Source organism: Pelophylax lessonae, assembly GCF_965119305.1.
Source record: "Pelophylax lessonae genome assembly, chromosome: 11".
Classification (NCBI taxonomy): domain Eukaryota; kingdom Metazoa; phylum Chordata; class Amphibia; order Anura; family Ranidae; genus Pelophylax; species Pelophylax lessonae.
Window position 1 is genome coordinate 200,607,854 of NC_138778.1, and position 60,948 is coordinate 200,668,801.

Genomic DNA, 60,948 nt, shown 5'->3' on the forward strand with positions numbered 1-60,948 from the left:
TATCAACCCCTCCACTCTCATCCCCCTCTCTCTCTTTCACCCCCTCTCTCTCTTCCTCTCTCTCTCTTACTCACTCACCCCCCTCTCTCTCTCTCTCATCCCCCCTCCTCTCTCTCTCTCACTCCCCCCTCTCTCTCTTTAATCGCCCTCTCTTTCTCTCTCTCTATCTCTCTCTCTCATCCCTCTCTCTCTCTCTCTATCAACCCCTCCACTCTCTCTTTCACCCCCTCTCTCTCTTCCTCTCTCTCACCCCCCCTCCTCTCTCTCTCACTCCCCCCCTCTCTCTCTTTCGCATACCTCCCTCTCTCTTTTTCACTCCCTCACCCCTCTCTCTCTTACCCCCTCTCTCTCTCAAATCGCACTCTCTCTCTCTCTCATCCCTCTCTCTCTCTCTCTATCAACCCCTTCTCTCTCATCCCCCTCTCTCTCTTCCTCTCTCTCTCTCTCATCCCCCTCTATCTCATCCCCTCTCTCTCTCATCCCCCTCTCTCTCTCATCCCCCTCTCTCTCTCTCTCATCCCCCCTCTCTCTCTCACCCCCTCTCTCTTTCTCACCTCTCTCTCTCTCTCTCACCCCCCTCTCTCTCTCTCTCTCTCTCACCTCCCCCCCTCTCTCTCACTCTTTCTCTCATCTCCCCTCTCTCTCTTTCTCTCTCTCTTCCTTTCTCTCTCTCACCCCCTCTGTCTATCTCACCCCCCCTCTGTCTCTCAGTCTCATTCCCCCCCTCTCCCTCCCTCACCCACCCACCCCTCTCTCTCCCCCACCCCCTCTCACCCCCCCCCCCCCCTGTGAGGACTCGTAGACCTTCAATTTTTGAATTACATCCATTAAAGAGGAAGGAGTGGGGAAAATTTACTAAGGAGGGGGAGGGGGGGCACCCAATTTTAGTCTTGCCTAGGGCAGCACAAAACCAAAATACACCACTGCTGCTCAGATCTAATGTTTTACCCTTCCTACTTCAGTTCCAGCACTCCAACACAACTACTAGTAACTTTTTTCACCATGTCATAGTTGTGGAAGTCTGAATCTAGAACAAAAAAAGCTTTGCTCCCAGGAATCTAAGTTATCAATGTTGGGGGTGGCCACAGACACAGCTTGGCTCCCAATGATTTTACAGGAGGACAGACCCAGACAACAACTATTCTGGGTGTCTGGTTTAGGGGACCAGCTACCTTGTAAATGAGTAGCCTTCCCAGCTTCAGAGACAAAGACAGTTTGTTAGAGGTTATAATTAGACGTGTAAACAGCTTTGCCTGGACTGTAGAAAAGCTTTTGTTTAGAGTAGAGTTCTTCTTCACCTTTGTGGAGTCCCCAGTGAGTGGGATGGATGACTGTGTGAACAGACGCAGCACTGTGTAATTACAGGAGAGAGAAATGGCAGTCAGACGTGAAGTGAATGAAAGGCTTTGGGCACGTTGGCTCTTGTGTCTGTGAAAGGGACGTTTTTCGGATACCTGGAGAGGCATCCAGCTGTGCAGTAACGGCACCCACTCTTTCACTGCCACGACAACAAGCTTAGCACAAGGCAAACATTAACAGTTATTAAAGTTCATCATTCCTCCATGGACACTGCCAAAGTTTATGTGACATCACCTGGTGTGGGAAAAGGTAAAAGGTGACCTCCTAGGTGGCCAAGAACTCCAGGAATTAGGGATTGTGACAAACAGCCCTGGGGAACATTTTTTATGCAGTGTAAAAATTGCATGAATGTTTACTTGAAAATTTACTAGTATATGGCCAGCTTAAGTCACGGCATACTGGTATGTTGATACAAGAAAATTTCAGGTATAACACCTGATTCTGTCATATTTTTGTAAATTGGAAAGGTGTTTTTCTGACCACTGTTTTTGCAGGGACTGTTTGGGAGAGAAGAATTCTGTTCTATAATTTAGCCCATTTCAGCCCAGCCTTGGCATCCCTTTAACAGAGTCTTTGTGCTTGGGGAATAGGAAGGACTGCCCATTCATGTGGCCACTTGATTGGCTGTCACATATTCGAGAGCCTGTCCTATTAATTATTACTTGGAGACTGGCAGCAATCTTTGACAGTTTAGTCACTGTGCTGGCAGAGGCCTTGGCTGTCCATGGATGCATATGTGCGGAGTGAGGGCATTAAAGCCTACCTTCTCTACCACTGCACATTTGTGTAAAGTGGGTGGGAAAAGGTTAACCAGTATTTTGAGCCCACAGGAAAATCTATGTCTAACATTATTATGCCGCTATAAATGATAAACTATCTGTGAATCGAGGGCAGGTGAGTAGGTGGGGCTTAATGCACCCAAGTGCGGGGACCCAGAACAAGCTCTCACTAGTGCTCCCAGTGGCAGGCAGAGGTTGCAAATTGCATTTTTGGTTTAAAAATAACAAACATGTCACACTTACCTGCTCTGTGCAGAGGTTTTTCACTAAGCAGCCCAGATCCTTCTCTTCTCGGGTCCCTCACCGCACTCCTGGCCCCTCCCTCCTGCCAAGTGTCCCCACAGCAAGCAGCTTGCTATGGGGCACCCAAGCAAAGCGGCTGCTGTTTGTCCATTCAGACACTAAGCCACGGTTCTCTCCTCTCCTCATTGGTTCAGTGAATTTGTTTGACAGCAGCGGGAGCCAATTGCGGCCCATTGCTGTCTCAGCCAATGAGGAGGTAGAGTCCCGTACAGCCGAGACGTTTGTGCAACATCCCTGGATTGAGGCTCAGGTAAGTTTTAGGGGGGCTGAGGAGGAGTTGCTGCACACAGAAGGTTTTTTTTAATCTTAATGCATAGAATGCGTTAAGATTAAAATAACTTTCTTACTTTAGAACCACTTTAGGGAAAGCTCTGAATTTAAAAATTCAGCCGCTGTGATGTGTTTCATTGCGGTTTATCACGTCCGTTTTATAAAGTTGCCATTAACGGTGACTAAATGCATCCCAGCAGTTTTCTGTGTTGTTCCACCATATCAGTTAGTCTCCATTCATATCTGCGTTCATATCCACCAAAATGTGACGTTCACATGGAAACTTCACCATAATGTGACATTTACGTTAACCGCTTATACTGCGGCAGCCAGCCGCTCCTGCGCGAACAGACATACCTATACATTGGTCGCGTGCAGGAGGCCAAAGAGCGAGCGCGCACCGCCGCCGGCGCACTCCTGCCCCCACTTGTCAGCGGGGAAGCTGATGCAGCAGGCAGGCGGCTCCGATTGCCGCCTGACACCCGCGATCATTCCCCGCTGAGAGAGAGGAACGGTCAGCTGTTGTAAATATAGCTGATTGTTCTTCTCCCTGGAATGATCATAGAGCCCTTGTGATCCTTCTATATAGGAACACAGGTCTCTATGGTCATTTCACAAGCCAGGCCCCCCCACAGTTAGAATCACTCCCCTAGGCTCACATTTAACCCCTTGATCACCCACAATGTTAACCCCTTCCCTGCCAGTGTCATTATTACAGTAACAAAAGTGTCAGAAATGTCAGTCAGGGGTCCGATCTGTCCGCTGTAATGTCGCAGTCCACGTCAATTTTATTTGGGTACAGCGTTGCACGACCGCGCAATTGTCCGTTAAAGTAACGCAGTGCCGAATCACAAAATAGGGCCTGGTCATTAAGGGGGCAAATCCTTCCGGTCTTAAAGTGGTTAAAGAAAAAAAAAGTTAGAGCTTTACTTTAAGGCTTTCTATATTTCCAATGTTTCCTGGGTGCTTACAGATGTAATACAATGTTGTTTCCTAGGTGCACAGGTTCAGGACATTGCAGACCGGATGGACAGATCATTGGATGGGGCTGGGGAGGACCTGTCATGGTACATATTGGTACCAATGACAAAGTTAGAAGAAGATGGAGCGCCCTACAAAATGATTTCAGGGACTTAGGGGCTATATTGCAGAAAAGGACCTCCAATTTTTTACTGCCTGTACCTTGAAAAGTAAATACTGCCTGTACCTTGAGCCACACTAAGGTGTCAGCAGGAGCTTAGGGAGCAGGAGCTTAGGGAGCTTAACAAGTGGCTGAGGAACTGGTGCAGGAAGAAGGGGTTTTGCTTCATGGAGAACTGGGCTGAATTTTATCCATTACTGGTTCTATAGCATGGACAGACTACACCTAAATGAGCAAGGTACAGCTCTGTTGGGAAAAAAAAGGGCGAAAAAGTTAGAAAAATGTTAAATTCACCAGAATGTGACGTTCACACTGAGACTCCAGCATAATTTGACGTTCCCGTTGAGACTGGAGTCAGAAGGCAGAATGTGGCATTCAGATTGAGACTCCAGCATGATGTGACGTTCACTTTGAGACTCCAGCAGAATGTGGTGTTCACATTAGGACTCCAGAAGAATGTAACGTTCCTGTTAAGATTCCCGCAGAATGTGACGTTCCCGTTAAGACTTCATCAAAGTGTGCTGTTCACATTGAGACCTTACCTGAAAGTGACGTTCACATTGAGACTCCACCAGAATGTGCCATTCAGAGTAAGACTCCACCAGAATGTGTTATTCACATCAAGACTTGACCTCAACCCGATAGAACACCTTTGGGATGAATTAGAGCAGAGACTGCGAGCCAGACCTTCTCGTCCAACATCAGTGCCTGACCTCACAAGTGCGCTTCTGTAAGAATGGTCAAACATTCCCATAGACACACTCCTAAACCTTGTGGATAGCCTTCCCAGAAGAGTTGAAGCTGCTATAGCTGCAAAGGGTGGGCCAACTCAATTTTGAACCCTACGGACTGGGATGCCATTAAAGTTCATGTGCGTGCAAGGGCAGGCATCCCAATACTTTTGGCAATATAGTGTGTGTTTGTGTATACATATATATATATATATATATATATATATATATATATATATATATTCAGTGCATGAAAAATTGTGTTATGCAATTTTTCTTAGGGAACAGTCTGCAGCAGCTGTATATGGACAATTGTGAGCAATCCTGCAAGCAAACTTAATGATCATGCACCCGAGGAGTACGACATGCCTCTCAGAAAGAAGCAGGGGTGTGCCAGGGAAGACTAAGAAGGGTGAAGGGGTTATATCAGCTGATCCTTCCACTGAACTTTCCTTAAAGCGGAGTTCCGGGCACAAAAACAATTTTTTTTTTTGTGCCCCTCCGCTAGGTAGAGCTCACCTGAAAAGGAATTGGATAGTTATTTTTTTTTTTTTTGTTTACTCACCTTTTTATTGAAGATCGTAAATACTCACCTCTGACTGCTTCCTCCCTCGGAGCCGCGGCTCACCCCGTCACTTCCTGCCTCGCGATGATTCCTGGGAGCTAAACGTCATAGCTCCCAGGAATCAATGCGACGGCACCGGCCCCGCTCGTCATTTCCGGGCGACGAGAGGGGCCGGTGCAGTGCATTCTGGGACACGAAGACGTGGAAGAAGACAGAGAAGAGGACCGCGCCGGCTTCAGCTGCCCACAACAGAGATGGAAACGCTGTGGAAGAAATTTTCTAAGTAAGTATTTCTTCTAAAAGGTAAGTGCGAACCGGGACAGATCAGAGGCTAGCCATTGTGGAATGTGCTAGCCCTGACTGTCCTGGGGGTATGTTCAGCAAAAAATAATTTCTGTTCCCGGAACTCCGCTTTAAACCTTCACATAAACCCTACAGGTAACCTTTTAAATAACTCTGCCTAATGACAACATAACACTATCTTCCTGTGTCAAAGTCCAAAGGCCTAAATCTCCTCATTTATTAGCTGTTTCTCCTTTCACTGTCCAGTCACAGACAGGAGAAGGGTCCAAACCTGTTACTATTACTTTACTGTATCAAAGAAAAATGAGGTCTCTGGCCCTACCAGACAGGACAGTGCTATGTATAGAGCTGAGTAAACTTCCGAACTAGGCAGATAAAAAATACAAATCCTTTGGCAACAGCTCCCATATATGCATATCTCCCAACAGTCCCTGATTCTGTGGGGACTGCCAATACATTTGATACAAATCCCACAGTCCTGCAGATTTAAACACTGTCCCACAATACACCGCTGCCCAGCATCACTTTTCTGCACAGAAAATAAATGACAGCTGAAATCAATTAATCAGCAGCCAGTCAGCAATTTAGTAAGTGGCTGTCATAGCTTGTAGCGATCCACTAGCTCTGGAATTTCAGCCAATCAGGAGGTTCTAAAACGGTCATGCGACAGTGCCAGCCTATTCCTGCAGTTCAGGCACTTCTGAATGAAAACAAGTTAGAATGATGGCGTACACTTACTAAACTGCCGTCGGGCTGCTGATTAATTGATTTAGGGCCAGTTCACACCACATGCACTCCAGTGCATTTTTCTGCATCAAAAAAGCATGGATAGTAGGTTATTTGGTTTACAATGGAAAAAAAAAAGTAGAACATGCTGCATTTTTCCTGCACTGGACTATACTGAAATGCAGTAAAATGCATAAAAAACACACTGGAATGCATTAAAAATGCATCAAAAAGCACCCGACCCCAGTACAGTGAAAAAAGCAAGAAAAAAGCATTTGGAATGCATCAGAAACGCATCAAAAACACACCACAAACGCGCCAAAATTGCAAAAAAAAAGCGTGCATGCAGAAACACATCTGGAATGGATCTGGAGTACTTTTTTGTGGTGTGAACCAGACCTTATAGAAGCATGGCTGCAGACTAATGCTGGCCATACACTAGCCGAAATATCAGGCAAACTCAATTTCGAAAAAGGAAAAATCGGCCCTGAGAGCAGACGATCGTGCCATCATGTAATGACCGAATTTCGAACGATAAATCGTTCAATGGACATAAATTAATTCAGTTTGTCACATATACTTAGTGCAAACAGGTTGGCAGAGAAACACATTAACCTTTCAATTCATCGTTCGTTTATTGATCGGCCGGCAGATTTTCAAAACTGTTCCTTCGATTTTTCGGCTCTGAAAAGTTGAAAACGATTTTCTATTTGTGCCCATTAACTGGACGAAAAAGGGACGATTGGACCAAATGACAGATTTCAGAACGATTTTTCGGCAGGTGTATGGCCAGCATAAGTACAAGGAACTCTGCAGCCTGGTGAGATGTGGGATAACAGAGTGGGGGGGGGGGGGGGGGGGGGAGCACAGCTTTACTTACTTTACACGGAATTTTTATTATTGGCAAGTGTTCCTCAGCCCCTGACTGTATCTGTGTGTACATGTGATAGGACATACACTCTCCTCTGCCACTCTGGATCCATGTGTACACTTGTGGAATTTTTTTTATTGATCAAAGGATCAATCAAAGTTTTCTGTTAGTGTGACTCTCATTTACAGCACAGTAATTATGGATTGTGTTGTGGGTACAAGCTCTGTGCAGACTATATATACAGTCTGCTATATATATATATATATATATAGGTTTAGACTTTATATAACAATGCTTCTTTTAGCCAAGCCCAATATTCAGTACAATTGAGCCACGCCCATTTTCACCACATATTAATGACAGTTGAGCTTTAGATTTATTGAACTTTTTTTTTACCGTGCTGAGAATTTTCTTTTTGGGTGACGCTAAATTAAAAATAAAATCAGTGTGTATTTATTTGATGCACATACTTGCAAAGATGATGCCAGTAACCACTGTAGCTTTGTTGTGTTGGCCCAAGAGATCAGCCCTCTTTGGCTAACAAAATACACTCTACAATCTGCAGGAGATGACTTCACAGTTTACAATACAGTGAACTGTGAATGGAAAGAGTCTGTCCACATGACAGGAGACAGAGGTGTGAAGAATGGGGGGGTTATTATAAATACTACTTTGCATGTCTAGGGGTGGCATTGCAGGGTGAACGTAGAGACAAGGTGACAGAGTCCTCAGAGTAGACTGAGAATTTGGCAGCTTGGTGTAACGGAGCCACGTAAGGGCAGCCTGACACACACAGGAACACGATATTCCCATTAGTGGATGGCAGAGTTTCCCAGCAGGCTGGTAAACACAGTGAGGTACTTATTATGAATGGAACAAAGGTGTGTAAAGAACAAAGAAGGCACGCTCCATTCAAATGTTTGAAGAGAAACTCTGGGGCCAAGAAAAACCTTTCTGAAGTTTGTAAAGACATAAAGTATAATGTATTAAAGCTCCCCCCATAGGCATGCGCACAGAGTGTGCCAGGTGTGCCTGGGCACACCCTAATCACCCTGTGTGGTGCAGATTTCCCCTGTTTACGCCACTGATATTTCAGAAAAAGCCCCCAACGAGGCTCCTAAAAAAAGCTGTAAAAAAATAATTAATGCATAAAATTGTAAAAAATAATATAATCAAATAAAAACGACTGACACCATCCATTGCCCTTCTGACACCAATCTCTGTCCTACTGACACCGTCCACTGCTCTACTGACACGGTCAGTATATATACACATGCATGCGTTTGAGCTTTAAGATTCACACCGTAATGCAATAGGCTGTGCACACCTATGGCTCCCCCACAATAACCAACTGCACACTTCCTCTAATACTCATACTTAGGTCATACCTTCAACCTGAGACAAAGGACCTCCCACCTCTACCCAAGGGATGAGTCTGGGAAGCAACCTTCAGGGATCTCTATTGAGCAGTTCTCCACACTGATTTCCAAATCTATGCTCTTTTTTGTGGGGACCCAGGAGAAGAACCCCTCAGATCCCTCTCAATGCCAACTCCCCCCCCCCACCCTTTTTTTAGGTCTTTTTCATTCTTATAAATGTGAAAAAAAATATCCGCGCTATCCCTGTGTATTAACCACCTATTACTCAACTCTATATACAGCAGGGATCGAAAGTTTGGGCACCCCAGGTAAAAATTTGTATTAATGTGCATAAAGAAGCCAAGGAAAGATGGAAAAATCTCCAAAAGGCATCAAATTACAGATTAGACATTCTTATAATATGTCAACAAAAGTTAGATTTTATTTCCATCATTGACACTTTCAAAATAACAGAAAACAAAAAAATGGCATCTGCAAAAGTTTGGGCATTCTGCAGAGTTAATATCTTGTACTGCCCCCTTTGGCAAGTATCACAGCTTGTAAACGCTTTTTGTAGCCAGCCAAGAGTCTTTCAATTCTTGTTTGAGGTATCTTTGCCCATTCTTTCCTTACAAAAGTCTTCCAGTTCTTTGAGATTTCTGGGCTGTCTGTCATGCACTGCTCTTTTAAGGTCTATCCATAGATTTTCAATTATGTTGAGGTCAGGAGATTGTGCAGGCCATGGCAAAACCTTCAGTTTACGCCTCTTGATGTAATCCCCCGTGGATTTCGAGGTGTGTTTAGGATCATTATCCATTTGTAGAAGCCATCCTCTCTTTAACTTTAGCTTTTTCACAGGTGGCATCAAGTTACCATCCAAAATTTGCTGAAATTTTATTGAATCCATTTTTCCTTCTACTCGTGAGATGTTCCCTGTGCCACTGGCTGCAATATAACCCCAAAGCATGATTGATCCACCCCCGTGCTTAACAGTTGGACAGAGGTTCTTTTCATTAAATTCTGTGCCCCTTCTTTTCCAAACGTACCCTTGCTCATTCCGGCCAAAAAGTTTAATTTTAACCTCATCGGTCCACAGAACTTGTTTCCAAAATGCATCAGGCTTGTCTATATGTTCATTTACAAAGTTCAAACGCTGATTTTTGTGGTGAGGCCGTAGAAGAGGTTTTCTTCTGATGACTCTTCCATGAAGACCATATTTGTACAAGTATCTCTTTATAGTGGAATAGTGTACCACAACTCCAGTGTCTGCCAGATCTTTCTGGAGGGATCGTTCAGTCAAACGTGGGTTTTGAATTGTTTTTCTCACAATCCTGCGAGCTGTTCTGTCTGATATTTTTCTTGGTCTTCCAGATCTTGCTTTAACTTCCACTGTTCCTGATGACTGCCATTTCTTAATTACATTCCGAACAGAGGATAGTGACATCTGAAAACGCTTTGCTATCTTCTTATAGCCTTCTCCAGCTTTGTGAGCGTCAACTATTTTCAGTTTCCTAGTTTTCTAGACAACTGCTTAGAAGATCCCATGGTGCTGATTGCTGGAGCAAGGTCAGATGAGTCTGGGCATTTAAAACCTTTGAGATTGACATCACCTGGTCTTCCCAGACGATGATTGAGAACAATCCATGACACTGGCAGGTCTCAGCCTTGCAAAGGGGGCAGCGCATGCTATAGATTCTGCAGGGTGCCCAAACTTTTGCAGACACCATTTTTTTTTGTTTTATGTTATTTTGAAAGTGTAAATGATGAAAATAAAATCTAACTTTTGTTGACATATTATAAGAATGTCTAATCTGTAATTTGATGCCTTTTGGAGATTTTTCCATCTTTCCTTGGCTTCTTTATGCACATTAATACAAATTTTTACCTGGGGTGCCCAAACTTTTTCGATCCCCACTGTACAATAGGAAGCAGCTAGCACCACTATGCATCCAACCACCTGTACAAAAGGCAATAAATATATATAGTCACAAAACAGTGCAGCGCTCTCCATCAATAAAGTGCATTTAAATTAAAATGCATAAATAAATATCTGAAAACAGTGTAAAAATAATCTATGTATAATAAATTCATTAATTAACGTGAGTCCATCTTTTCTTTTAAATATATATACAATCCATCAATAAATAATATAAAGTGGAGTTCCAACATTGAACAGTGAACATTTTTTTTAATAAAAATACCCCCGGGACAGTCAGGGCTAGTGCATTCCACAATGGATAGCCTCTGATCTGTCCCGGGTTGCACTTACCTTTTAGAAGAAATACTTACCTTGAAAATGTATTCTCCAGCGCTGCCATCTCAGGTGTGGGCAGCTTGAAGCCAGCGCGATCCTCTTCTGTGTCCTCTTCCATCTTCTTCGGTCCCACGATGCACTGCACCAGCCCCGCCGTCACTCCCGGTGCCGCGGCGTCATCCCTGCACAGCTTCTGGGCATGCCCAGAAGCTGTTTAGCAAGGTATGAGGGCGCCTGCACCGGAACTGACGTCGGGGCCGGTGCAGGCGAATTGATTCCTGGGAGCGATGACGTTCAGCTCCCAGGAATCATTGCAAGCCAGGAAGTGACGAATTGCCGTGGCCGCCGAGGGGAGGAAGAGGAAGTTAGGTGAGTATATTTTCTTCTAAACCAGGTAAGTAAAAAAAAAAAAATTGTCATTATCCATTTGTTTTTCAGGTGACCCCGGGCATGAAGATGGAGGTAAGTCTAATTTTAAGGTGGAACTCCGCTTTAATGTCCATGCAAAAAAAGGGTTGCAGTCCCATACACCAAAAACTCTTCAGTAATTGCCTCTGATTACCACAGTGCCCTTCACCCCACCTATGGGTGTCTTCTCACTTGCTTGAATGGACCTCACTAATTAAAGCAGATCTATATGCACTTTGCAGTGTTATAAGTGGCACTCTACATACACAGCTCCACCTAGTCCCAGCGTGATGACATCACCGCCTATCTCACACTTAGCGCCCAATGGGCTTTTTCAAAGGTTCAGGCTGAGCTGTGTATGCAGAGGATTGTATTGTGAAATGCTTCTGAAATGTGAGTGGATTTGTATATGGAAATAAATGCTTTTTTATTAGCGATTTGCACTATGGCTCTTTGCCATTTATAACACCATTATGTCATCATTACTAATAAATGAATCACAGGAAGCAAGAAAGCTACTGTTTACATTGAAGATTTTTTTTTTTTTCATGTTTAAACCTGTTTAGTTTATTACATGATGACATGGAAGAGCTCCCACCTTTGTTTTGTACTTCTTCCAAAGATTTTAGGATATGAAAAAGAACTGGCCTATAGACTGATACTTGTATACTGGGAGTATGTAAACACTCAGTTCTGTTGGCAGGCACATTGGTGCACAAATGACTGGTGTGCTGAGCATTTGGTACTCTTACCAGTTCATTTTCCATGCTACAGAGTGAGTGAATGAAGTAATGTTCATCTGCCTATTAGATTGTAATGATGCAATACACACACACACGAGGTTGTGCACAAAGTCATCATTGTACAATGGGTGGGAGTATATTGTCCTCTTCACTTCAGATAGCAAGGATGAATGGACCCCTCTACCAGTTTGCTTCTCCCAGCGATTTGTGGTGAATAGTCAACTTGTAGGCAGGTGTAGTTTGGCCTCCCTGCAAGGGTGGCGCTGTTCAGCAGCCACTGTGCAGAGAGGGTGGAAGACAAGGGGGAACTAAGGTTACTTTGAGCCCTCCATAGGTGTCATCAGGGGAGGTGCTGCTCGATTGGACCCTGCTGCCCTTACTGACCTCCGAGGCAATCTTTGGTGCGGGCAGTGCTAATATATAGCACTGTCGCCCCCCCCTCGGGTTTGTGCTCATTTTGCGTAGTGGGTAGGTCAGGGACTAGGGTTTAGCAGTGCACAGCAACTTTTTTTTTTCTTTTAAGTATACACTATAGAATTTAACAGATTTCGGACACATTTGGGCGCTCCAAAGAGAATAGTAATGCGCCGCGCAAAGTGTCCCCTCACCCTCCTGTCAGGCCCTGTTGCCAGCCACATTCCTAGTAAAAGGTATAGGGTGCCGACACTAAATGCCATCAAGCCAAGAAATATCCTGCCACATCCCTTGGAACGTGTGAAAAAGAGAAAATGGTGACGGTGTCCAAATACATCAGACCCTGAATAGGCCCCACAGGGGACTGTGTATCATAAGGGAACACCCAACCTGGGACTTTAAAGGCAGAAATTTGTTGGCAAAAGTAGATACATTGAGAAACTTGTATTAAAAAAATTTAATTTTATTGATACATGTATACAAACATGTTAAAAAGAAGACAAAGATTCAAAAACATCAAAGAACATACACTGTGCAATATGTGCAAATACATAAAATCTATGAACCATATCCTAGAGTTGTGGGGTCACCCAGGTCCAACATGTTTCGCCGACTCTATGGGCTTCTTCAGGGACCAAAGGTAATGGTGACCTCTATGAAGGTTCTCGGTATAGATAACACATCATCAATATATTATCTTGTTAAGACATCACATTAGAAGATAGAGATATAACAATATACATGATAATTATCTGAATGCAGATGTGAAGTCAAACACTCACCACTGTTTTAAGATTTGGGGCATAATCATGTACAGACAATAGGTGGCGTGGTCTGCATTGTTATATCTCTATCTTTTAATGTGATGTTTGTATACATGTATCAATAAAATTTCAATTTTTTAATACAAGTTTCTAAATTTATCTACTTTTGCCAACAAATTTCTGCCTTTAAAGTCCCAGGTTGGGTGTTCCCTTATGATACACAGTCCCCTGTGGGGCCTATTCAGGGTCTGATGTATTTGGACACCGTCACCATTTTCTCTTTTTCACCCAGCCCACCTTGGTTCACCCAGCCCACTGGTTTTAGTCCACCTGAAACCCGCACACATGATTTCAAACCCAGACTGTACGGGTGAATCCCGAACAGGTGGCAATCCTATCAGGGACAGAGCCCTGCTGGTTAGGAACAGATTGTTTAGCGTAATGACTGTTGAGGAAGGACAGAGTAGGGGCTGTTGCTCTTTCTCGGGCAGTAGCCTTCCATGTCAGGGGCCTGGTTGCCAGTCTGCCTTCCAGCCACCTCCTGTCCGATGCTGCCAAGTGTCTACAGCAGTGGTCCTCAACTCCGGTCCTCAGGGCCCACTAACAGGCCAGATTTTAAGTATTACCTTGGAGAGATGCAGACTAGAATACTGCAATCACTGAGCAGCAAATTATATCACCTGGGATGTATTTCAGTTATCTTGCAAACCTGGCCTGTTAGTGGGCCCTGAGGACCTGGGTTGAGGACCACTGGTCTACAGCACCCACAGATCTCCCTTGCCTGGGTCCTTGTAAGTGTTTCAGTCCTGTGTGGCCGTGTCCACAGTTTTTTGCTCTCAGTATTAATACACTTTACCACATCAACCAGTCCCTGCATAAGTCCTCTTTCCCTGCGGACAGTAAACCTGGGTACCATCTACATACTGGTCAGAAGGGGTGATGATCTTGTAGAATTGCTTTATGTGCTTTGTACACATGGCTATTCCTTTTTTGTTTACAAAATTTTTATTGAAAAAATAATTTCTTACAGATATTTGAAGCAACATTGATAGAACATACATATGCAAAGTATTTAATTAGTTTACATTGAAAATGTGTGTTCTTGTATACAGATGGTAATCTTTTATATCATATGACTAAGCGACGCTTCAAATAAATATTATCATGAAATAATAGTAAGAAAAAGAAAGAAAATAATAGAAAAAAGTATTAGTATACTATCATATAAAGGTAACTTTATGAATTATTTGCCTTAATTGATGTTTTGTAGATAAACCAAGGATCTCATTGCAGGTTAAAAGCTTTCTTGGTATTATTAATTGTGTGGAAAATATTCTCAATGATCTTGATGTCATCTACTCTCGCTTTTATTTGTGGAAAAGGTAAGGAAATAGATTTCCAACGGTATGCAATTGTCCAGTGTGTGGCAACACAAATCGTGTGGATCAATTGTAACAGTGTCATGGACTTGCAATCGTGTTGGCAAGCTTACCTGTCCCTTCATGTCTGTATTAGAGGTCAGACTGCATTTCTAGTTCCTTTTTATCACCTCTACTTCCTGCCCCGCCCAGGTCATCACAGGAGGTCTGTATTAACCAGTGCACTGCAGGTCTGCTTTGCTGTTCAACAGTGTTTGTTTCCTGTTTGCCGTGTGCTTGATCTACTTTTCTGTGTACCGACTTTGGCTTGTCTCTGACTATTCCTGTTTGCCTGTTACCCTGACCTTTGGCCTGTCCCTTGGTTACCCTCGTCTGCCTGTTACCCCAACCTCGGCTTACCCATCACCATTCTGTGTGTCCTGAGTGGCTGCTTCCCTTCTCTCCCTACTGAGCGTGACCTGGGCGACCCCAGGGGCCGCGACCTGGGCCCAGCTGCAGCCAAGTCCATCCTCACCATTAGAGGCTCTGGTGAACACCTGCTGGGTCTTAGACTCCGCGCCCTGGGGAATCTTGGGCTCAAGTTCCGGTCCATCCGCAGCAGTCTGCTATCGGGTTCACTACCTTGCGCTGCACCCCTGCCTCCAACAGGGTGCAGTTGTCACCTGGCCACAGGTGACCTGACAAACAGAGGTGGATGTACATCCGGGATACCTTGAAATAGTAAACGGTTAAAATGAGTGAGTATAATGTTTTTTCATGCAAGTTTATTGATAAGGGAAAAAAACGTCCTTCCGTATGGGAGCTAACTGTTCACAATCCCAAAATATGTGGATGAAAGTCCCAGGGGTTGGACATCCCCTGAAGCAATTTGGGGAGACCTCTGGATAGATTACGTTTAGATGATAGAGGTGTAATACCATCTTGGTGAAGAGTTTCACCGCTGTCTCTCTAATTGTCAGAGATTTAGTACATTTGCTTAGATTGAACCACATAGTAGACCATTCTGGAATGGTCAATTAGCATGAGGTCATTATAAAGAGCAGATAAAAGACCCTTCCCTCCTTGGGTTCTTAAAACATATACAGTATGTTCGAAAGTGGTCAGTGGAGATTTTGAGGGTTTGAGATAGCAGGTTTTGTAAAAAGATCGAATTTGAAGGTAATTATGTAGTTCTAAAATGGGAGCTCCATTTAAGCCCCTGTTCACACTAAGGCGACCTGTGAGGCGACCTGGTCGCCTCACAGGTCGCCTTCCATAGGGAAGCTGCGGACCCGTTCTAATAGGAGCGACACAAGTCGCTCCAACTTAGAAAAAGGGTCCGGAGCTTCTTTGGGGCGACCAGGAGGCGACCGCCATAGACTTCAATGTTATGAAGTCCGTGGCGGCCGCTCCAAGGTCGCGGCGCGCTGCTCGCACCGCGACCTCGGAGGTCGCGGCGCGCTGCTTGCACCGCGACCTCGGAGGTTGCGGTGCGAAGTAGCGTCGCGTGTATGTGAACGGGGGCTAATACTTGAAATTTAATAAAAGAGATACATTTGTCACCATTGTAAAAGTCAGATAGCTTAGTTACATTTTTATTTATCCACCATTGGAAATTATCTAGGGAAAAATAAGCTGATTTAGGTTTAGAATCACCAAGAAATTATGCACTAGGGGAGCGGGGTTAGACATTAGGGTCAGATCTTCCCACATAGAGACTTATCCAAGCTGCACTGGGACATCAGATATTTGTTCGTGAGTTATGGAGATATACTATGTCAGTGGGCTCAGTGGTTACAAAAAGGCTGCTCATATAGAACAGGGATCCCTTCCAATGATGGGAACCAAGGGAGCAGGGTTGGGACAAGGGTTGGACAGGAGGGGCGGCTGCCCTGGGCACTGTGGTATCATGTGAGGTGGGGGGGGGAGGGACCACAGGGGGGTTGGGAGGGAGGGGAATTTGGGAGGTGGGGGGATATGAATTGCTCTAGAAGGGGACATTTGGGGAGGTGTGCTATGAGTGGTTATTTAAAGGGAGTTTATGTTGGAAGGGGGGATGGGGAAGAAGATTTGTGCTAGGAGGTATAATTTAGGTGGTGGGGGGGTTGTGATAGAAAAGGTAATATGTTGGGGGGGAGGAGATCTGTGCTAGGAGGGAAATTTTTATTTTTCAGGAGGGAGAAGGGGATTTGTGATAGCAGGGATAATTGGGGTTCTTTGTGCTAGGACTAGGGGGGGGGGGGGGTGCTGAGAGGGGAAATTTGAGTGGTAGGGGATTTGTACTACGAGGGGGGGATTTTTTTCAGGGGGGGTGAAACTGTGCTGGGGGCATATGGAGAATGAGAGGATTTGAGCTGGGGGAAGGGCAAAGATTTGTGCTGGGAAAGGGATTTCATTAGGAGGCAGATTTGTTTTGGGAGGAGGAGGGAATTTATGTTTTGGGGGTAAGCATACAGATTAGTGCTCAGTTTATTTATTTATTTTTGGGGGGGGGGGTAGGGGTTTTTTGCTGATACACGCAATTTGGCATATAAACAAAAAAAGAGCGACAATTTTGAAAAAATAACAATATTTTTCACATATTTGCACTGGGCTCTCTTGTCCCGGCACTGCAAGGGAGAGTCTCAAAGCAAATGGAATACACCAGGAGCAGCAAGCTAACAGATAAACATTTCAAAGAACTATTAGCTCTGTAGCAACACATCCAACATCCAACACCTCCTTCACCAGGGCTTAAAGATATGGGAATCCTATATGGCAGAGATATGCAAACTGTGGCCCTCCAGCTGTTGCAAAAGTCCCATCATGCCACTGCCTCTAGGTGCCATGCTTGTGGCTGTCAATCTTGCTATGCCCCATGGGACTTGTAGTTCTGCAACATCTGGAGGGCCACAGTTTGCATATCCCTGCTATATGGACTCAGGTGTTGGTGGCAGTGTACTGGAAGTACCTAAGCTACATGAACCCTGTGACTCCTCTCAACAGTTCCCACACCCACTGCTTTTACTAGATCTTTCCAGAGTGCAGACGTAGACAGACACTGGTAATAAACGCATGCATAAAAAAAAAAAATAACCACAATTTAAACATTTTGAGTTTTTCTAAATGATAAAAATACCATAAAAGTCTGTTAGTTGTCTGAGATAGAGACGCAGCAATGATACGAGGCCTTTTCAGATACAAAAATGGTTTGGGAGGAATTCTTCAATTTACTTTACAAGTAAGTGAAATTTCTAAGAATAATAAGACAAGATTCAATGTTGTCCATTCCGTTTAAGGTAAAAGAAAACTTTAGTTCAAACTATTTTTTTTTACTGGGGTCCAGAAGAATCTGACCTCGGGACGGCCTGGGGGAGGAGGGGTTGTACAGTTTTATGCGGACAGATAAAGATCCCAGACATGAAATGACACAGGAACGCACTGACACACGTTCTCTGAAAGGCATGTAAATATTTAAAGGACTGCCAGCGGCTACGAACAAAACCGCAGAATCTTTCCATTCCAGAACATCACTGCACACTTCTCTTCGTCGTCGCTCCAATGTGGACGAAAAAGGGCAGCCTAGGTGTTCCCGGTCCACTTTATCTGTCAAAAAATTCTGTTCTGATATTCTGCCAAAAGAAATGCTGAAACCTCAGTAAAATACCAAACTTATCAGCCTCTGAATGATGTGGGGAGGAGAGATTTGTAAAGCACAAAGAGCAGAGGATGGTGACCTGACAAGTGTTATTATAGTAAGGTCCCAATAGAAGCTGCACTCCTCATGGTACTTGACCTGTGGATAATCAATGGGTGCTCCAAGTGGTTGCTAAAGATGGTCCTGAAACCAGATACAAAGATATGAAGCTGCCAGAACTTCAAATCAATGCATCTCAGGAGCGAAGAAAATGGTTTGGTTTGACAATGTTAAAGTGGAGTTCTGGCCTCAAAATCGAAAAAATTGATTTTGGGCCATCCGCTTTCTCTAGGTCACCTGAAAAACAAATGGATAATTACGATTTTATTTTTGGTCACTTACCTTGTTATTGAAGAAAATATACTCACCTTCCTTCCACTTCCTTCCCTCGGCGGCCGAGGCCAGCGCCGTCACTTCCTCCTTGCATTGATTCCTGGGAGCTGAACTTCATCGCTCCCAGGAATCAATGCGCCTGCACCGGCCCCGCTCGTCACTTCCGGTTTGGGCGCGTCATTCCCTGCTAAACAGCTTCTGGGAATGCCCAGAAGCTGTGGAGGAATGACATGCCAGCACCGGAAGTGACGAGCGGGGCCGGTGCAGGCGCATTCTGGGAGAAGAGGACATGGAAGAGGATGCAGAAGTGGACGCTCTGGCTTCAGCTGCCCACACCTGAGATGGCAGCGCTGGAGAAGAAATTTTCAAGGTAAGTATTTCTTCTAAAAGGTAAGTGCGACCCGGGACAGTACAGAGGCTATTCATTATGGAATGTACTAGCCCTGACTGTCCCGGGGGTATTTTTATCTAAATTTCACCCCCGAGGCCGGAACTCTGCTTTATAGCAGAATTCTGGCCACAACAACTTTTTTTGAGATAAAAATACCCCCCTAATCCTAAACTATCCCCAATTACACTAATACTATTCCCACATTACAGTACAGGACAGTAAATGAATATAGATAAAATCTTACCTTTAAAATTGATTGAAGAGCGCGGCCATCTCTGGTGTGGGCGTCTGAAGCCGCTGTGTCCCCCGCTGTGTCCTTCTTCCTGGTTTCAGCTACCCAGAATGCGGATCGCAATCTCGCGAATGCGCTGTAGATTGCAATCGGCAATCAGAGTAGCAGCCGGCCATTCCCACTGCATCCTGGGATTGATGGCGCTTATCTTCCAGGACGCAATGCAAAAGAGGAAGTGACGTCGGGGGCCGCGGACGCATAAGGAGGAAGAGTAAGGAAGGTAAGTTCATTTTCATTAAAAACAAGGTAAGTGAAACAAAAAAAAAAAAAATTAATTATCCAATTCTTTTTTAGGTTTTTTTTTTTACTGCAAAATTCGTTTTTAGGTTGGAACTCCGCTTCAATGTCACACCATTGATAGTTTATTGGGCCCATTATGTGCTGAATGCGATGGTGTTCCTGTGAGAAAGCATCAAACACTGATACTACTTGAATAGTCCTTTGCACAATGCTGTGGCACCATCTTCTGGCCACTACAAATAGGGTAACATACACCTGTCACTGATGCCCTAATTGCAGCCTAAAAGCAGAAGAAACCGATCTGTGAGACTCCTTCTTTAACCACTTGCCTATTGGGCACTTTTACCCCCTTCCTACCCAGGTCAATTTTCAGCTTTTAGTGCTGTCACACTTTGAATGACAATTGCACTGCTGTACCCAAACAAAATGTTTCTTCACACAAATAGAGCTTTTTTGGTGGTATTTAATCACCATTGGGTCTTTTAGGTTTTCCTAAACAAACGAAAAAAGAAAATTTTGGGAAAAAAATAACACATTTTTTCATAGTTTGTTAGAAAATTTTGCAAACAGGTAATTTTTCTGCTTCGCTGATGTGTGCTGATAAGGCTGCACTGATGGGCACTAATAGGCTGCATGCATTGATGGGCACCGATGAGGTGGCATTGGTGTGCACTGAGAGGTGGCACTGATGGCCACTTATAGGCAGCAGTGATAGGTGGCACTGATAATGAGGCACAAATGGGCACTGATTGGCAGCACTGATGGGCACTGATTGGCAGCACTGATGGGCACTGATGGCCACTTATAGGCAGCAGTGATAGGTGACACTGATGATGAGGCACTAATGGGCACTGATTGGCAGCACTGATGAGCACTGATTGGCAGCACTGATGGTCACTGATTGGCAGCATTGGTGAGCACTGATTGGCCGCACTGGTGGGCACTTATAGGCAGCACTGGTTGATGCTGGCTGGGGGGTACACCAACTGACACTGGAGTACTGACTAACTGACACTGACATCAATAGTGACAATAATACAGTGATTAGTGCTAATACTATACACTGTCACTGTACTAATGACACTGGCTGGGAAGGGGTTAACATCTAGGGGCAATCGAGAGGTTAAATATGTGCCTAGTAATATGTAATGTGTGTATTATGTGGTGCATTTATTACTAGATCTTGCTGTGTTTTTCCAAGATCGTCTGTCACCATTCACAAGTCTGTGTTTTTTAATATCACAGAGCTCCCTTCTCTGAATGACGGAGCTGATCAGCGAGTGCCAGCGTTAAATTACTGGCTGGCACCCGCTGATCGGCTTCTGCTGTGACTAATCACAGCACAGCTGGGGCGCCCCCTACACGGAAGTCCTGGATAACATATCAGATACATGATCCAGTGCAGCAATGCTGCTTTGCCGCTGTACTTCTAAGTGAGGTGGTCGGCAAGCAGCTAAAATAGATTTTGGATAGAGTAATGTAGGGTTGTAACCTGGCATTTTTTTTTTTTTGTGCCATTTCTTGAGAGATTTAACTTCACTTCCTGTCCTATAGCCAAAACAGGAAGTGAGAAGAAATTCCTGCAAATTAAAGGATTTTTTTGGGGTTTCCCAGGTCCCCAAATATCAGGAGGTATTTGCCAAGTGTTTTGGGGAAAATGCTTTTAACTCCTCCTTCTAAAAGGTCCCAGTCTGCCAATTACGCTCTTGCATTGTCACTAAAAGTGGCGGTTTCAACACCCATCATGCAGGAAGAGTCCACTGCTGTCACCATCCAAAAACCCACAATAAGAAATGCCATGCAGCCCTCACTTGAATTAATGTAGATGGGAAGTAGCTGCAAAGAGGCTGCAGGAGACCATCAGCAGTGAGATGCAACAAAGAATGAAAGAAGATCAAAGCGGTATTTTATTTTTTCTTTATACACAATGCTTTAGCAAGCGAAATGTCATGCCGTTAAGGGTTATATCTACTTTAAGAAAAAGGGAACACTTTTCTGGGGCCAAGGACATCACCCTCTCTGTCATCCAGATAATGCTGGCCTTTGTCAGTACTCCTAAGCAGTGTCATAAACACCCTGTCCTCCTTCAGATAGAACCAGCACAGAGATACCGCCAGACAACACGGCATCATGGCAAGTCTGATTAGCGCCAGGATAAGGCTTATTTACTACGGACTGCAGACAAGACGTGCGTATCACTGACACGTGGCTTAAAGGATCCAGACAAGCTTTTCTAACAGGTCATACTTGGAAAGTCCCATGATAAAGGCCGCCAAGCACACGGAGGACATGTACAGTATCTCACAAAAGTGAGTACACCCCTCACATTTTTATTAATATTTTAAAACACTGACAACACTGAAGAAATGACACTTTGCTACAATGTAAAGTAGTGAGTGTACAGCTTGTATAACAGTGTACATTTGCTGTCCCCTCAAAATAACTCAATACAAAGCCATTAATGTCTAAACCACTGGCAACAAAAATGTGTACACCCCTAAGTGAAAATGTGCAAATGGGGCCCAAACTGTCCATTTTTTGTGTGGCCACCATTATTTTCTAGCACTGCCTTAACCCTCTTGGGCATGGAGTTCACCAGAGCTTCACAGGTTGTCACCGGAGTCCTCTTCCACTCCTCCATGATGACATCACAGAGCTGGTGGAGGTTAGAGACCTTGCACTCCTCCACCTTCTGGAAGCCCCACAGATGCTCAATAGGGTTTAGGTCTGGAGACATGCTTGGTCAGTCCATCACCTTTACCATCAGCTTCTTTAGCAAGGCAGTGGTCCTCTTGGAGGTGTGTTTGGGGCGTTATCAAGTTGGAATACTGCCCTGCGGCCCAGTCTCCGAAGGGAGGGGATTATGTTCTTGGCATTCATGGTTCCCTCAATGAACTGTAGCTCCCCCCAGAGCTGGCAGCACTCATGCAGCTCCAGACCATGACACTCCCACCACCATGCTTGACTGTAGGCAAGACACACTTGTCTTTGTACTCCTCACCTGGTTGCCGCCACATACGATTGACAGCATCTGAACCAAATAAGTTTATCTTGGTGTCATCAGACCACAGGACATGGTTCCAGTAATCCATGTCCTTAGTCTGCTTGTCTTCAGCAAACTGTTTGCGGGCTTTCTTGTGCATCATCTTTAGAAGAGGCTTCCTTCTGGGATGACATCCATGCAGACTAATTTGATGCAGGGTGCGGCGTATGGTCTGAGCACTGACAGGCTGATCCCCCACCCCTTCAACCTCTGCAGCAATACTGACAGCACCAGTGCTGTATCTTGGCCTAGGCCAACAAGGCCCAAGCCTAGGGCAGCACTTTGCAGGGGGGCAGCAAAAAAAGCTGCACACCACATGAAAAAAAAAAGCCTCCTCCTGGCTCCCGCATGAAAAGAGTTCCTGCCAGCTTGCGTTACACTTTTAGTTTAGTGCCAGTATTATGGGGCGAATTGGGCCAGAGGGCAGGGTCCAAGAGGCAAATAAGTCTGGCAACCCCATAAAGCAGTCACACTGCTACCTGCCATTATGATAGGCTGCACTAATGGGCACTGATAGGCTACACTGGTGGCCACTGATGGGGCTGTACTGATGGCCACTGATGAGGCCACACTGATATGCTGCATTGATGGGCAGTAATGAGGCAGCACTGATGGGCACTGATGGGGCTGAACTTATGGGAACTGATAAGGCTATGCTGATGGGCACAGATAGAATGTGGTTGTGGTCTGGGGTGTACAGATAATAGGGCAGGTCATAAACAGGAAGGGGTGGGTCATATTTAAATTAGGGGTGCACAAACTTAGTCAGGCCTAGGGCAGCACAAAACCTAAATATTCCACTGGGCAGCACTCATACGTCTATTTCCAAAAGACAACCTCTGGATATGACGCTGAGCACGTGCACTCGACTTCTTTGGTCGACCATAGCAAGGTCTGTTCTGAATGGAACCTGTCCTGTTAAACCGCTGTATGGTCTTGGCCACCGTGCTGCAGCTCAGTTTCAGGGTCTTGGCAATCTTCTTATAGCCTAGGCCATCTTTATGTAGAGCAACAATTATTTTTTCAGATCCTCAGAGAGTTCTTTGCCATGAGGTGCCATGTTGAACTTCCAGTGACCAGTATGAGAGAGTGAGAGCAATAACACCAAATTTAACACACCTGCTCCCCATTCACACCTGAGACCTTGTAACATTAATGAGTCACATGACACCGGGGAGGGAAAATGGCTAATTGGGCCCAATTGGGACATTGTCACTTAGGGGTGTACTCACTTTTGTTGCCAGCGGTTTAGACATTAATGGCTGTGTGTTGAGTTATTTTGAGGGGACAGCAAATTTACACTGTTATACAAGCTGTATACTCACTACTTTACATTGTAGCAAAGTGTAATTTCTTCAGTGTTGTCACATGAAAAGATATAATAAAATATTTACATAAATGTGAGGGGTGTACTCACTTTTGTGAGACACTGTGTATATGTATATATATATATATATATATATACACATACATATATACACATATACACACAAGTCCACCAGTTGTCCATACAGCATAGATCACTGATCTGAAACGGTCGTGGGATGTGAATCTCAAAGTGAAGCTGATGCGTTTCTAGGGTGTCCCTTTCTTTATCAGAGCTCATGATGAAGAGGGGTCACCCTCAAAACGCGTCAGCTTCACTTTGAGATTCACATCCCACGACCATTTCAGATCAGTGTACTGTGCTGTATGGACAACCGATGTGTGTGTGTACTGTATATTAGTGCATGCACTTGTTGTGCACCAAATCGAATACAGCATCATACGAGTTTAATGCGTTGTTGCGCCAGTCGTGCACCAAAAAAAAATTGTAAGCACTTACACCAATATTTTGAGTTAAAAACTGGCTTAGGACCACTTCACACTATAGAAACGCAGTCCGGATGCATTTCAGATGCTTTTTTGTATGCAAGTTTTCCATGCGTTTCAGTGCATTTTCCCCCTCTTTTTTCTTAACCTTAAAGAGGAGTTCCGCCTGGGGAAGAAGTAGACGAGCGGAAGTTCCACTTTTGGGCAGAACTCTGCTTTAAATAAGGACATGTGTGTTCCAGTGCGTTTTTGATGCTTTTTACAGTGTTCCAGTACAGTCCAGTGCAGGAAAAATGCAGCATGTTCTACTTTTTTTTTCTGGAACGCACTGGAACGGAACGCACTGGAACTGACCGCACTGGTGTGAACTATGCCAATGGAAACCATATAACCTGCTTTCCATGCATTTTTGATGCAGAAAAAAAACACACTGGCCTGCGTGTGGTGTGAACTGGCCCTAAGATTTTTGTTCTTAGTGGTAGCATAGTGGTTAGCACTCCTACCTAATGTCCCTGCGGTTCTTGGTTTGAATCCCGGCTACCATACTGTTTTGCGTGTATGTATATAGGTTTTTATTTATTTTTTTGCAAAGCCCGAGGCGCATACTGTTATATGACCGTAAGCACAAATGTTGGGTGTACTTATGTACAAAAAGAATTGCATTACATATTAGGCATCGCTGTGAATGCTGGAGAGAGAGCAGGAATGAAGTAAGAGAAATAATTCTCTGGCCATCACTCACAGATAACTATAGAGGCTTTTACAGCAATTTTGGCTACTGAAGTTTGTGGCTGTTTAACCACTTCAGCCCAGGAAGGTTTACCCCCCTTCATGACCAGGCCATTTTATGCGATACGGCACTGCATTACTTTACCTGACAATTGCGCGGTCGTGCAACCCTGTACCCAAATACAATTGTCCTTTTTTACCCACAAAAATAGCTTTCTTTTGGTGGTATTTAATCACCTTTTTTATTTTTTGTGCTAGAAACGAAAATAGACCGAAAAAAAAAAAAAAAAAAAACACACATTTTCTTATTTTCTGCTTTAACCACTTGCCGACTGCCGCACGACTATATATTGCGGCAGTCTGCCCCCTACAGGCAAAGTGACTTATTGGTACGTCGCTCGCCCACGAGCCTGTAGCTCCCGCCCCAGCTCGTTCCCTGCCTAGCCCGCGCGTGTGACCGGCGGCTCCGATGTCCGCCGGCCACTCGTGATCTCCCTCAGGAGAGGGAGAAAGACAGACGGCTGATGTAAACACAGCCGTCTGTCATTCTCCCTTAGATCATCACTGAGGCTATGCGATCCTGCTATGTAGGATTGTATGTCTCTGTGATGATCTAACAAGCCACGCCCCCTGACAGTTAGAATCACGCCCCTAGGGACACACTTAACCCCTTGATCACCAATAAAGTTAATCCCTTCCCTGCCAGTGTCATTTTGACAGTAACAGTGCATATTTATAGCACTGATTACTGTAGTAATGTCACTGGTACTCAAAAAAGTGTCAATGTCAGTCAGGGGTCCGATCTGTCTGCCGCAATGTCGCAGTCCAGCAAAAAAAAAAAAAAAAATCGCAGATCGCCGCCATTACTAGTTAAAAAAAATAAAAATGACAAATCTTTCCCGTAGTTAGTAAACGCAATAACGTTTGCGCAAACCAATCAAAATACGCTTATTGCGATTTTTTTTGTTAACCAAAAATATGTAGCAGAAGACAAATTGGCCTAAAATGTTAAAAAATTTTGATTTTTACATTTTTTTTTGAGAATTTCATATAAAAAAATGTGAAAAATATTAAAATCACGCAGTGCCGAATCGCAAAATAGGGCCTGGTCTTTGAGCAGCCAAATCCTCCGGGGCTTAAGTGGTTAAAGCATACCCAATAAAAAAATGTAAATCAAATCTAATTTCTTCATCAATTTAGGCCAATATGTATTCTGCTACATATTTTTGGTTTGCGCAAAAGTTATCGCGTCTACAAACTATGGGATATATTTATTGAATTGTTTATTCATTTTTTTTTTTACTAGTAATGGCAACGATATTTAATCAGGACTGCGACATTGCAGTGGACAAATCTGACACTAAGGGGTTAGACTATATAACTAAAAGGGGTATCACCGGCATATATGGTGTGTGAGATCTGAATTTGAGCCCAGGGTCTGATCAGTGAGTGCCCTCTAGAGGTCATGTGGATCACAACGCTTTAACACTTTTTTGCTACCAGAACAGTTGTTTGCTGTTTTTTGCACACATGCTAAAATGCTAAACATTTTAGGCCAGCACATTAGTTAAAAACCTCAAATAGATATTTTCTGACAGCATGGTGCTACCCCTCCTACTAACAATCTAAATATGTTGCAGTTCTGGATAGACACAGGTTTGAATGTGAGACCTTTTACATCTACTTTACACTAAGTCCTGGATGACACCTTTCACTATCTCAGATGGTACAGAGGTAGCACACGTCTATGATGTGAGAGACCAGGGTTTGAACTTTGGACCTGGTCAATTGTATATTGATATTGTAAATATAAAGTTTGTTATATAATTCTAATATGATTAATTGGGCTAGCTGATTTTATTATGTTTAAAGCTGTGATGAATAAATGCTTAAGGTGTATAATAGTAGCACCCAATGCTAAACAAACAGACAAAAAGGGGTTTGGATTTTCAGATTGAAGGTGGCAATTGGCTATAAGGTGTTCTTTAAACGAGGATTGGGGCGCCCAATAAAATTAGGCGTTATTGGTGAGATTTTTAGTGTAACTTTAACAGAAAAAAATATTGGCAAACAGGAAGAATTTTTAATGCAGAAGAGACAGGGGGAGTAATTCAGAGAAAGGAATAGAGCTGCTCACTTCTGCAAAAAGAACTCCAAGCTAGAGTCATTAACACCTTAACCACTTTAGCCCCGGAGGATTTGGCTGCTCAATGACCAGGCCCAATTTTGCGATTCGGCACTGCGTGAATTTAACGGACAATTGCACGGTCGTGCGACTCTGTACCCAAACTAAATTGACGTCCTTTTTTCCCCACAAACAGAGATTTCTGTTGGTGGTATTTGATCACCTGTGCTGATTATCAGCACAGACCCCCGTCAGGAAAACCGCCGATTGCCCCCCCTCTACTCGCGCCTGTTAGGCGCAAACTGAGGAAAGCCGATCAACGGCACTTCCTATTTACTATGTGACCAGCTGTGATTGGACACAGCTGATCACATGACAAAGAGGCATAGGCTCTTACTTGGATCGGAGATGCAGTGTATCAAAGTGACACCCCGCACCACCGATCGCCGCTCTACGAGCCCCCCCCCCCAGGGGGCGTGCAGAGCAGCCTATGCTGCTGGACGTCATAGGATGCCCGGCCAGGATGGGACAACCACTTTGCGGCTGTCATTTTACTATATGACGGTTGGAAAGTTGCTAATTACAGAAATCTCCAAAATATATATAGTGCTCAAATACATGATCATTGTAAAATTGACGCTAATTTGTAATGTAAATCCATCGTCAATCACGACACCCGCCGTCCCCTAAAAATTGGAAAAAAACAATAACCGCTTTGCCTCTTCTGAGGCTCCCCGCCATCTGCCAATTTGGATCTTTGACCACTCTTTTGTAGTGAGATTACTCCTATCTTATAAGATATTTGGACTTGTGTTTCATGCCACTGATTATTTCACTTATTTGTAAAATAATTCTGGACGTCCTAGTCATGATACAAATAAGTGAAATATTCCTATAATTACAATCAGTGGCAGCAAACACAAGTCCAAATATCTTAGGCTGCACCGATGGCCACTGATGGGCAGTAATGAGGCGGCACTGATAAAGCTGAACTGATGGGCACTGATGAGGCTGAACTTATGGGAACTGATGAAGCTACACTGATACTGTGGTTGTGGTCTGTGGTTTACAGATGACAGAACGGGTCAGAAACAGGAAGGGGTGGGTCATATTTAAATTTAGGGGGTGCACAAGTTTAGTCAGGCTTAGGGCATCACAAAACCTAAATACGCCACTGATGGGACTGTCGTTCGGTGATTATGCATAGAACACAATACTCCCCATGAATGGCTGAGCAGTAGGGTTGCACAGATGCTGATACTAAGTGTAATGGAGGTCAGAAAAATGGATTTTTGTAAGATATTACCGTAAAATCCTTTTCTCTTAAGTTCATTGACAGACGCAGTCCTCTTGATTAATATCAAATTGGGTTATACTGCCCTCTACAGGAGTAGGACACTAGGCAGAAGAAAATGTTCTGGCCACACCTTAGGGGCAGTCCCAGAGGGTATATCCTCTCTCCTTATGCTACAGGATGTCAGTTATGTTACAAAGCAGTGTCAGAGAATTTAACCCAACTCAAAAATAGAGGGGCGGGTACTGCGTCTGTCAATGAGCTTAAAGCGGTTGTAAACTCAATAAAAAAAAAAAATAAATAAAAAAAACCTGCAAGACAAAGGCATAATGAGCTAGTATGCAACGCATACTAGCCCATTATGTGTAACTTACCTGAAAACGAAGCCCCGACACGGACCCCCGGACATCGCTGCGGGGGCTGCCATGGTCCCTCGTCGTCTCTTCCGGGTTCGGCGGTTCCGGCACGCTGATTGGCCGGAAGAGACGGCTCCGGCACGATGATTGGCCGGAGCCGCGATGACGTCACTCCCGCGCATGCGCGCGGGAGTGATTTTTCCGGCAAGCTCCCGGCAACTTAATTGAAGGTCCCCCGGACCTTCAGAGCGCATGCGCCGCTCGCACGAGCGGCTGCATGCACTGTAAATATCTCCTAAACCGTGCCGGTTTAGGAGATATTATTTGTACCTACAGGTAAGCCTCATTATAGGCTTACCTGTAGGTAAAAGTGTCAAAAAGCGGGATACTACCGCTTTAAGAGAAAAGGATTTTACGGTAAGATCTTACAAAAATAAATTTTTCTCTGTCGCTCATTGACAGACGCAGTCCTCTTGATTAATATCAAATTGGGACGTCCCAAGCAGTGCCACAAATGAGGGGTGGGATAACAGAAATCAAAATCCAATCTAGAAGGCCCAACCGGTGCCAACTAGAAGTTTTAAAGGCTCATCAGACAAAAGGATGAGACTCAACTGAAAACCCAACAGAAAAAAACCCTCGAGGTAGACCAACGGTCTCCTCAAATTGCGGCCTGCAGAACCTTGCGGCCAAAAGAGGCATCCGACGATGCCATCACATCAACTTTATAAAATTTTGTAAAGGTATGAACCGACGACCAGGTAGCCGCCTTGCAAACCTAGACCACTGACGCCTGATGGCGGAAGGCCCAGGAAGCACTAAGCGCCCGAGTGGAGTGCGCCCTAACAGGGAACGGAGGATTCCGACCCTTAATAGAATAAGCCTGTACCACCGTCTGTCTGATCCATCTGGAGATAGTCGCGGCAGATGCAGGCAACCCCTTTTTGGGGCCATCCGTGATCACAAAAAGTGAATCCGTCTTACGAAACGAGTCCGTAGTTTTCAAGTATACCCTGATTGCCCGAACCACATCCAAGGAATGTAACGCAAACTCCCGAGGATGACTGGGCTTAGGACACAGGGAAGGCAATACAATGTCCTCATTCAGATGAAACTCTGAAACCACTTTAGGAAGGATGGATTCGGACGAAGTACCACCTTATCCCTATGAACCACCAGATATGGGGGACGACAAGATAATGCAGCCAGTTCTGACACCCTGCGTGCAGAAGTGATGGCCACCAAGGCGGCCACCTTCTGGGATAAGGTAAGCAAGGGAATCTCCCTAATATCTTCAAAGGGAGGTTTCTGAAGAACCGACAACACCAAATTAAGATCCCAGGGCGGTAAAGGCGCGCGCACTGGCGGAGCCAGGTGCCGCGCCCCCTGGATGAAATTCCGCACCAAGGAATGAGTAGCCAAAGGCTTCTGAAAGAAGATTGCTAACGCTGAAACCTGACCCTTGATAGTACTCAAGGCCAGCTTCTGCTCAACCCCCTGTTGCAGAAAAGCCAAGATTCGGGTCACCGAATAGGCACGTGGAGGAAATCCAAGGGATTAGCACCACCCAATATAAGACTTCCATGTGCGATGATAGGTTTTTCTGGAAGTCGCTTTCCTTGCTTTAATTAGAGTAGGAATAACTGAAGTTGACAATCCCTTGTCCTTCAGCACCTGGGTCTCAATAGCCAGGCCGTTAAAGCCAGCGATTGTAAAGCAGGATGGAAGGTTGGTCCCTGAGACAGCAGATCCTCCCTGAGAGGAAGTCTCCAAGGAGCGTCCGCGACCAGCCTGACCAAGTCGGCGTACCAGGGTCGCCGAGGCCAGTCCGGAGCTACCAGGATAACTGGGATTCCCTCCACCTCTATCCTGCGAAGAAGCTTCGGCAGCAACTTGAGAAGAGGGAAGGCATACAGTAGCTGATACTGTCCCCACGGGGCGACCAGCGCGTCTGCTGCGTCCGCTAGAGGATCTCGGGAGCGGGCTACAAACCTCTGCACCTTCCTGTTGAGCCGAGATGCCAACAGATCCACATCCAGGGTGCCCCAATGAAGGCACAGCTGGTGAAATACTTCTGGATGAAGAGACTATTCCCCTAAATCCAGAATCTGACGGCTGAGATAATCTGCCTGCCAATTTTCCACCCCCGGAATGAGTACCGCGGAGAGAGCCGGAAAAAAACGTTCCGCCCAACGAGGATTGCTGGTCACTTCGATGGCCGCCAAGACACTCTTGGTACCCCCTTGGTGATTGACATAAGCCATGGCCGTGGCATTGTCCGAGTGGATCCGAACCGGGCTGCCCTGGAGCTGCACGGTCCAGTAAATCAGTCAAAGTCTGATCGCTCTCAGTTCCAATACATTTATCGGTAACCTGGATTCTATCGGAAGAAATGACTTCCCTTGGCTGAGCATCGGAGACCAAAGCCACCAGACCAGAGACTCCCTGGTCCGCTCGCTCAACCGGATCCGATTGTCCAGGGAATCGGGATTCAGATTCCATTTGAGAAGAATCTCCCTTTGGAGAATTCGGGTATGAGACTGGGCAAACGGTACTGCCTCGAAGGAGGCCACCATCAGTCCCAGGACCCTCATGCAAGTCCGAAGGGAAGGCCAGTTGACGGACAGCAACATCCGAATCATTGACTGAATCTTCTGGAGTTTCTCCGCAAGAAGAAACACTCCTGCCAAGGATGTATCCAAAGTTAGGCCCAGATAGTTCAGTCTCCTGGTGGGAACCAGGGATGATCTTTGGGAAAAGTGAAGAAAACGCTGATGTCCTGCTAAGATGGGGATGTGAAGATAGGCATCCTTGATGTCTATGGACGCCCGGAAATCTCCCTGGTGCAAAGAGGCCACCACTATTTGGATGGACTCTATCTTGAATTTTTGTACCCGGAGAAAACACTTGAGTGCTCTCAAGTCCAGAATTGGACGCACCTTGCCCTCTTTTCTGGGTATTGTGAACAGGTTCGAATAGAACCCCTGAAAACGTTCTGTCCAAGGAACGGGAACTACCATTCCTTGTTGCATCAAGTCCATTACTGCCCCCCGCAAAGCTTTTAAGCGATCCGGGGATAGTCGAATATTGGAAGGGAAGAATCGCACCGGTGGAAGTGATCGAAACTCAATCTTGTATCCCGACCGTATGACCTCGCGAACCCCTTTGTGAGGGATTCTGGAAAGCCACGGATCCGGAAATCGGTGAAGACGTCCCCCCATCCCAGAGATGGGTGGGGGCGCACCTTCAGGCTGTATTGGTCTTATCTTCAGGTTTGGCTAAGCCGGACTTTTGTTTACCCGACCAGCGCCCTTTGAAACCCCCTGCAGGGGCTTTGGAGGGCTTCGCCTTATCGCCCGCCCCAGCGGAACGAAAAAACTTTATGAGTGGAAAAGGAAGGTCCTCATCTGTTACAAGGTCCTTTACCCTTAGCAGTCTGTGGCAAAAAAAGTGCTCTTGCCCCCAGTGAGATCCTTTATAATCTCATCCAAGGTGGCCCCAAACAGGCGATTCCCTTGAAAGGGGAGATTAGCCAAAGCTTTTTTGGAACCTTGATCCGCCGACCAGCACTTTAACCACAACACGCGTCTGAGGACCACTGCTGAAACCGATGCACGCCCCAACAATGGAGTGGCATCCAGGGCGGCGTCACAGATGAACTGTAGCCCTTGTATTATCTGCTCCAGCAAATCTGATACTGCCGGGGGGATACTTCTCCCCTTTAGGTCACGGCGTAACAATTTGGTCCATTCTGTCAAAGTTTGTGAAACTAAACCAATGGCAATCACTGGCCTAAAGGCTGACCCTTTCAGGGAAAAAATGGAGCGGGATTCCGCTTCCACCTTACGATCCACCGGATCCCTAAAGGATGGAGCGTCCTCCAACGGGATAACAGTGGCTTTATTTAGTCTGGAAATCGGTGAGTCCACCAATGGTGGTACCGTCCATTTTTTAAGGAGGGATTCCTCAAACGGATAACACCTAGTAATGCGTTTGGAAATAGCAGGGGTTCGTTTCGGACGACCCCATTCTTCATTAGATTACCAAAACATTTGGGCAAGGGAAAAACCTTCGCCATTTTGGTAGGCTTGCTAGTACCAAAAGGAATTTCAGTATCCGCTACCTCTGCCGGTGTAACCTCAAGACTTAAGGTTTCCCAGACAGACACAACTAGTGCATCCACCAACGCTACTTCTTGTGCTATGGCGGAGGCAGAAACGTCCTCCTCACTATCTGAGGAGACCGTACCCGAGACAGCAACCCCAGAAGAGGGACCTGCAGCTGCTCAGAATCCGTATCTGAAGTATCAGATGAAATAGGGGTAGGCGGGGGTCGTTTTCTTGCCCCCCGTCCCCTACAGGCCACCTCCACCCGGGATACAAAAGACTCCAAAACCGCTGACAATGCATCAACCATAAGTGGGGCACTGGAGGGTCCTGCGGCCACCTCGAGGGGATCAGGTGGGGACACATGTGTGGCAGGGTCCATGATTAATCCAAGACACTTGCCAGCAAACAAAAATTGCAAAAGAAAAAAACTTTTTTTTGTAATCCCCCAGCGCAACAGCGCCCCTCAGTGTTACCTGCTTCAGACCCCCACAGAGAGAGGGAGAGAGAGAGAGAGACCCCAAGGGCTCACCACCTGATGCACAGAAGCTTCTACCAAACTGCCTCCTTTACAGACAGGAAGTCTTGTGGATCGTTTTCCCGGGTAAAGGAGGCAGCTCCGCCCCTTTACACGCCTTCCGGCGCTGCCCCTGCTACTCCTCGAGGTAGCTGGGCGTTTCCAAAATGGCCGCCCCCATGCAGGAGACACGAGGCTACGCCAAAATGGCGGCCCTGCGGGAGGATGGTGGCGGCCTGCGCCTGTGGAAAGATGGCAGCGGCCTGCTAACACGTGCGGCCTGCGGAAGGAAGGCAGCGGCCTGTGCAGCCTGCGGGAGGATGGCGGTAGTCCAGGTAACTGCAACCTTATGCATAAGGTAGGATCATATCACCCTCTTACATGGCCCTCCTAAATAGTAATACCAGCCCCTGACCTCAGTCATGGTCCCTTTACAATGCCCACTCTTTACAGTGACTATCCGATAGTCAGCTCCCAAACAAGCCTCCTGGTTCTTATTCACCAAATCACACTCAAGAGGGGGGATCTGTGACACATGTTATAGGATAGAGGGGGGACCCAGGATCAAGAGGGTCCGACCATCCACAGGGGGGCCCGTGTCTATTCCCAAAACCCGACAGGGGAGAGGGGGAACATACTACTCACCATATCGGAACCAGCAGGCACCCCCTCCTAACAGAACCCCTCTCCACCGAGGTGGGGGGGCTGTCGACCAATACGGATGCCGCGACTCAGTTTCCAACTGGTCGTCGGCGTCCCGGCGAGACGTTTAACTCGCAGGGTCAGTCCCCTTCCAGTGGGACTATGTCACGGCCAACCCAGCGCGGAGCTAGGGCCTGCACGCGCTCGTAGGCTGACTGGGGTGACCACTGGATCTTAACATCCAGCCCGTCGCCCAGCTCCAGCATAATTGTTTAAATGTGTCGCGGCCGATCCAGCGCGGAGCTGGAATCTGCACGCGCTTGTAGGCCGGCTGGGGTGACCACTGTACCTCAAAATCCAGCCCGTCGCCCAGATCCGGCATAATTGCTTGAAGATCTCACAGGAACAACTGGAGAAAAAAAGCTGCCTAAAGAAAAAAATTTTCTAAAAAATCTTGCCAGGACCAAAGATCCCAGCAAGGAACTTAGGTCCTTACTCCTGACTAGACAGAAAAAAACTGACATCCTGTAGCAGAGGGAGAGAGGATATACCCTCTGGGACTGCCCCTAAGGTGTGGCCAGAACGTTTTCTTCTGCCTAGTGTCCTACTCCTGTAGAGGGCAGTATAATCGGATTTTTGTAAGATCTTACCGTAAAATCCTTTTCTCTTAGCTCATTGACAGACGTAGTCTTCTTGATTCACAAGAACTGGGTTATGTTGTCTCCGCAGGAGCAGGACTAGGCAGAAAGAAAAACGTTCTGGCTCCACCTTAGGGGCAGTCCCTGAGGGTATATCCTCCCTCTCTCTGCTACAAGGCATCAGTTCTGTCACAAAGCAGCAACAGAGAATTTAACCCAACCCAACTCAATGATAGAGGGGCGGGTACTACGTCTGTCAATGAGCTAAGAGAAAAGGATTTTACGGTAAGATCTTACAAAAATCCGATTTTCTCTGTCGCTCATTGACAGACGTAGTCTTCTTGATTCACAAGAACTGGGACATCCAGAAGCAGTGCCACAAATGAGGGGTGGGATTGACCGAAATCAAAATCCAATCTAGAAGGCCCAACCGGTGCCAAACTAGAAGTTTTAAAGGCTCATTATAAACAAAGAATGAGACTCAAATAAAAATTCCAATGGAAAAAAACCCTCAAGGTAGACCACTGGTCTCCTCAAATGGCGGCCTGCAAATCCTTGCGGCCAAACGAGGCATCAGACGATGCCATTACATCAACTTTATAATGTTTTGTAAAGGTATGCACCGACGACCAGGTAGTCGCCTTGCACACCTGGACCACTGACGCCTGATGGCGAAAGGCCCATGACGCACTAAGTGCCCGAGTGGAGTGCGCCTTAACAGGGAACGGGGGCTCCCGACCCTTAATAGAATAAGCCTGTACCACCGTCTGTCTGATCCATTTGGAAATAGTCGCGGCAGATGCAGGCAACCCCTTTTTGGGTCCATCCGGGATCACAAAAAGTGAATCCGTCTTGCGAAACGAGTCTGTCGTTTTCAAGTATACAGTACCCTGATCGCCCGGACCACATCCAAGGAGTGTAAAGCAAACTCCCGAGGATGACTGGGCTTAGGACACAGGGAAGGTAATACAATTTCTTCATTCAGATGAAATTCTGAAACCACTTTTGGTAGGAAGGATGGATTCGGACGAAGAACCACCTTATCTCTATGAACCACCAGATATGGGGAACGACAAGATAAAGCGGCCAATTCTGACACCCTGTGTGCAGAAGTGATAGCCACCAAGAAGGCCACCTTCCGGGACAACGTAGGTAGAGGAATCTCCCTAATATCTTCAAAGGGAGGTTTCTGAAGAACCGACAATACTAAATTAAGATCCCAGGGTGGTAACGGCGCGCGCACTGGCGGAGCCAGATGTCGCACCCCCTGGATGAAATTCCGCACCAAGGAATGAGTAGCCAAAGGCTTCTGAAAGAAGATAGCTAATGCTGAGACCTGACCCTTGATAGTGCTCAAGGCCAGTTTCTGCTCAACCCCTTGTTGCAGAAAAGCTAATATTCGACTAACCGAATAAGACCGTGGACGGAACCCCAGAGGTTCACACCATGCAATGTAGGACTTCCATGTACGATGATAAATCTTTCTGGAAGTCGCTTTCCTTGCTTTAACTAGAGTAGGAATAACTGAAGCTGACAATCCCTTGTCCTTCAGCACCTGGGTCTCAATAGCCAGGCCGTTAAAGCCAGCGATCGTAAAGCAGGATGGAAGATCGGTCCCTGAGACAGTAGGTCCTCCCTGAGAGGAAGTCTCCACGGGACGTCCGCCACCAGTCTGACCACGTCGGCGTACCAAGCTCGGCGAGGCCAGTCCGGAGCTACCAGGATTACTGGAATTCCTTCCTCCTCTATCCTGCGAAGAAGTCTTGGCAGTAACCCGAGAGGAGGGAAGGCATACATTAGCTGGTATTGCCCCCACGGGGCGATCAGTGCGTCTGCGGTCTCTGCTAGAGGATCGCGGGAGCGAGCCACGAATCTCTGTACTTTCCTGTTGAATCGTGATGCCAACAGATCCACATCCGGGGTGCCCCACCGTAGGCACAACTGGTGGAAAATTTCTGGATGGAGGGACCATTCCCCCTGATCCAGAGTCTGACGGCTGAGATAATCTGCCTGCCAATTCTCCACCCCCGGAATGAACACCACAGAGATAGCTGGAACAAATCGTTCCGCCCAGCGAAGAATGCAAGCCACTTCTTTGGCCGCTCGGACACTCTTGGTGCCCCCCTGGTGATTGACATAAGCCACGGCCGTGGCGTTGTCCGACTGGATCCGAACCGGGCTGCCCTGGAGCTGCTCGGTCCAGTGAATCAGACAAAGTCTGATCGCTCTCAGTTCCAATACATTTATCGGCAACCTGGATTCTTCCAGGGACCAAAGTCCCTGGACAGATAACTGACCGAGAATTCCTCCCCATCCGGATAGACTGGCATCCGTGGTCACTATCGTCCAATATATTGGCAGAAATTACTTTCCCTGGCTGAGCATCGGAGACCGAAGCCACCAGACCAGAGACTCTCTGGTCTGTTTGCTCAATCGGATCCGATTGTCCAGGGATTCCGGATTGCGATTCCATCTGAGAAGAATCTCTTGCTGAAGAATTCGGGTATGGGACTGGGCAAATGGGACTGCTTCGAAGGAAGCCACCATCAACCCCAGAACCCACATGCAAGTTCGAAGAGAAGACCAGCTGTTGGATAGTAACAACTGGACTGCTGATTGAATCTTCCGGAGTTTCCCTACCGGAAGGAAAACTCTTGACCTGACTGTGTCTAGAATTAGACCCAGATATTCGAGCCTCTGGGTGGGAACCAGAAATGACTTTTGCTGGTTCACCAGCCACCCGAATTCCTGTAAAGAAATTATAGTAATTTCTATGTTTTGTAGCAGGGTCTGAGGAGACTCTGCATGAAGCAGGAGATCGTCTAGGTAACCTAGAATCGATATGCCTCTTTGGCGCAGTAGTGCCAACATTGGGGCCAACACCTTCGTGAAGACCCGAGGAGCCGTGGCGAGACCGAAAGGTAACGCCACAAACTGATAGTGGTTCTCTTCTACGGAAAAGCGTAGAAACCGCTGATGTCCTGCGTAAATGGGAATGTGAAGATAGGCGTCCTTGATGTCTATGGACGCTAGGACATCCCCTGGATGCAGGAAGGCTGCTACTGTGCGAATGGTTTTCATCTTGAATTTCCTTATGTTGAGAAAGGAATTGAGTGCCCTTAAGTCCAGAATTGGACGCACTTTGCCCTCTTTCCTGGGTATTGTAAATAGGTTTGAATAAAACCCTTGAAAACGTTCTGTCCAAGGAACGTGGACTACCACTCCTTGTTGTAGTAAATCCGTGACTGCTCTCCGCAGATCTTCTAAACGATCCGGGGATAGTCGGATATTGGAAGGGAAGAATCGCGCCGGTGGGAGAGATCGAAACTCGATCTTGTACCCTGACCTTATGACTTTGCAAACCCACTTGTCCGGGATTCTGGAAAGCCATGGATCCGGGAACCGGCGAAGACGTCCCCCCACCCCAGTTATGGGTGGGGGCGCACCTTCAGGCTTTGGACGATTTATCTTCAGGTCTGGAGGGGGCGGGCTTTTGCTTGCCCGACCAACGTCCCCTGAAGCCTCCTGAAGGAGCTTTGGAGGACTTAATTTTTTCACCCGCGGGACGAAAAAACTTTTTGTGAGCAGAGAAAGAAGGCCCTCGTTTTTGACGAGTTCCTTTACCCTTAACATTTTGCGGTAAAAAGGTGCTCTTTCCACCCGTGAGATCCTTAATGATCTCATCTAAGTTGGCTCCAAATAGACGCTCTCCTAAAAAGGGGATATTAGCCAATGCTTTTTTGGAACCTTGGTCGGCTAACCAACCTTTTAGCCACAGTGTACGCCTGAGAACCACTGCTGAAACTGATGCTCGCGCCAATAATGGAGTGGCGTCTAACGCCGCATCACACACAAACTGTAACCCCTGTATCATTTGTTCCAACAAATCTGATACCGCCTGAGGGACCTCTTCTAAGTCCCGGCGTAACCACTTGGTCCATTCAGTTACAGTCTGCGAAACCAGTCCAATAGCAATTATTGGTCTGAAAGCTGATCCAATCAAGGAAAACATGGTGCGAGACATAGCTTCTATCTTGCGATCCACTGGATCTTTAAAAGACGGAGCGTCTTCTAAAGGAATAACCGTGGCTTTATTCAATCTAGCAATTGGTGAATCCACCACAGGTGGTTCTGTCCATTTCTTAATGAGGGTTTCCTCAAACGGATAACGCCTGTTAATGCGTTTAGAAATAGCAGAGGTGCGTTTTGGCAGACTCCATTCTTCTTTGATTGGATTGCCAAAACATTTGGGCAATGGAAAAACCTTCGCCACTTTGATGCGTTTTTTAGTCCCAAAAGGGATTTCAGTTTCAGCTATTTCCGACGGAATACCCTGTAATCTTAAGGTTTCTTGAACAGATACAATGAGTGCGTTTACCAACGCTTCCTCTCGGGCTATGGCTGATGCCGAAACATCCTCCTCACTGTCTGAAGAGACAGTACCCGAGACACCAATCCCAGATGAAGTACCTGCAACTGCAGAAATAGGCTCAGATTCTGAATCCGAAGTTTCAGATAATAAGGGGTTAGGCGGGGGTCGCTTTCTTGCGCCCTGTCCCTGACAAGCCACTTCCACCCGGGACACAAAAGTTTCCATAATAGCTGACAATGATTCAACCGTCAGTGGGGTGCTGGAGGATCCTGCAGACACCTCGAGGGGATCCGGTGGAGATACATGAGTGGCAGGGTCCATGTTAATTCAGGACACCTCTGCCAGAAAAAACAAAAAGCTTTTTTTTTTTTTAAATAAATAAAAAAATACCTCTTTTTTTTTTATGTGTCTCCCCCTAGCGCAATAGCGCCCCTCAGAGTACCTGCTTCTCGATCCCCACAGAGAGAGAGAGGGGACCCCCAAGGCTCACCACCCGATGCAGAGAAGTTTCCAACCAACTGCAGTCAGCGTCTGTCTTTTACAGACTGGAAAGAGCTGTGTTCGTTTTTCCGGGTAGAAGGACGTGGCTCCGCCCCCTGTGTACGCCTTCCGGCGTTCCCAGCTCTCCACGAGGTAGCTGGGCTCATCAAACATGGCCGCCCCCATACGGGAGACAATAGACTCCAAAAACATGGCGGCCGGCGTGACCTGAGGACATTCATGCACCCGGTCTACGGCAAAATGGCGGCGGACTGCCGAAATCGTTTTTCCCAGCACATCCACCTGCATCTCTGCTAAGTGGCGGTTTATCGATCTGCAGGAGGTACACTACTAGGATTATACCTCCTATGTCTGCTGTAATACTACAGTCTGCAGGGTAGAGTGTTAGCTCTCAAACCAAGTCCACTTCCCACCAAACACATACTGTATTTACAAGGGGGACTTTTAGTGTGAGATATATACTGACCATGTATGGAGGGGCCCATAATTCATACTGCCTCATAACGAGGAAAAAAGGGAACGTTTACTCACCATACCGAACCGACAGGCACCCTCTCTTCACAATACCCTCTCCACCGGGGTGGGGGGTTGTGGACCACTCCGGACGCCTCGACTCTCTGGTTCCTGGCGTCCAAGCGAGACTTTTAACTCGCAAGGTCAGTCCCTCCAAAGGGACTCCGTCGCGGCCGACCCAGCGCGGAGCTCTGGTCTGCACGCGCTCGTATGCAGAAACCGGGGTGACCACTGGATCTCAACATCCAGCCCGTCGCCCGGCCCCGCATACTTACTTGAATGTGTCGCGGCCGACCAAGCGCAATGCAATTGTCTGCGCGCGCTCGTAGGCCGGCTGGGGTGACCACTAGTGTCGCCCAGTCCGGCGTATTTGCTTGAAGATCTCACAGGAAAAAACACTGGAGAAAACTACCTAAAAAATCTTGCCAGGACCAAAAAGATCCCAGCAAGGAACTTAGGTCCTTACTCCTGACTAGACAGAAAAAAACTGATGCCTTGTAGCAGAGAGAGGGAGGATATACCCTCAGGGACTGCCCCTAAGGTGGAGCCAGAACGTTTTTTCTTTCTGCCTAGTCCTGCTCCTGCGGAGACAACATAACCCAGTTCTTGTGAATCAAGAAGACTACGTCTGTCAATGAGCGACAGAGAAAACCCAATTTGATATTAATCAAGAGGACTGCGTCTGTCAATGAGCGACAGAAAAATATTTTTTTGTATTGTTTTGTTGGAATCAACAGTTTAAGCTGGTACCAAGCAGGGGGTGGGAGAGGAGTTTGATCTCCGCAGACAGTACAGACAGCATGGTGTCCCGTAGCTGGAGAAGCCAGACGTGCCGGCACCGGTTGTTGCATGCTAGTCTTAACTGAATTCAAATTACAATTTAATAATGCTGGCAGAAAGTGTCAGACTGTTGAGTGTCTCTTCAGTGACGGACGGAGGCACTAATGGCTGCAGGTCTCACTAGGAGGCTAAAAGACACATGGAACTGTGACGACAGATGGTTCCGTATGAGCTGTGCTTTGCATTCTGCACTGCCTTGCAGTTGGGCTATGTCTGTGTAGTCCATAAGCTCCAGTGGCCAGGACACACAGCCCTCTGAGGACCCATGAAGGACCTCTGGCCGCCAGATCTCCTCTTCCCTGCCAACTTGCCTGGACTTTCTCTGCTGAGGCCACTGTTAGCCGGCGAGGAGTCCCTGAATTGCTGCCCTGTGCCCCTGGACTTTGCAGTAATGTATTGTGTCTTGTGATTCTGGACTAAGTCCCTGTTGTACTACATTACTGCAGTGCCTCCGGACTTATCCCTTGCTGTGCCCTATTGGCACCGTGTTATATTTCTGCATGTCCCTCATGGTGTTGGAATTATTGCCCTGTGGCTTTCCCCTTATCTGACTCTGATACTTTTTAAACGCGCAGTAAACCGTTCATTCGATTGGAAACCCAACCCGCTAGCCCCCCCAATCAGAAGCAGTGACAGTATAGATGGCAAAAACTGACAGGGGTTATAATCCACCTTTACTCTATAAAATGAAAAACATTTAGCCTTTGATGACCATTAGTTTCGGTTCACATATATGCGGTGCAGGAACCCTGCGAATCCACTGCGGGTTCCCGCATGGCATTCAACTCACAGGCAGTTCACACTGCCATACGCAAATTGCTGGGGGTGTCAATGCAAAGTTAACGACACCCCCGGATCAGCTCGCATATCACAGTGCAGTTTGGACATGAATCAGATCGCATAGGCGTGAACCACTATGCGATCCGATTCGGACCAAAAAAGGGTCTTATGTGAGTAGTGTCCTAATCCGATGCAAATTCTGCCATACAATATGTATGGCTGAATTTGCATCACAGACATCGCGTGTGATTTTCAGAGCAGTGCTCTACGAATTACATGCGATGTCTGTCATCGCACTAACGTGAACTGGGACTTGCAGCAATTTGAGTTAAATTAGTTCTTCCATTGAATTTGATTACATGAGCCAGCCTGTGCTTCCCACATCAATGAGCCTTGGGACACTTAGTAGGTCCTAATCCCTGCAGACCAGGACATCGCAAAGGAGCTGCAGTTTTGGAGTTTTTCAAACCCAGTCATGTAGCCATTACAACTTGGCCCTTGTGAAAACCACCTAATCCATATGATTGGCCATTTTTTTCTGGTTTCAAAACATCAAACAGTTTCTCTCTCTCTTTCTACCTCCCCCCCCCCCCCCTTCTCTTCCCTTCTATATCTGCCCACCCCCACTTTTTTCTTTTACATACCTCCTTTAATAGAAAACTACGGAGATAGTACCATTTATAATACTTCTCTTCTACCTAGTTTTGAATTGTTGTACTATTACCACACGTACCTAGCGGCTGCATCCGCATTTCCTTGTTATCTATTTTCTTCTAAATACCAATAAAAATGTATTAAAAAATAAATAAAAAAATTTCGAAACAGGTTTACTTGTTGTCCCCTACCCAATTTCAGGTGTCATTGTAACAAGAAAATCTGGTATTCACTTTACCGGTCAGTGGTCATAAGGTTATGGTTGATCAGTGAATACGCTCCTTTGTTCAGAAAAAATATACAATTTTTCTAAAGGTACAAAAAAGGAGGCAGCTCTGAGAATTCATTCACAAGCTCAACAGATAGAGGGGGGGGGGGGGGGGGGGGTACTGAGCTAACTTGGTTTAGCAATGGAAAGCCCCTTTATTTCCATGAATTACAGAAATAAATCACTGGAGCTAAAGATACCAAACGATTAACAGGACTTTATAGACTAAACCCCATTTTGGATTTGATAGGGCTTGAAAGCCTTTCATGTCCTCGCTGGATTCAGTGTCCAAACAGAAATGATCAAAGATGTTCTAGTGGTCACCAGACTAGGTGGTGGCTTATCCTCCAATGTGGTAACCTGCAGTAATAGGATTGGGAGTTTTCCTCACTTGTGGTTGCTTCTCTGGGAAAGGGAAATCTAACAGAAGACATAGCAAAAAGGACAAGTTTAAACTCTACCTAAAGCTGGCCACGCTCTGGTAGAATTTACATCCAGCCCTCGTTCACACCTAACACGGGTTTGAAATCGAAATTCAGCTGAACTCAAACCCGCATTTCATTGTGAATTGGGGGGCGATTTAAATGATATCTGTACAGGTTCATGCACAGATGTCTACTGAAATCGCCCCCGAACACGCCAAATGTAATGCAGGAACTATTTTTGGAAGTCGGTGTGGCGCTGCACCGACTGGGACTGGGCAATAGGCTGCATTTGGTATGTGATTTGACATGTCAAATCGCACCGATGTACATGGGGGCTGAAATTGTTAAAACATTCGTTCAATTTTCTAATTACTTGTGAGTTTTCTAAATACTTCTGAATAACTCTACAACCACTTCACAATTCTGTGATTCACATTTTGCTCTTAAGTAGACTAAAACACATGTGGTAACCCTTAAAAAAAACACTGACCGCCACTCATTGCCCCGAAAAAGCCACACTACTTTTTACAAGGTGAACTTAAAGTGTTACTAAACCCATAAGAGAAAAATCAGTCTGTATATGCAGTGAAGCATGCATGTAGAACCCTGTATATGCAGTAAAGCATGCATGTAGAACCCTGTATATGCGGTAAAGCATGCATGTAGAACCCTGTATATGCGGTAAAGCATGCATGTAGAACCCTGTATATGCGGTAAAGCATGCATGTAGAACCATGTATATGCGATAAAGCATGCATGTAGAACCCTGTATATGCGGTAAAGCATGCATGTAGAACCCTGTACATGCGGTAAAGCATGCATGTAGAACCCTGTACATGCGGTAAAGCATGCATGTAGAACCCTGTATATGCGGTAAAGCATGCATGTAGAACCCTGTATATGCGGTAAAGCATGCATGTAGAACCCTGTATATGCGGTAAAGCATGCATGTAGAACCCTGTATATGCGGTAAAGCATGCATGTAGAACCCTGTATATGCGGTAAAGCATGCATGTAGAACCCTGTATATGCGGTAAAGCATGCATGTAGAGCCCTGTATATGCGGTAAAGCATGCATGTAGAGCCCTGTATATGCGGTAAAGCATGCATGTAGAACCCTGTATATGCGGTAAAGCATGCATGTAGAACCCTGTATATGCGGTAAAGCATGCATGTAGAACCGAGGGGGGTAATACTCTGCATTATGTAAAAAGGCTGTTTGAGGGCCTTCTCTGATCCTCCCCCTTCTTCCGCTAACCCCAATCCATCTTCTGATAGAACAGAGCCTTAGGGGCACTCTGCACATGCTCGTTTTGGTGTGTATTGCTAGAGCGTTTTTTCCTTGGGAGGGTGCATGTGATCAGCACAGGCCAATCAGCACTGTCCAAAGTCAGGGGTCATACAGCCTTATATGACAGTCAGAGCAAAATCAAAACTCCTCCTACAAGCTTTAACCAGACACTGGAAGAAGTCACAAGACAGCTATATACTGCTGATGAGAAAAGTTATTTAGCCGTTTATATTTACTAAAATAATTGCCTTTCCATGTTCTGTGTACTGTGGGAAAGGCAATTATTTTAGTAAATATAAACGGCTAAAATAATTGCCTTTCCCACAGTACACCGGTCCATCCCCCGGTCCATCGCGGTTCAGTTTTTGCGATCCTGGTATATTGCGTTTTTTTTGTAATGTTATTTTACTATATAAATCATTAAAAATGAAAGATTTTTGTGTTTTTCATAGCTCTTGCTATGTCTCTCAGTATCTTTTATGTGTTTAAATGAGTTTCTATTGTTTTAAAAGTGTGTTTAAAGACCTTAAAATGCTTTTACACGTACAGTGACAGTAAAAAAAACACGCCTACAATGCATTTTAATAGGGTTTTTCTATTTCACAGATTTTCACTTTTCGCGGCTGGGACAGGAACGTAACCCCCGCAATGGAGGGGGGTTTACTGTATAGTGAATGCAGGCTCCTGGGTTTAAGTAACCCTTTGGTTGGGTGAGCCAGTGCCTTGCAGCTTCCCATTTCACTCGACTGTACCAATATAAGGACCATTAACAGCTCAAAAAATAAAACTCGTTTTCCATTTTTTTTTTTTCTTAACATTTTATTTTTCCTTATAAAGGTTCATTTCAAAGGTTTCATGGTTTAGAAGTTCCTAGAAGAGAACGAAAAAAAAAAGCAATTAGTGATATGCATGACATAGAAAACCAGATTCCACTAACAAATGCAGATTGGGGTTTACCCCAAACCACCTCCCCCCAATCTTTAGTTTTCCAAATATATTGATAAAGCACTCTGGGCTCCAAACTATGATCTGGAGCCAACCAGGGGTTGACTACTGTGGCAGCCCTCGTATGACAAGAAAGGTAGAGGAGTCATGTCTCCCATACCTGAAGTGTGAGGTAAATATAGCAACAGTGAAGAAAAGAAAAAGACAAGTTTTGTGTACACAAAGGAACATAATAGTTTTATCTGTTCTCCACCCAAACTGAGGTGATGAAAACTGTTCCTGGAGCAAAGTTTTAAGCTAGGACTGACAGGGCAATAACTGTACACAGCCCTTGTACCATCATCTGCAAAAATCTCATCATCCTTTTCACCACACAAACTTTTTGAAGAATTAGCGAGAAGTTTAAAGAATTCGCTATTTAACCATTAGCCAAAACTTACTTTGAAACAATGCCATCAGCTTTTGCCAGCCTGAGAATGGCATCATTAGATTCACCCTGTTAAAAAACAAAAAACAAAACTGATTTAAAGAGAACAGTCTGCATGTAAAAAATGCTAATGCTATGAAGTTGCAACGCGTACGAAGGGGGAGGAGACGGTGACATCACCCGCCATCCATCGCGGCCAGTTGCTGATCTGTGTACCGCTGTCCATTGTGCACTGTGTTACAGTGCCTATTAAGATAATTTTATACATTATATTTTATGGAGCAATAAAGTGTTTTTTAACGGTTTAAGCACTATGTCTGGATCATCTATCTTTTATGGATGCATGGATTGTCCCTGCTGAGCAGAAGTATTATCTGGATATGTGAAGAGGTCTAACTGTCATATTAAGATCCACGGATATTCCTTTTAGGATCCCTTTGTAAGAGAGTCTTAAGCTGCGATAGCCCGTCTGGTGAAACAGGGGCTAACATTAAAGTGAGATAACAGTGTGACTGGGATTGGGACAGCACAGATCTGAACCCATGTGCATGGTCACTATATCTTCACTTTGGGACTTTATCTTCGGTTTTTGATTTATTTATATTAGTATTTATTTTGTTAGCGCTGCACCAATTCTGTTTTTAAATGCTATGAAGTCCACAGACACTTTAGGCCTTCAGGCTTCAAGGGGGCAAGACTGGTCAGTGGGAGTAAACCATGCACCATCATTTGTGTCAAAAGGAGGAATTGTGCCCCATCATTGGAATTGTGCCCAAATTGCCAGATAAAGGCAAGCAAAGGGTCACATCTGGCCCCCGGCCACAGTTTGGGAGAGCACTGGGAGTAAGAGGGTTATAATCCCCATCAGTTTTTGTCATCTGTGTCCCATTGGGGAGATTTACCCTTACTTCCTGTTCTATAGCAAAACAGGAAGTAAGGAAATCTATAGGTTTTAGAGATACTTAGGAACAGTAAAATGGTCATGGCTGTATTGCTGCTGTCACCCAGCTGGTGAGATATTCCATCACTTTCTGTTAATTGTGACAAAACAGGAGACTAGGGAATTGGTGGTCACTGAACAGGAAGGCATGTAAAAATCTAAGAACAACTTTGATTTTGAGTGAGCAGGCAGTACCTAATGAAGGTAGAATCACGTGCTCCTTGTCCTACAAGACCTGGGTAATTTACTCCGATATTTTATACGAGGAACGACTCACTCTAACCAACAGGGCAATGCCTATATCCATAGGAAAACACGGGGAACAAAGGAGACACCGATCATAGAAGCAAACTAAAAGGAAGCAGTGACTTATTTCAGCACGGTCTTTAAGGCCAATTGCACAAATTAGACCAGTAAAGTCATATTGAAATAATTAATAAAATCAAATTATATTGAAATAATCCAAAACAATCAATCTTCAAATTGTACTATCACACATGTCTATATTCTTGACTACCTTTCTATACTGTCCAAGGTCTGAGGGGGATACATATCCCCAAAATGCATCTGCCTTTCAGAAAAATGTTAATATTTTAGATTGTTAGTGTCGGATGTTGGTTTGTGGCGCTACCTACTAAGTGAGAATGTGTAAAAATGTGAAATTTATCTAAATAAAAATGTAAAAAATTATATAAAATGTTGCCCATGTAGTGCTGTTTTTCATAAGGGTGCTGTTGTGCATAAATGAATATATATATCAACTCAAATCACAAGTACAAGTATAAAATACCACATATAAATTGACATTCTTTGGAACGCTCTACCCCAATCTGTCCGACTGTCCCCTAATCTATCCATCTTTAGACGATCCCTGAAAACCCTTCTCTTTAAAGAAGCCTACCTGGCTACTAACTAATAACACTGTTTCACTTTATCCATCAGCTCATCCCCCACAGCTTTTACCTTTTGTATCAATTGACCCACCCTTTTACATTGTAAGCTCTAACGAGCAGGGCCCTCCGATTCCTCTTTTCCAAATTGTTTTGTAACTGTAAATGTCTGCCTTAACTTTAAGCGCTGCGAAAACTGTTGGCGCTATATAAATCCTGAATAATAATATGTGCAACGTGCTTATGAAAGTGCTAGTGCTATATGTGCAGCCGCTCCAGACGTCAGTGACGAAACGCAGAGGGAGGGGACTAGCATCAATATGTCACTTCTGTTTTTTGTGGTTCACGGCCGTGGAACACGGAAGCGCCACGGTAACGCTGACTGCTGGACATAGATATTCTTAACTGTAAGTTACTGCTTTATTTCAATAAAATATATGGAAGTACTACACTATTGGGCATCCTATCCTATATCATTTTTATTTAGCTAAATTTCACATTTTTACACATTCTCACTTAGTAGGTAGCGCCACAAACCAACATCCCACACTAACATTCTGATACCGTATCCAAAATCTCAAGGGGTAAGCAGCTCACACCTCCATATTTTATAGTTTTTCCGTAGCGCTGGTCTTAGTTTTTTTTTTCTTCTAATATTTTAGATTGCTGGCAAGATCTTGCATGGAGAGATTTTCCTTTGTTTCCTGTCCAGACCGAAAGCAAGGGCAAACCAATCCAATGGAGTTAAACCTGAGGGGTTCTAACACCTTCCTGTTCTGCCCTAAAGTTTTAACTTTTAATTTTATAGACTAGCACTCATAAGTACTGCCTCACTTACCATCCTACGAATGCTGCCGCAGATCGCGTAGGTCTTGTACTGGCCAGTTACTCTGCCTGTTGTCTTGTCAACCTAGAAGAGAAAGACGCTGATCATGCTGTCCTAGGATGGCCCCTGTCACCACCTAGTTTGCAGTTCTGCCTTATTCTGTAGTAGTAGGTATGTGTGAGATCCCAGCTATACACAGCACATGGTTATCAAGAAGCACAACTCAAGACTGATTTTGCCTATAGTTACCACTTTACAGTAAAAACTTCCTTTGCCCATGCAGGGAAAAAAAAAAAGCTGTAAATCACAACTAGATACAAAAAAGGTTTTTATAACTAACACCTCTTCAATAACATCATGCTGATAATTTTCACATAATTCTCTCAACACATTAAAAGTGTTAGGCCCAAATGGAATTTTATAACTTGAGCCAAACATAGAAGGAGGACTTGGGACAGGCTTCTAATTAGGATTCAAGATAACAGGGATTACAGAGTCAGAAGCGTGGTCCAGAGAAAGATAAGCTTTGGTACATTCTGCTCCACAAAGGAGAATATTTCACATTCTCATCTCCCACTGAAAGCTGACCAGAATAAAACGGAAGTCTCCCAACATTTTCAGCTCTGATTACTGAAGGATTAACAATGGATTTCAATTGGAGCCTGCATTTTTTAAAAGAGGAGCCTGCAAAGTATTGTACCTGCGATCAGCCTCCTGCACACAGCTCTGCGCCCATACCTCTGTACGGTCATTTTTAGAAACTGTAGGCAGTGTGAATGAAGAAGCGTGCTGATCAGCATGCTTACCGTTCATTTAAACTGCAAGGTCTGTCTGCTGTAGTGGAAGACAGGACTTGTAATTTCTTCATTCACAGCTTCCTGTAAACAAAATGACAGGGTTGTGCAAGCAGAGCTACACAGCTGCGCAGTTTTCAAAATATGACAGTAGATGCGGGGAGAAGAACCCACACCATGTCACATTCAAGGGGTACTAGAACATGTAACACCCTAAATATGAGCGTAACACGTTCTAAAAGGTGAACTTAGCCTTTAAATTGGGTAGCATGGCGGCCAAGTGGCAAGTACATTTGCTATGTAGTGCAATATAGAACACATCTATATACTATTTTTGTGCATTAAATTGGCTATAAAAACTGGAAACTACCGTATATACTCGAGTATAAGTCGACCCGAGTACAAGCCGAGGCCCCTACTTTTACCACAAAAAGATGGGAAAAATGATTGACTCGAGTATAAGCCTAGGGTGAGAATGCAGGGCGGCTGGCATGGCACAGGAGAATGCAGGGCGGCTGGCATGGCACAGGAGAATGCAGGGCGGCTGGCATGGCACAGGAGAATGCAGGGCGGCTGGCATGGCACAGGAGAATGCAGGGCGGCTGGCATGGCACAGGAGAATGCAGGGCGGCTGGCATGGCACAGGAGAATGCAGGGCGGCTGGCATGGCACAGGAGAATGCAGGGCGGCTGGCATGGCACAGGAGAATGCAGGGCGGCTGGCATGGCACAGGAGAATGCAGGGCGGCTGGCATGGCACAGGAGAATGCAGGGCGGCTGGCATGGCACAGGAGAATGCAGGGCGGCTGGCATGGCACAGGAGAATGCAGGGCGGCTGGCATGGCACAGGAGAATGCAGGGCGGCTGGCATGGCACAGGAGAATGCAGGGCGGCTGGCATGGCACAGGAGAATGCAGGGCGGCTGGCATGGCACAGGAGAATGCAGGGCGGCTGGCATGGCACAGGAGAATGCAGGGCGGCTGGCATGGCACAGGAGAATGCAGGGCGGCTGGCATGGCACAGGAGAATGCAGGGCGGCTGGCATGGCACAGGAGAATGCAGGGCGGCTGGCATGGCACAGGAGAATGCAGGGCGGCTGGCATGGCACAGGAGAATGCAGGGCGGCTGGCATGGCACAGGAGAATGCAGGGCGGCTGGCATGGCACAGGAGAATGCAGGGCGGCTGGCATGGCACAGGAGAATGCAGGGCGGCTGGCATGGCACAGGAGAATGCAGGGCGGCTGGCATGGCACAGGAGAATGCAGGGCGGCTGGCATGGCACAGGAGAATGCAGGGCGGCTGGCATGGCACAGGAGAATGCAGGGCGGCTGGCATGGCACAGGAGAATGCAGGGCGGCTGGCATGGCACAGGAGAATGCAGGGCGGCTGGCATGGCACAGGAGAATGCAGGGCGGCTGGCATGGCACAGGAGAATGCAGGGCGGCTGGCATGGCACAGGAGAATGCAGGGCGGCTGGCATGGCACAGGAGAATGCAGGGCGGCTGGCATGGCACAGGAGAATGCAGGGCGGCTGGCATGGCACAGGAGAATGCAGGGCGGCTGGCATGGCACAGGAGAATGCAGGGCGGCTGGCATGGCACAGGAGAATGCAGGGCGGCTGGCATGGCACAGGAGAATGCAGGGCGGCTGGCATGGCACAGGAGAATGCAGGGCGGCTGGCATGGCACAGGAGAATGCAGGGCGGCTGGCATGGCACAGGAGAATGCAGGGCGGCTGGCATGGCACAGGAGAATGCAGGGCGGCTGGCATGGCACAGGAGAATGCAGGGCGGCTGGCATGGCACAGGAGAATGCAGGGCGGCTGGCATGGCACAGGAGAATGCAGGGCGGCTGGCATGGCACAGGAGAATGCAGGGCGGCTGGCATGGCACAGGAGAATGCAGGGCGGCTGGCATGGCACAGGAGAATGCAGGGCGGCTGGCATGGCACAGGAGAATGCAGGGCGGCTGGCATGGCACAGGAGAATGCAGGGCGGCTGGCATGGCACAGGAGAATGCAGGGCCGACTGGCATGGCACAGGAGAATGCAGGGCCGACTGGCATGGCACAGGAGAATGCAGGGCCGACTGGCATGGCACAGGAGAATGCAGGGCCGACTGGCATGGCACAGGAGAATGCAGGGCCGACTGGCATGGCACAGGAGAATGCAGGGCCGACTGGCATGGCACAGGAGAATGCAGGGCCGACTGGCATGGCACAGGAGAATGCAGGGCCGACTGGCATGGCACAGGAGAATGCAGGGCCGACTGGCATGGCACAGGAGAATGCAGGGCCGACTGGCATGGCACAGGAGAATCCGGGAATGTGGGCATACTACAGGAGATGCAGTGCTGTGGGCATGGTACAGGTGGACCATGCCCACAGCACTGCATCCCTTGTAGTATGCCCGCAGCCCTGCATAATGGCAGGTAGTGCAGCTGTTTCACTTACCTGTTCCAGAGGCGCCTTCATTTTAAAAAAGGCGATGCCCGGCGCCGACACTTCATTGTGCACGCGCCGCCGCTCGTATATGTTTGGCTATTCCCGGCCTGTCCCGAGCGGCGGCGGCGCATGCCCGGTGACATGTATGCGCCGGGCGGCGCCATTTTTAAAGCTTAAGCACGTCGGAGCGGCCAGAGACTTTTATAAGCAGAGGGGGGGAGTTTTCAGCACAAAAAAATGTGCTGAAAAACTTGGCTTATACTCGAGTATATATGGTAGTTTTGCCATTCTCCACGTCTTCTGCGTCTTCTTGATGACAATGGGTTATCCCAGATTGGGCAAATTCAGACCCTGAACAAATCCAACCCCCCCAAAAAAATAAGAGGCGGCAGACTACAACCTGAATTTTACATTCCTTGCCCACAGAACCAGCTTTCACTCCCTACAAAGTCGCATAAATCAATGAGATGACATGAAGCTGCTTACCTCTGCAATATTCATCTGGATGGAAGCATGGTCCTTGGCACCAATGATTCGGTTGCTGGCAGAACTAAAGGTTAAAAAAAAAAAAAAAGGTCAGGAACAGAATTGCACTGCAGAGGCTGTTCTAAAATGAAGATGCACCCCCCATTTCAACTCCAAAACGGAAATTCAGTAGAATGTGCCAAAGGAGAACATGTCATTTCAGGAATACTTTTTAGTTTCATTCCTTTTCCACCAAAACAAAATTTAAACTCAAATTATCAGATACCTTTTTATATATCAATTAACTTGGATATTTAAAGAGGAAGTAAAGCCTTTTTTGCCACTTGTACCTACAGGTAAGCCTATAAAGGATTAATAAAGTTTTTTGTCTTAAAATAACGATGGTATATCATTATGCAGAGCAGTCCCTTGTAGGCACTGTCTGCTGCTCCTTCCTTTGGGTGTTCCCTTAGCGAGCCGAGTGCCCATGGTTCCCACTGCTGTCAGTGTATCCTGTAAGACCAGAAGTGAAATGAACAGTGGTGTTGGAGAGGTGAGAGAAGTTGGGTAAGTGTTTAGGGATAGGGGTGGGCAAGATTAGCAGAGAGTTTAACCTTAATGCAGAGAATGCATTAAGGTGGATCTCCACCCGCAGCCCCCATCCCCCCCTTGTTGTGTTCCGTAGGTTTGATACTCATCCACCCAGATGATCCACTTGTTCTCTGCCACCTCAGTCCCATGCCATCGTATTGATATCAAGGCTCTACCTGGTTCAGACAGCGTGCCTACCGATGATGTGGTGCTAGGCACGCCCCCTATTTCTGAATAAGACGTTTTGCCTCCTGGGGTAAGGTGAGGAGGGAAGAAGTCTCTCCTGAGGGCGAAGATCCGCTTTAAAATATAAAAAACACTAACCTTTTGATTTTATAAGAACTTATAAAATCCTCTTTTTTCTTACTTTGTCAGTAACCAGAATAAAGGGTGTGACTCAACTCAAAGGTGACAGACCAATAAAAACCTGCCAGAGGGTCTATTCCCTTCTCTACTCCATCCAAAATAAAATAATTTGTCTTTACACAATAAAAACCAAGTTCGGGAAAGCATGTGTTCCCTGTATTAGTATTAAGAGTTCGGTCATATAAAGATTCTACAGCCAAGCTTTTTAACAGCAGCGGTCAGTATTCTGAATGTACATGTCTTAAATGGAGGCTTATGAGAACATTTATAAAAAGGATGGACAACCATAACATTCAATCGTACTAATATGGACTGCAGGAAGGATAAACAATTAAAATGGAGTATAGGGAGTACAGTGACAGCCATCAAAGACTAAGCTGAAATAATGAAGAATCAAAAAATTCCTACCATTTACGGGGGACATACAAGTCCACGAATTCACCGGCATCGTTCTGCATGTTGCACCTTGGTTACAGTCACGAGGACCTAATAAGAAGGAAGATTTTAAACAGGTTTTAATCATACTTTGTTCAGTACTCAGTGCTAAGACACCCAGTTACCCTTCTATTAAAACCTAAGAAAGACTGCAGGTACTGCTAAACTGGTTACACAGTCATGGTGCCTGTCTGCTGTGACAGGTCAGCTTTAGTTTGGAATTATTATACAGGATTTATTTAGCGCTAACAGTTTACAATATGAGGGAAGACAACACAGTTACAATACAATTCAACACAGGAGGAATTGGAGGGCTTTGCTTGTTAGAGCTTACAAGAATGTGATTGTTCCGGTCCCAAACCTACATGTTAACCACTTGGCCACTGCTCACATTGCTGCTACGTCGCTGGACTCCTCCCCCTGTAGGCGACGCACGCGCTCCCGCTGTTTTCATTCTCATTCCGATTGTCGGGGAATCAAGTGAGGAGATCCGCCCGCCTGTGTAAACAGAGCGGGCGGATCTCCTAAGTGACAGGCAGGGACAGATAGCATGGTTCAGCATAGCTGAACATCCGATCTGTCCCTGACTCACTCAGTCACCTCCCCCCCCCACATGTTAGTAAGCACCAGGCATACATTAACCCCTCCCTCTCCAATAAAATTAACCTGTTCCCTGCCAGTGTCATTTTTACAGTAAGTGCATATATATATATATATATATATATATATATATATAGCACTGGTTACTGCAGTAATGTCACTGGTCCACCCAAAAGTGTCAAAAATGTCAGTCAAGGGTCCGATCTGTCCGCCGCAATGTCGCAGTCCCGCAAAAAAAAAAAAAAGTCGCAGATCACCGCCATTACGCGTTAAAAAAAAAAACACCAAAAATGACAGAAATCTTTCCCGTAGTTAGTAAACGCAATAACTTTTGCGCAAACCAATCAAAATACGCTTATCGTGATTTTTTTTACCAAACATAGGTAGCAAAATTGGCCAAAAATTTAAAAAGAAAATTAGATTTTTACATTTTTTTGGGGGGAATTTCATATAAAAAAATGTTAAAAATATTGTTATTTTTTCAAAATAAACGCTCTTTTTTGTTTATAGCGCAAAAAGTAAAAATCGCACAGGTGATCAAATACCACCAAAAGAAAGCTCTATTTGTGGGAAAAAAAGGACGTAAATTTCGTTTGGGTACGGCGTCGCACGACCGCGCAATTTTCAGTTAAATTCACACAGTGCCGAATCGCAAAAAGTGGCCCAGACGTAAGACAGCAAAATCCTCCGGTGGTAAAGTGGTTAAGACCTAGCTCAGTGCCACATCCATGGTAAAGTAACGAATACAGAATGTCATGCCATATAGAAAGGACCCATATACCGCAGAATGAATGGGGCCCCAGCATCCCTAATATACAGATTCTCAGGCTATGAATATATACAGGGCCTGAGCTGAAGTATACGTCTCCTCCAGTCATGTAACCTTCATGAGGCAGGCTGAGACCCAGGATTTTACATGGTACAGATGGAAAGTGCATCTAAACCCCCTTTTCATCTGATATAACATTTACACACCTAAGGTGACCCTTGGACAGAAGTGTTAGTCCCCATGTGCACAGGGCGTTAGAAAAAAAAAAAAACGAGCTGCAAAGCCACTACCAACGGCAGGAAAAAGCGGCTGTAAAAACCTACTTTTAGTAGCTTTTTTGCATTGCAGTTAATCCATGTTTAGCCGTGTTGGCTTTTAGCAGTGTTTCATTGCCTCTATTCAAATTCAATGGTTCCTTATGAGAGCTGCCTTAACTGATTCAACTCAGCCCATTGATTTGAATAGAAGTCGCATTCCAAGTCAGATCATAAAGATCCAAGCAAAAGTGAAAAAAGGTAACCCCACTTTTTTTTTTTTTTTTTAAATCTTGGCGTGGGGTTCCCCTTCAAGATCCTCAGAGCACAAGTTGCACCACAAGTCAGATCATCATGATCTAACTTGGATGCGACTTCTATTCAAATCAATAGGCTTTCATAGGGGACCATAGATTTTGAAATGGCAAAAAAAAAACTGCTTGACCTGGTTTAGCGCTGTATCCAGCGTTAAGCAGCGTCTGGTGTTTCTACAGCTACAACGCCGGTCCTCAGAACGTGCTGGCCCTGGGGTTTTTTTTTGCAGCTTGAGAAACACCTATGCCACTTACAGCTCCTAAAAGCCTATGTGTGCATGAGGCCATAGAATAACATAGAAAGGCATTTTTAACCACTTCCCGCGAATCAACGTACCTGTATATCGGCTTGAAGTGGTTGTACCGGGAAGATGCCTGCAGCTGCAAATCCAGCTTTGTGCGGGACTTCAACCAGCCGGACGTCCTGGCTGGTTGCTCAGGTCTCCCAGTAGAACTGGGAGTCCCCTGCTGCCCACTGGGATAATAGACAAGCGGCTCCCGAGCCACTTCGCCTGTTTTCGTCTGAAAGCCGACCTCCAGCTCTAAAGAACGCTACTGGGATGATGCCTGCAGCTCCCATCCCACCGAGAGACCTGAGCAACCAGCCGGCACAGCCGCCGGCTGGTTGGAGTCCCGAACAAAGCCAGATTCAAGTTTGATTGGGTCTCCGATGTATTAACCCAGAAGCGACGTCATGACACCACTTCCCGTTTATCCGGTGGCTAACTGCCAAATTAAAAAAAAACAAAAACTGGCAAGTAATCAGAAATGCCGATTTTGGCGTTTTGAATACTTTGAAGTGCAGTGGAGGGGTTTGGGGTCTTTAGACCCCCAGATCCTTCCATAAAGAGTACCTGTCACTGCCTATTACTGTCACAAGGGATGTTTACATTGCTTGTGACAACAATAAAAGTGATCAGATTTAAAAAAAAAAAAAAAAACTTGTTAAAAAATTAAAGATGTAATAAAATAGGGAAAACATTTTTCTAAAAACACCACCATCGCCGTCAACTAACGCACGAAAGAAAAAACATACGCAAATCTCGCTGGCAAATTAAAACAGTGCTCAAACCATACGTGAGGTATCGCTGCAATCGCCAGAGCAATAATTCTAAAAAAAAAAAAACCCTATGCTGTAACTCTAAGCCTTCACCTATGGAGGTTTTTAAGTACCGCAGTTTGTCGCCATTCCATGAGCGTGCAATTTTAAACCATAATGTTAGGTATCTATTTACTCGGCATCACATCTTTCACAAAACAAAAAAAATTGGGCTAACTCTACTGTTTAGTATTTTTTTAAATGCAGTGAAATTTATTTTTTCCAAAAAAACTGTTTGAAAGACAGCGTGACAAAAAAATATTGCAGCAACCGCCTTTTTATTCTCCAGAGTATTTGCTAAAAAAAAAAATATATAAATATATTAGGCCTGCGGAATATAATTGCCGAATCGATGCATCGCGATGCGACCCTTCGCGATTCTGCATCGATTCGGGGTGACTGCAAAATCGATTAGCTTGACGTCACTTCCGGGGTTGGGCGACGCTGGCGCTTGATGAGAGTGGCAGGGGTCGGGCTTACGAACACGGAGCGCCTCGTGGGAGGAGGAGGAGAGCGGAGCCTGCAGAGCAACCCGACCCACGGACTGCCACCCCCCATGGACTGGCCGAGGAGGCCCTGCTTTGCGCCTGTACCGTGCACTGCACGAGTCAGATCGCCAAATGCCCGACATGAGGCTCATCACCCAGGACCTGTCCGAGCCCTACTCTTAACACCTCCCGGCTAGGCTACCGCTACTTCACCCACAACTGGCTGCAGCTCTGCTTCCTGGTAAGTCGGGGCACTACAGGGCCCCGCATTCCTCCTTACCAGGGCCTGCTATAATACAACTAGGGGGACTACAGAGCCAAGCATTCCTCCTTACCAGAGCCTGTTCTACTACAACTAGGGGGACTACAGAGCCAAGCATTCCTCCTTACCAGAGCCTGTTCTACTACAACTAGGGGGACTACAGAGCCAAGCATTCCTCCTTACCAGAGCCTACTGTACTACAACTAGGGGGACTACAGAGCCCAGCATTCCTCCTTACCAGAGCCTGTTCTACTACAACTAGGGGGACTACAGAGCCCAGCATTCCTCCTTACCAGGGCCTGCTATAATACAACTAGGGGGACTACAGAGCCAAGCATTCCTCCTTACCAGAGCCTGTTCTACTACAACTAGGGGGACTACAGAGCCCAGCATTCCTCCTTACCAGAGCCTACTGTACTACAACTAGGGGGACTACAGAGCCCAGCATTCCTCCTTACCAGAGCCTGTTCTACTACATCTAGGGGGACTACAGAGCCAAGCATTCCTCCTTACCAGAGCCTACTGTACTACAACTAGGGGGACTACAGAGCCCAGCATTCCTCCTTACCAGAGCCTGTTCTACTACAACTAGGGGGACTACAGAGCCCAGCATTCCTCCTTACCAGAGCCTGTTCTACTACAACTAGGGGGACTACAGAGCCCAGCATTCCTCCTTACCAGAGCCTGTTCTACTACAACTAGGGGGACTACAGAGCCCAGCATTCCTCCTTACCAGAGCCTACTGTACTACAACTAGGGGGGACTACAGAGCCCAGCATTCCTCCTTAGCAGAGCCTGCTATACTACAACTAGGGGGACTACAGAGCCCAGCATGCCTCCTTACCAGGGCCTACGGTACTACAACTAGCATCAGGTAACTCTTCTAACCTGATGTGGCCTGCTCTAAAGGGGGATCTATGGGGGGACCTGCTCTACTAAAGGAGGATCTATGGGGGGACCTGCTCTACTAAAGGGGGATCTATGGCGACCCTGCACTAAAGGGGATCTATTCCATAGACCCCCTTTAGAGCAGGGTCCCCATAGATCCCCTTTAGAGCTCAGTTCCCCTGGATCCCCCTTTAGGGCAGGCCCAGGCTCCCCATAGATCTCCTTTAGAGCAAGGTCCCCATAGTAATCGTGATGCATCGCGGAATCGAATCGCGACCCTAATAATCGTAATCGCATCGAATCGTGAGGTAAGTGAAGATGCGCAGCCCTAATATATATATATATATATATATATATATATACACACACATACACACACAATTCCCCCATCAACCCAGATAGTGCTGACAGGGGAATCCCTCCTGCTGAACAATGGTCTTCTCCCGGGGGGGGGGGGGGAAGCGTTAGCAGCCGCTAGCGATGATCGCAAGAAAATCTGGCAGGCTAGTTGTACCCAAGTTGATCAATCACCTTAGTACATTCACCTCTCTATTAACAGTTTGAATCTCAGTCGGTTCCTGCTGAACCATTGATGGCTGTCCTAAGGAGGAGCAGTTGGTCTGGAATAAACATGTCTAAGCCGTGTGTTTAACCACTTTGCGGCGGGCAGCAGCCCCTGGGCAAACCGTCGTAGGTATACGTTGGTGGCACGCAGGAGGCGAGAGCGCGGGGAAGCCGATGCAGCAGGCAGGCGGCTCCAATTGCCTCCTGACACCCGCGATCGCTCCCCACAGAGAGAAGAACTGTTGTAAACACAGCCGACCGTTCTTCTCCCTGAAATGATCACAGCTCCTGCGGTCCTATATAGGAACACAGGTCTTTATGGTCTTCTCACAAGCCACGCCCCTAGTTAGAAACACGCCCCTATAAACACATTTAACCCCTTGATCACCCCCTAGGTTAACCCCTTCCCTGCCAGTGTCATTATTACAGTAACAGAGCATATTTTTAGCACTGATTATTGTAGTAATGTCACTGGTACCCCCAAGTGTCAAAAATGTCAGTTAGGGGTCCGATCTGTCCGCCGCAATGTCGGAGTCCCGCAAAAAAAAAAAAAAAAACGCAGATCGCCATTAGTAAAAAATAAAAATGAAATATTTCCTGTAGTTAGTAGACGCGATAACTTTTGCGCAAACCAATTTAAAATACGCTTATTGCAATTTTTTTTTACCAAAAAGCAGACACCTTCAAGAAAATGGGCGATCTAATTTGTTTTATTTACCAATACGCTTTATGAAATGAAAAGGCTTTAGGAAAATATTACAGAATTTTGGGTACAATAAAAAGGTTGCACCACATAGATATTCATGTCAAACCTTAAAAGTGTGTCACCCTGTAACATTGCAACTTTATTACTACATTTTCCATTGGTGACGCTTTAAAAACCTCTACAGGTCATCAGTTTAGGACTAATAAGACTAAGTGCCGGTTCCCATTGGTGTAATGCGGGAACCCTCTGATTCCACTGTGGGTTCCTGCACTGCCGCACCCGACTCGCAAACAGTTCACACTGCTATATGCGAAATGCTGGGGGTGTCAATACAAAGTTAACACCCCCAGATCAGTTCACATATCGCAGTTTGAACTGTCAGTTTGGACAGGAATCAGGTGAACACCCCATGTGATCCGATTCTGGTGCGGACCAAAAAAAAAGGGTCCTGTGTGACTTTGATCCAAATGTGATGCGAATTCAGCCATGTAATCTGTATGGCTGAATTCCCATTGCACAGACATTGCATGTGATTTGCAGAGCAGTGGGGTGACCAAACTAACCCCCAACCTAAAGCTGGTTGCTATGGGTGACCACACTACCCCCCATCTTGAAGCTGGTTGCTATAGGTGACCACACTTCCCCCCCATCCTGAAGCTGGTTGCTATGGGTGACCATACTACCCCCCCATCCTGAAGCTGGTTGCTATGGGTGACCATACTACCCCCCCTCCCATCCTGAAGCTGGTTGATATAGGTGACCACACTACCCCCCCATACTGAAGCTGGTTGCTATGGGTGACCACACTACCCCCCATCCTGAAGCTGGTTGCTATGGGTGACCATACTACCCCCCCATCCTGAAGCTGGTTGCTATGGGTGACCCCTCTGGGCTGTGTCTGGCTCCGGCCGCCCCACTGCTCTCTCCAGCACACGTGTAGCAATCACAAAACACGCTAAAGAGAGGAAGCGCCCTCATAGGACGGCACGGGGACTCCCCCGCCCCCAAATGGGCATCGCAAAGCCGCACACTGAGCCCTCACAGCCCTTCTAGGAGCGGTTCAGCCCCACAGAGACGAGCCTCACCTCACGTTCGCTGTAATGGCCGACAAGAAAAAGGAGGAAACTCCTCCCCCGGAAGAACTTTATTACATCGGCTCAGGGAATTCTTCCGGGTTACGCCTAAAACGTGTCTCTATGGTAATAGGACTCCGAGAACGCTTTCACTTCTGACCGCTAGGGGGCCGCCGGCTACAGGAGAAGGGCGCCATTCAAAAAGAGACTCAGAAGTGAGGGCGGAGCTAATAAATCACAGATGACCGTAATTGGTAGAAAGTGGAACGTGGGCGGTACACTAGTCAGTCAGTCCAGTCTTCTGTCCCAGAATTCCCTCACCGGGTCATGTGATCCCGTGACTGAAGACTTCTGTGTATGTATCCGAGGAACACCGGTGACACCCCTCCCTCCTCAGGTCACAGGGCTCCCCTAAATACACTCCTTCCTCCTCAGGTCCAGGACCCCCTACAGTCACCCCTCCCTCCTCAGGTCACAGGACCCCACAGACACCCCTTCCTCCTCAGGTCACAGGACCCCCTAAATACACTCCTCCCTCCTCAGGTCACAGGGCTCCCCTACAGACACCCCTCCCTCCTCAGGTCACAGGACCCCCTACAGTCACTTCTCCTTCCTCAGGTCACAGGAC

The 60,948-nt window shown here is 46.2% G+C and overlaps 1 protein-coding gene across 1 annotated transcript; it reads right to left on the reverse strand.

Annotated features, from left to right (window-relative positions):
* Nucleotides 1–45,531: 45,531 nt before the first annotated feature.
* RPS21 (ribosomal protein S21) lies at nucleotides 45,532–60,394 on the reverse strand. The gene is made up of 5 exons (XM_082271634.1): nucleotides 60,333–60,394; nucleotides 53,277–53,354; nucleotides 51,933–51,996; nucleotides 48,226–48,297; nucleotides 45,532–45,626 (listed from the first exon to the last, which is right to left on the reverse strand). Exons 2-5 carry the CDS (start codon nucleotides 53,324–53,326, stop codon nucleotides 45,567–45,569), a joined length of 246 nt encoding a protein of 81 aa, XP_082127760.1. The 5' UTR covers nucleotides 53,327–53,354; nucleotides 60,333–60,394; the 3' UTR covers nucleotides 45,532–45,566.
* Nucleotides 60,395–60,948: the final 554 nt, after the last annotated feature.

What these genes read in the sequence shown, in the direction of transcription:
- RPS21 (XM_082271634.1), bottom strand. Translation starts at nt 53,326, where the DNA reads ATGCAGAACGATGCCGGTGAATTCGTGGACTTGTATGTCCCCCGTAAA. An exon ending in TTGTATGTCCCCCGTAAATG is followed by an intron (nt 51,997 to 53,276) that starts GTAGGAATTTTT and finishes TTTAACCTTTAG; the next exon opens with TTCTGCCAGCAACCGAATCA. An exon ending in GCGGCAGCATTCGTAGGATG is followed by an intron (nt 45,627 to 48,225) that starts GTAAGTGAGGCA and finishes GTTTTTTAACAG; the next exon opens with GGTGAATCTAATGATGCCAT.